This window comes from Zingiber officinale, chromosome 1B (assembly GCF_018446385.1).
Source record: "Zingiber officinale cultivar Zhangliang chromosome 1B, Zo_v1.1, whole genome shotgun sequence".
NCBI classification, from domain to species: Eukaryota; Viridiplantae; Streptophyta; class Magnoliopsida; order Zingiberales; family Zingiberaceae; genus Zingiber; species Zingiber officinale.
Genome location: NC_055986.1, coordinates 27407942 through 27480030, shown reverse-complemented (window position 1 = coordinate 27480030; position 72089 = coordinate 27407942). Strand labels below are relative to the sequence as shown.

General features: G+C 36.4%; 3 protein-coding genes and 2 pseudogenes across 3 annotated transcripts; 2 read left to right on the top strand and 3 right to left on the bottom strand.

Annotated features, from left to right (window-relative positions):
- Window positions 1-28019: 28019 nt before the first annotated feature.
- Window positions 28020-31567, top strand: LOC122053833 (TPR repeat-containing thioredoxin TTL1-like). The gene is made up of 7 exons (XM_042615780.1): window positions 28020-29030; window positions 29582-29777; window positions 29857-30038; window positions 30114-30447; window positions 30547-30748; window positions 30897-31003; window positions 31093-31567. Exons 1-7 carry the CDS (start codon window positions 28213-28215, stop codon window positions 31240-31242), a joined length of 1989 nt encoding a protein of 662 aa, XP_042471714.1. The 5' UTR covers window positions 28020-28212; the 3' UTR covers window positions 31243-31567.
- Window positions 31568-38009: 6442 nt separating this feature from the next.
- Window positions 38010-39277, bottom strand: LOC122049351 (annotated as a pseudogene).
- Window positions 39278-44520: 5243 nt separating this feature from the next.
- LOC122049245 lies at window positions 44521-45799 on the bottom strand (annotated as a pseudogene).
- A 2573-nt stretch (window positions 45800-48372) lies between these two features.
- Window positions 48373-50793, top strand: LOC122049134 (INO80 complex subunit D-like). Its single transcript, XM_042610603.1, has 2 exons — window positions 48373-49000; window positions 50398-50793. Exons 1-2 carry the CDS (start codon window positions 48402-48404, stop codon window positions 50675-50677), a joined length of 879 nt encoding a protein of 292 aa, XP_042466537.1. The 5' UTR covers window positions 48373-48401; the 3' UTR covers window positions 50678-50793.
- A 16512-nt stretch (window positions 50794-67305) lies between these two features.
- Window positions 67306-71484, bottom strand: LOC122053821 (triacylglycerol lipase SDP1-like). Its single transcript, XM_042615775.1, has 4 exons — window positions 70877-71484; window positions 68839-69705; window positions 68502-68645; window positions 67306-68410 (listed from the first exon to the last, which is right to left on the bottom strand). Exons 1-4 carry the CDS (start codon window positions 71417-71419, stop codon window positions 67382-67384), a joined length of 2583 nt encoding a protein of 860 aa, XP_042471709.1. The 5' UTR covers window positions 71420-71484; the 3' UTR covers window positions 67306-67381.
- Between the last annotated feature and the right edge of the window lie 605 nt (window positions 71485-72089).

Genomic DNA, 72089 nt, shown 5'->3' with positions numbered 1-72089 from the left:
TTTGGTTTGGTTCCGGTTTGGTTCGATTTGGTTTAATTTGGTTTTGATTTGGCTCGCATTAATATTAGCTTAATTAGTTTAACCGAATTTTGATTTTCAAAACCAAAATGGAACCGATTGAACCGATATTTCTAAAAAAACTGAATCTCTGAATTAACAACTTTTAACTTCTGTCGGTTCGATCAGTTAAATCGATTCAACCAAACTTTTGCTCACCCCTACATGCAGGTTCACATGAATCTCCTAGACTATCGATCATCGTCTTGGAGTCAACCATCTTGTAGTTTAGAAATCGACCCACAATGAATTTCTTGGCTCCCGCATTCTCCGTCTTATACAACTCCTTAGCCATTCTTTGTGTTGTACACAGCATACACCGAGTCGGTAAGGCAGTTGTAAATGTAGTTTTGGCATAAGAACTCAGAATGAGTCCACACCTCCATTACACTGATGGTCTTAACCTCAACATCCTCAACATGCTTTGGAGGGTTCTCGGCCAAATACTAAGCCAGAGTAAGCATGGTCAAGAAGAAGAGCATCCTTTCCTGACACCTCTTGAAGTTCAACCAAGTGAACTTATCTGGTCTTTCCCCATGATTGATTGGAGCATTTTCAATCAGGGCAGAGTCGGCTTTCATGTGATGAGTCTATTGCACCTCAATATTTCCTGTGGTCATCTCAACAGAATGACTTTGTTTTAATATTGTTGGACAATCTTGTCGGAGATAGAGGGAAAATAGTCAGAATTGAAATTATAGATCAAATCTGACCTATCTATCGAGTTGATCTGAGCTAATAATCTCATACTGTCAAGTAGGGAAGGAAGAGATCTTGGGATGGTTGAGCTAGCTGAAAAATTGGGCTATCTTGTATATCCGAATGCAAAGTCCCGACTGTCGAGTCGGAGTGCAAACTCCCGACTCCCAAGTGCAGACTCCGCTGAGTTTGAGTATAGACTTCCAACTCTTGAGTGTAGACTCCCGACTGCCGAGTCTGAGTACCGACTCCCAACTTCAAGTGTAGACTCTCGAGTCCGAGTGCACGAAAGAAGATGTTGATGCCTGCTTTCTTCCTTAAAACAAATTCATCCTTCTCCGACTGTGTTTAGTTTCTCATGATATAATAGCAGAACCATATACACAATCATGCACGGGTTGTTCCTTGCAAATTAAGAAAGTACCAGATTGCTATTATGGGCAAACTATTGAGTGGAAATGTACGACAGAGAGAAGATTTGGGAGAATGACGGTGGAGGAAAATCTTTGCTATTAGCTCTTTTTTTTGCTCTTGGTCATAACCTCTTTATATAGAAACTTAGACCCTTGCAGTATTCAATGGCCGAATTAAAGCCATTTACCTATTAATCTGTCCAAACGTTTTTAGATTCTTCATTAATCATCGATTAATTCATCTGTTATATACGCAATAAGCAAAAATATTCAAGTGGCAAAATAAATTGTCCCGACCGATCCCACATTCGATGTGCGCAGATCGTACTCACACTTGAGTCAACTTGGTTTAGTACAATCTAGGCTCTGATTTTGCACCCACGCGTGAGAGAACCTCTCTTTATACATTTGTTCACAATTATAATATTTATGATTTAATATAAATCAACTAATATGTTTTAAGACTCTCAACATAAGGCTAAAGTTCTATTCATTTATATGTAACCAACAAAATGTTCAATGAATGAACCCTTTTTCTCCTTTATCCTTGTCTTCTTTCTGTTTAAACTATCCTCGGAAGAACGATCAAATTTATGCAAATTTTTAGTAAGGGGTTTATTCTTCTAATGCTAGCTTGGAAGGTCTAAATGAGCAGCTGGGGGAGTTTCTTCGTATCAATTTTTCTTGTTTCTTGTGCATCTCTAACTTCGATGTTACTGCTCCACCTGAAACCGGCATCCTTTCACTCGGTCATCTTTGTTTTGTTCTAATATAGTTGTTGTATTAGCAATTCCTAACTTCTCCCTTTTTCCCTTGAAAATTATTGTGTACTTTCTCCTATTTGCTGAGGTATATGAATTGTGATTTGCATAAAATTATCATTTGTAAAGTTTGTATTATTGCATGCTTGTTCGCACTACTTGTATTGGGTTTTGCAAGCAAATCATCTATGAGAAACTAATGAGAATGAATTCTCGGTCATTGTATACTCTTCTTTCACCATTTTGCTAGAAATGCTTATTGTAATATATTCTAGGTGCAAATAGACTAATTATGGAAGGGGAAAAAATGATCTTGAAAAATGCATTCTTGAGGTTCTATCAAAGTCTGAAATACCAAGACGAGCTGGGATTTCAATCTCTGGCTGGCGGCTAGCTCAAGGCGTGCTAACCGTGTCAGAGTGTGTGTCGAAGATCAAAAGAGAAGGGGAAGGAGAGGAGGCAGAATAAAACTACTTATTCTCTGGTTTAGAATGTCACGGAAGGCTTGTAGACCACAAGTTGAGTGCTCGACTACTGTTCTCCATTTCCGAGGTTGGGCTGCTCGTGGAAGTTGATTGCCAAGGAATTTTGTTAATCTTAGGCTGTTCTGCATTGTGATCGGTGGGTAGGACAAAATGTTTAACATGCGCGATATACACACAATGAATTCTCAAATTGTTAGTCCTATGGTGATTTTGAGTTAGATAACTAGGATCAATTGGTTCAATAATGGGTTACAAACCATATATATGCGATTTGGAAATGGCAATAGATCAGTAACTAAAAGTCAATTAACATAAAGTTCCCTGTTGTGTTAAAGATCTTGAAATGGATGCCACTCCAATAGCAGAAGAAAAAAGCTCCAGTAGCAGATGAATTAAGGTGTAAAAATGCTCAAGAATGGTGTACACATGTCTGAAACCAAAAACTCCTGGAGGTAATCTGCCCTAAACAGAACTGTGCTGCAGTGTTTATGTTGTCTGTGTTGTCACACATTGCATATGTAATGATTTTTGTTCTTATTTTGAAATGACGGCTAATTCTATTTAGATTTATCTGATTATTTGTTTTCTCCCTCAATTAAAATCTTAGAAAAGACTAAGGGGTCTATTCATTCTAGACTTCTAATGACTTTTAATGAGTTTTTAAAATAATAGATTTTTATAGAGTTGATAGATTTCTATTGACTTTAATATAATTCCACAGACTTTTATAAACAGAATTTCATAGACTCTTATTGATTTTTTTTTACAAGATTTTATAGACATTCATAATATTTTTCATAGAGTTCTGAATTTTCATGGATTTTGTAACTTGTATAATTATGTCATTTTTTTATTAATTTCTTTTAACTAGTAAATGAATGATAACATCTTCAACTTTTTATTATTTATTTGTATATGTGAATTCTTCTTAGCTTAAAATCAAATGAACTTTAATTTAAAAAAAATATGAATAAATCACTATTCAATTTATTCAAATCAAATTTAAATTCTTCAAGTCAAATCACTATTAATTATCGAGTTATATTAATTATCGAGTTATATTTGTTTTAAATAATTATCGAGTTATATTGTTGATTTGAAATACATAAGAAGGTTTCTTTTATATTTGACTTGGTTGTAGTTGAGAGGGAAAAACTCTCAAAGTCCATTATATGGGCTGGATCTGCTGAGTTGAAAGGCGAACGGATGAAAGGGGACAGAGTCACTTTGATTCCTCTTCCGCCGATGCTGTATCTTCTCTCTTTTTCTCTTTGATGCACCAACCCAGGTTTTCCTCTTCTTTCTTTTACTTTTCATTTGATTTTCGGAAAATAAATTGGTTGATTTCGAGAAATATAATCAATTCTTCAATATTCTCACAAGATTCTATTGATTTTCAGAATTTTCCATTGGAACAATTCGTGACAGGAACCAAGCAAATGCCGGACAATCAAGAACAATTCGACCCTCGTTCATCGTCAAACCTGCTTTTGCCCCAATTGGACTTGTGAATCCATCAGACACTTATTGCTAAACCGTGGCAAGGGCTGGAATGTTTGATCATTGATGGATCAATTTTTTATTGGACTCAGTAAATAAATTTCTAAAATACCTAAATTATATATTATAATTTTAAAATTATTAAATTATATATCCACTTCTCATTTTTACCCTCGTTCTCAAATCAATTTGACTAAAAATAAATCAGTCTGATTGTTTTTTTTTTTCAATCGAATTGATTTCTTTATGTGTGTTCGAAATGCAATGAAATCAATTTCGTCTAATTCTCCTAATTATAAAAAATACTATAAAATATCAATTTTATCAAATATATTAAGAACAATAATTTTTTAAATATAAATATGTCTGAAAAACTAATTCGTATTTAAAAAATCACTGTTCTTAATATATTCGATTAAATTTATATTTGATAGTATTTTTATAATTAGGAGAAATATACGAACATATAGAAACTGATTTCATATAGGTTTCTAGATTCATCAGTCGGTTTCGATTGAAACTGACTGATGGACCTAGAGACATCGAAATAACATGAAATCAGTTCTTTTCCCCTAATTGTAAAAATGCTATCAAATATTAATTTGACTGAATATATTGAGAGTAGTGATTTTTTAAACATGAACGTGTCAAAAAATTATTTCATATTAAAAAAATCATTACTCTCAATATATTCGATAAAATTAATGTTTAAGGATATGAATATAATCATAAGAACTAAAAAATCTTATAAGATATGGTTTCACTTCATTCCTCCCTCTCCATCAGCAGATTTTAGCCGAATGAACTTATATTGATTTTATTTAGGTTCATTTGGTCATAGTTTCAAAACAATCATCGTTCTCAATATATTGCATCAAATTAATATTTAATAGTATTTTTATAATCAAGAAAACTAGACAAACGCATAAGAACTAGTTTCATATCATTTCGAGGTCTCTAGGTCCATCAGTTAGTTTCAACCAAAACTGAATGATAGACCTAGAGATCTTGGAATGATATACAACCAGTTCTTATATATTCGTATAGTTCTCCTAATTATTAAAATGCTATCAAATATTAATTTGACTCAATATATTGAAAGCATTAATTTTTTGAATAAAAATATATCTAAAAAACTAATTCATGTTAAAAAAAATTAACACTGCTCTCAATATATTAGGTTAAATTGATTTTTCATAGTGTGTGTACAATCAGAAAAATTAGACGAACACATATAAATTGGTTTCATGTTATTTCTAAGTCTTTAAGTCTATCAACTGATTTTAACTCAAATCGACTAATGAATTCTTTTAAATAAAATGAAATTAATTCGGTTGAGAAAAAAATCAGGCGATTAATTTATTTTTTCAATCAAATTGATTTGAAAATGGAGATAAAATAGAAAATAGGTATATGATAAAAAAAATGTTTAATCATTGCGAAGGTTTTTGGTTTAGGACCGGATAAAAGTTTTGCGGGCAGGGAGGTAGATTTTTTCATTTCAAATTTTATTTTTGGTTTGTGTTAACCAAGACATCAAGGACAAGCATCTTTATAAATGTAATGCAAAAGGTTCAACTCCGTTTTGATAAAGTTGACTTTGATCGACTTTCCAATTTTCATCTACGTTTTTTGATATGAGACTGTCTGGCCTCTAGAGTAATCCTGTTTGCTCCCACTGCATAAAAGTCAGTAAGTTCATCAATATATAAATTTCCTCCTAACTAAACGGCGTTAAACTAAACTGGATCGTGGATACTAGTCCCCTCATTTTATAGTTAACACATGAATTTATAAATTTATCCGTAGATTATTTTTCTTATCAGTAAAGTTATACGATGGGTTTACAAAAAACTAAAGAAAGTTCCATAGTTGGGAAATTCTTAAAAAATGGACTTACTTTTAGATTTTTAAAGGGTACACATATTTTCTATTTTATCTCCTCGAGTGTTGCATTCAAATAACACGCTGTAGTAGTGTTAAACTTCAAATATAATGCGATGCATTTCAAAACTTAACATCTTGGTCGCGGGTATAACCACATTGTGAGGAGGGGGTGTGACGACTCCTTTTAAAATTTTAAAAAAGATTAATAGTATATATTTGAAAAATTCCATCATTATTTTGACGAATCGATTTTTTTAAGATTAATAGTATATATTTGAAAAATTCTGTCACTATTTTTGACAAATCGATACATCATCATTTGTCGTTGAAATATTAAAATTGATTATATATTTAGAAAGTCCTTGACTTAAACTATCTATTGGTCACATTTTTATGAATAAATATCACGACTTGGAATGTTAAATGCGTAGAGATAATAATTACGTTAGTTCAAATTAGAATGACTTTAGAGTTAATTTGATCAAATTACGACCGAATTAAATTTAAGATTTAAACAAGTTCTCGATTTAAAATGAATTATGATATATTTTTTTAAATCTCTTTCATTTTTTTTTCTCCCGTTTTTACCTACTCACACTATAGCCTCTATCATGTAATACGCCATTGCAATTGTATGAATACTAAATATTATGAGAAAGTGATATCATAAATAATTTTTTAAACTTTAAATCATAGATAAACTCTAAGGATCCATATCGTTGTTTCAACTAAAACTTAAGACTAAAATCAAACTAATTTAAAATCATCTGTGAGAAAGTAAATCGAAAAATTATATTTGATCCGTAAGGAGAACTTTTTTTTTCGATTTTATCAAAATTCAAATCTTTATCTTATGATAAAATTCTACTTCGTACTAACCAATTCAACAATGCTCCGGAGGTTTGAAAATTAACATTCGGAGGGGTGCTTGATGGAAGAGGTAAATACATTGAGTGGAGGGGGTGCTTACGACTTGCATAGCAATATCCATCTTTATTCCTCCTGCATCGCCATGTGCCCATCTTGGGTTTGCACAGTTTGTTGCTACAGCAAAAAGGCTCACTGACAACAACACATCCTTTAACTTACTCGCACTTTGCCCGCCACTGCAGTGCGACGCTAGCTTTGGCTAGCTCTCTACCAAAGAGCCTAGCCTGCACATGCTTGATGCTTCTCTAGCCGAAGCATCCATCCACCGTAGTTTTAAAATAAAAAAAAAAATTATCATCAGTAAAAATCAGAAAAAAATATAGAGAGAGATTCATTCTGATAGTAGTTAATATTCTCAGATCCTTAAAAAATTTTCAATAATCCATCGTAATTCAAAAGAACGACATGGTCAGAGGAGTTTCGAAACTGTAAGACCCCACTTGATCCGGAACCAAGCCAAACCCCCACACCACGTGCCCACTTCACGTGACGGCACGTCTCTCCACATGCAGATTATGGGCCACGTGATTACGACGTCACGCAGATTCAAGCCAACCTAGGAATTCTCCACTACTCCCCTCTCATCACTCTGTTTGTTTGAGTCCGTTCTATTCTGATCTCCTCTGCGTTCATGAGATTCCCCTGCAGCAAGCTGCTGGCTCCTGGCAACGCTTCACATGGTGGGCTTATGGGGAACTGGGAGATTGCCTGGGCTGGGAGGGCCCTCCTCCCGTCCCATGACTCACAAAGCATGGAGATAGACTCGGCGTTCGCCATGGCCCCGGATGTTCTGCTGTTCGTGCCATGTTGGTGTTCTAGGGGGAAGCAGTGGGCTGTCAGCGGTTGCTGCTCTGCATCTCATGATGTTCATGGACTTGTTGAATCCAAAGTCCAAACCATATGCGTTGTGTGGCTGCGCTCGCACTTACGTTCCCTCGGTGTCGGGGCTGTCAGTGGAATTAGGAGCCATGGAGGTGATTAGGGGGAGGAAGACGACAACGCAGTGGAAGACATTTAAGAGGAGAAGGTGGGAGTCATGTGCCAGGTTTTTATTTTAGTGAATGCCCCTCCCCCTCTTATGGGACCAAAATAATGGCCCTGCGTCTTAATTTTTTTCTTCTTCTTCTTTCTTTACAAATTAACCTCTAATTTACTGTGCGAGATTGAAGCAGACAGATCTAATTATGCCAATTATTAATTCGGATATAAGGAACCATTGAATAATTGAATGGCAAAACCATATACACCAGTAGATGATCTCCTCCCTCTATTAAAATCTCTGCTGCTAGCTTTAATTTCATCTTTTTTTCCTCATATCTTTACCATGGATCTTACAGGCAGCTTAAAGCACAGGTTTGGATGTACTATCACTTATGATCAGATTTCTTTCAGCTTTTTTTTTTTTATTATTATTATTATTATTCCCGCTTAAAATCAACAGCTAATGGAACGTGTAAATATGGGATTATCCATCATACATACTTTACCCACACATAATAAAGAATATATATATATATATATATATATATATTTATATATATATATATATAAATGAGAGAAAAAGAGACAAAGGAACAAGAAGAACATCCAAATAAAATGAAGAATTTAGTTCATAAATTTGTGAAGGGTTTTTTAATTTTATGATCGTTTTTTCAATAACAAGTAAATATGAAATTTATTCTTCTTCGAGAGAGATCACAGTACATTTTTACAATTTAAGAATTTTGATATTTTTTATTTTTTTATTTTAATATTTATATTGATATCAGAGCATCTTAAATTTTAAATGTATGAAAATAATCTGTATTATTTTACTTGGAAATCGTGACTTCGTGTCAGTAGTTTCCTCCTGAATGGCTCGCGAACGACTGCTGCGTGAACTAACGACCGCCTCTTTAAGTTGAGTTGCATACTGCCAACCACATCACACCACCAGCAACTACTAACGCCGGAGAGCACCGACGACTTCCTCTTAACTAACGACTGAATCATGCACCGGCGACCGCCTCTTTAAGCTGTGCTGCATGCTGCCAACCACGTCGGACCACCGGCAACAACTAACGTCGGAGAGCACGCAAACACCGACGACTAAGTCGGGAAAAAAGCCATTGGCATCCGATGCCGGCCAGCACTAGAAACAGTGTCGAAAGGCCGGCGGTTGTAGCCAAAAATCTCGCCGCTGCGTTGGCCGGGAGAAGTGCCGCGTCGGTGGGAGGTCGGTGGGAGAGGTGGGCGTGGGCACGTGTGCAGTCGTGGGCATGGATAAGAAATTGACGATAAGTGTTTTGATTTTAGAAAATCAAAATTTAAAAAAAAACATAAACAGTGTTTCTCATGTGAAAAAAAACTGAACAATAAATTTAAATAAAAAAAGGTTTTTGTACCCTTACTTTTCCTGAACCGGTCTGGTTCAAATTAAATGAATTTGAATCGGATTGATTCAATCAAATTTAAATTTAATTGAAATCATTGATTAATTTAATTAAATTATTTTAGTTTAATTAGATTTTGATCTTGTTCAAATCATTAGTTAATTTAATCGAATTAGTTTAATCTAAATTAAAATTAATTTGAGTTGATTTGATGAAATGGGTTTATACAAGAATAACATAGGTAAGATATCACAGTTCAATTAGATTAATTTTAACGATGACAATGGACTGAACTCTATATCAAGATTCTCAATCGACCGGTTTAGTGTGTCAGTCCTCTCCAGTTTCTCAAATAAAGAAAATTAGTTTTTCTTATTTGCTTATGGACTCTATATATTTTCTATGCATATGTGAGAATTGAAATGAACTGATTTTGTTATTGATTTGTCGATTTTGCATTGACATTATTATTTTTCAATTCTAGATACCATGGATGATATGCACGATGACTCATCGTGATATGCGACAGAATGAGCTACGGGAGGAGATTCAGGAGATTGAGTATAACCCATTTCATAGAGTTAGATGGCATATTAGGCGGCTTGATTGATTGTTCTGGAAACTCGAAAAGGAATAGTTTCCCATCTTCGATAATTATAGGATTTAAGCTTTAATTCGTTCACTACGGGGGAATTCAAAGGTTACCGCATAACATATATGGGGGCTCATCAAAGGGTGAATCTCATATGCACAGTTGTATATAGAACTATTTCACCATGAGTTCCTAGAGGAGAATCCTAAAGAATCTGAGGATCTAGATCTTGAGAATTTGAGGAGGATCCTGAGGAATTTGAGGAGGATTCTGAAGAAGGTTCGATGATAGATCAAATTGAAAATTCTGAAGTTGGTCTACCTGAAATTGTCTCAAATGAGTCCAGGTTGAAAGGGATTGAGTTGACCACAACACTAGTGTTTGTTCTAGTGGGAGTGATGCTAACCTATCTAGTTTATTAGAGTTCTATTATTTTTACTATCATTATGTATGAACAGTATTAAGCCATTTAGTTTTTAAGTCGTGTATTAATTTCTATCGTTATGTATGAACAGAGTTATTTTTATGTTATGGGTTATCAAACTTGAAAATGATTAGTTCATAATAGTATTAATTAATATTGATTTGATTGGTCATACGAATGATGAGTAAAAATATAGTTATCACTTGATTTTATACATCAAATCAAATTAACATTGAGTCAATCATAAATTGCATACATATGAATTACACTGAATACTAAATAATATTTTTATTTATATTAGATCATGACAACTAAAAATATTATAGTTGAACTCAATAAGGGAGAGAAACTTAATAGGGATAACTATAAAATCTGACACCTTAAGATACAATATGTTCTTGAGGAACAAAAAGTTATAGAGACCTATAGATGGTTCTACGATACAGCATAAATGTGATCTTGATGTCATTAAGGTATGGAGGAAAATTGACTCTATTGCTAAAAATATATTGATTAGTTCAATGATAGATGATCTAGTCTATGAGTATGTGTCATTTTCCATCAGCTTATGATGTCTGTGTAGCCCTTAGAGAGAAGTATTGTGGTTAATTTAAGCAAGTTTCGTCTACTGACAATAAAATTTGACAGCTACAAAAGGCATCCAAATGTTACCATGACCTCATATATGAGGGAAATGACTAATATAGTTTGAGAGTTAAAGATTACTAGTTATGAGTTGACTGATGAATAATGGATTCAGGTAGTTATTCATTCTCTTCCTGATTCTTGGGAAACGATGAAATAGAATCTGATTCATAGTGAAAGTATCAAGACTTCACTAATATCTCACGATATGTTGAACTTGAGGCGAAGAGAATATAATTCGCAAGGATATTTAGTCAAGCTTTTATAGCTGAAGGTTTTGGATCTAAGAATAGGAAAAGATCTTTTAAGAAAGAAAAATGAAAGGTAAAAGAAGCTAGTGTTGCTTCTGGGCAAGGCTCAATCAAGAAGGATGGAAAGAAACCTAAAAGCAAGATGAGTTGTTATAACTGTGGTAAGAAGGACCACATTGCTCGGGATTGTATTGAGCCAAAAAAGGTAGATCCATATTTAACTTCTTTTTATGAGCAATATATTGCTAGTTTAGTGTTGTTAGCTAATTCTTATTCTTTGTAGATTATATATTCAGGAGCAACGAACCATGTATCTCGTGATCGAGCTACGTATCGTAGGGTACTAGCTGGCAACAAATAGATATATGTGGGAAACAATGCAAGGAATGAAGCCAAAGGAGTTGGCACTTGCAAACTCAACCTATGTGGTGGGCGTACCTTATTTCTACATGATGTCCTTTATTCTTCTGAGATTCGGTGGAATCTGGTTTCCATCACTAGTCTTCTTGATTTGGGTTATTGTATAAACTTTTTCAGTTAATGTGTGGAACTTCGTATTAACTTTGTGTTAATTGGATATGGTTATGTAATAAATGATTTTATGGTTCTTGATGTAGAACTGGATATTAATTATGGTATTAATGGTTGTTTTTCAAATATTGCTCTTGCTAGTGATGTTGATATTAATGATGAAGTTTAGCATGCTAGACTAGGACATATTGGACAAGAACGAATGAATAGATTAACTAAAGAAGGTCTATTAGGTGATCATGCTAAGATCAACTTGTCTATATGTGAGCATTGTGTTGGAGCAATCCCAATGGTCCATGGGATCATGTGTTTTGGTGTTTGAGTAAAGAGTTTAAGTTAGGTTCACCCTTGTTATTTGATATGTGTATGTGAGTGTGCAGGTATACAGGATACACATGTGAATCAGGTTGATGGCTTCAGTTCCGGTGAAGGATGGAGCATCCGAGGGACCGTGGACAAGGAGCGAGGACAAGGGAAGAGGGAAGCGACTTCGAGGCATACGCGAAGGATGAGATTGGGGACGAGCCGCGGGCTTGAATGCATCCGAGGGCTGAGAGTCAAAGAAAGTAAGCTTGAAGGCAAGATGTCAAGACTGTAAAGAAGTGTCAAGTGAGTCATAAGGGTGAGGGTACGAGTGCATGAGAGATTGTACTCGGAGTAAAATCCTAGTTTTAACATTTTACTGTAGCGTTACTGCAGCAGTACTGTAGCGTTACTGTAGCCGTACTGTAACATTACTGTAGCAGTCGACTGCTTGTTTTAGCAGTCGATTGGTACAGTCGACCGTGCAGTCGACTGGAAGCGAACAGAATGCTTCTGTTAGTTCGGTCAGTGTGAAGCAGTCGACTACTAGTTTTAGCAGTCGACTGGTATCGAGCCGTTGGGATGTAACAGTCGAATTTCCATAGAGGGCAGTCGACTGCTAGTTTTAGCAGTCGACTGGCAGGCGGGGTTTTCAACTCGTGGCCTATATAACCAAGCCTTGGGAGCTTGGTTATAGTTGACGAAATAGAGGTGGTTAATCTCTATTAGTAGTCTACTAGTCTCAAGAGTCTTGGTTGGTGTTGTGGTGAGGTTTCTCCACCCACAAGGAGCGACTTGAGATAGTCGGAGTTTGTCAGGGGGCTAATCCACCAACGGATCGGGATCGCCCACCTCAAGGACACGTCGTGGAGTAGGAGCCCTAATCTCCGAACCACGTTAAACGAACATGTTAGCGGTTTGCATTTCCTTTCTTAGTTTTAGTCTTTAGCTTGTTTGTTGTTTATATTTCCGCTGCGCAAGCTAACAAGCGTAGGAATCAAGGATTTGGGGGTGTCTTCTATCCAACTGTTGTTTAGTCCTAGGAAAACGTATCGGTTCCACTGTACAAAAAAATTTTGTACAAGTGTCGAACCTTTCCTTAAATAACCTATTATGTTCTTTAGAAGTTAAATTAGGAATCGCAGACGGAACTTAACATGATTGATTCCAAATTTAACTTATCTGTTCTTAATGGTTTAGATTTGAATCGCAAGCGAAACTTAACACTATTGATTCAAATCCACCTATGTTATTAATTCCATTAAATATTAATTTCCAAAATTGATTTCCAGGACTGCATGGCGAGGCACATGGCCTTCTTGGATATGAGAGCAACCACCACCGCCTAGACAAAGCCTTTTAAGGAAAGCTAATATTTAATTTCTTAAATAACTCTAGGTTAACCAAAAAGAACAATCGAAACACAAATTCGAAAATAAAGAAAACACAAACTCGAAAAATAAATTCGAAAAACTAGATCTAATGCCTCTTGTGTTTGGAATTCATACAAAGAAAAATAACTAGCATGATGCGGAAAACAATTGCTAATTATACCTTCTCTTTGTATGCTATTGACATCGAGATCTTATGCCGTATTCCTCGCCTTGTCTTGGACGTCGTGTGGGCGACGATCCTCCAAGATGAACACCACCCAAAATCTTTCTTCCTCTTCCTCTAAAATCCGGCCACCACCACCCACCAAGGAGAAGAGAGCAAAGGGAAAGGAGAAGGAGAAGAGGTCGACCACACCAAGATCTCCAAGCAAGAGAATAAGAGTTGTGTCTCATGAAGCCTCCTCACCCCTTCTATTATAATACTTGCCCAAGGCAAATAAGGGAAGAATTTTTACAAAAATTAAAATTTTCCTCTAATTTTTCCTTTTCCCTTTTTATTTTCCTTTTCTTTCCTCTTGATTGAATCAATCACCAAATATTAATTGATGATTTTATTTTAATTTCAATTTGGCCGGCCACCTTGCTTGGGCACCAAGCAAGGGTGGTCGACCCCCTTAAAGAGGAAGGAAATATATTTTTTATAAAATTTTACAAGAAGAAAAACTCTTATAGATTTTACAAGCTCTCTTTCCTAAAGTAGGAGTTAAAAAAGGAAAGTTCTAAAAATTAAAATCATGTTTTAAAATTTAAAACTTCTTTTATAAAATTTCCTTTTTTTAACATGGTGATAGAAAATTTAAATTTTAAAACTTATCTTCCTTTTTTCCTTAAACCATGAGGATGGTTAAAAAAGAAAAGTTTTAAAAACTTTTAAACTTTCTTTTAAAACATGTGGCCTAATTCAAATAAGGAAAGTTTTAAAATTTAAAATCTCTCTTTTAAAACTTGTAGTTTTATACAAAGAGAAGATTTTAAAAAATTCAAAACACCCCTCCTTGTTTGAATTATTGTGGTCGGCCCCTACATGCTTGAGCACCAAGCAAAGGGTCGGCCCCTATAGAAGAGGATGTGGTCGGCCCTTGCTTGGTCACCAAGCATTGGACCGACCTCCTTCTTGGACACCAAGATGAGCTTATATTTGGATGGACTTGATGCTATAATCAGTCTACGACAGGGACCTAGAGGAGAAATTGGTTTTGGCCTTCCGATGAGCTTGAGTATCCCGTATTCGCCCCGAACACACAACTCAAGTTTATCGATAAGTTATTATCGCACTACCGCACCAATCCCAAATTACATTATGGGCTCCTTGTTATCATGAGTGTGTTAGTCTCCCTGTATTTAAGATAACAAATGTCCACTAATTAAGTAAGTTACTGACAACTCACTTAATTAATATCTAGCTCCAAGAGTAGTACCACTCAACCTCATTGTCATGTTGGACTAAGTCCACCTGCAGGGTTTAACATGACAATCCTTATGAGCTCCTCTTGAGGACATTCTCAACCTAGATAACTAGGACACAGATTCCTTCTATAATCAACAACACACACTATAAGTAATATCATTTCCCAACTTATCGGGCATATTGATTTATCGAGCTAAACCTCACTCTTTGATAAGCCAAAAAAATAAATATTAAATATATGTGTTTGTTATTATATTAGGATTAAGAGCACACACTTCCATAATAACTAAGGCCTAGTTCTTTTACTAAGTCAGTACAAAAAGAACTTACCTAAATGGTCCTACTCAATACACTTAGAGTGTACCAGTGTAATTTATTAATCAAGATAAACTAATACTTAATTACACTACGACTATTCCGATGGTTTGTTCCTTTCTATCTTAGTCGTGAGCAACTGTTTATAATTTATAAAGAACCGTCAACATGATCTTCTGTGTGTGACACCACACACCATGTTGTCTACTATACAAATTAATTGAACAATTACATTTAAAAAATAAATGTAGATATTGACCAATGTGATTCTTTTATTTCAAAAATAAATGTTTACAAAAGCTAGGCTTTTAGTATACATTCTAACACCAACTCCCCTTCAAGTCGGCCACCGATCCCCAACACATTGTCTTGCTGGAAAAGCAACTAGAAAAACATTTGGTAAGATTATTAGAGATGAATCACCATTGTAATTAATTTATTCAGATATTTGTGGTCCAATGAATGTGAAGGCTAGACATGAAGATTCCTATTTCATTATATTTATTGATGACTTTACACGTTATGGTTATGTGTATTTGATTTCTCATAAATTTGAAGCATTAGATTGCTTCAAATGTTATTTGAACAAAGTTGAGAATCAATTGGAACGTAATGTTAAAACCTTATTCACTGACTGTGGGGGTGAATATTTGTCTGATCAGTTCAAGACAATATATAATGATAGAGGGATTATTAGACAGCTAGCTATTCTTGGAACTCTATAATAAAATGGGGCGCTGAAAAAGAAAATCAAACTCTTTTAATTTTCTATTGGGGAGATATATTATTAGCTATAACCTATATACTTAACAGAGTACCTTCTGAATCTATTTCATCTACTCTATATGAACGTTGGACAAACAGAAAACTAGATTTCAGTAATCTAAGACCTTGGGGGTTAGCAGTCTACATTCATAATAAGACTTATAAATATGAAAAATTAGGATCCAAAGGTAAGAAGTGTATATTTATAAGGTATTCTGATACTTTTAAGAGTTATGTTTTTATTAGTGACCAATAAGATAGAACCGTCTCTGAAATAGAGTTAAGAAATGCTACTTTTCTAGAAAATAAGTACCCAACAAGAGGTGAAGTTGATAAAATAATTCCTTTATTTATAATAGAGGAGGAGAATAACGTCCTTTATCACGAGAGATGCTCGAATCTAGTCAACCCAATGGGAGTGATTTATAAATTAATAAGATGATTTCTTAATAGTTCGACCTATGTAGGAGTAGTCGTAAGATTATTCCTAAGAGAAGGTTCGATATTGAGGATGAGGCATTGATGATTCTCCCAGTTAACGATGAGGAACCTCGAACAGTTGAGGAAGCATTGAGATGATCAGTTAGAGAAAAATGGAAATAGATGTTGGATCGAAATCGCTAGAAGGGGGGGTAATAATGTTCGTGACTTTTCAAGTTTTTTGTAAAAACTTGATCAGAATAATGCAGCGGAATAAAGATAGTAGTAAACAAAAATAAATGCTAGCATTTTTCTTTTACTTGGTTCGGAACCTGTGACGACTCATACTCCAAGGCTCGTGATCGACAATCACTTCCGTTGGGCAATTCACTATCAATTTGTAAATTACAAGTATAAAGACAAGTACAAAAAGATTATAATTTAAGTGCTATAAACAAAAATTCTATAGATGACTTAAGGTTTGAAGAGTCTTGCTTTTGATTGTCGGAGTCGCGTTGTAGAGTCGTAGAGTCGCAGAGTCATCTTTAAAGCAGTGGGCAAGAGAGATCATCAAAATGAGTTGTATCCTAAGTGCTGCTCAAAGACTACTTTTATAAACTATTGAAGGCACCTCCAGTTGCATCCAAGGCGCCTCTAGTTGTGATTTTTATCCCCAAAGCCTCAGTCATGATAAACACCACAATCCATATTTTTTATCCTTCTGAAGGCGTCTTCCAAGTGCTCTAAGACACCTCCAATGCTCCATGGCACCTTCCATGCGCTCCAGGGCACCTCCCTGCAGCGAAAGCTTTATCCCCAAGGTGTACCCACACGAGAGTACCTCCGACCCTATCTAGGGCACCTTCCACCGTATCCGAGGCATCTCTGAGCAGTTCTGAGGTGCCTCGAGTACTGTTCACGAGAGGCTGACTTGTGTGTTTCAGCTCCTGCAAAACACGTTAGTCCAAATGCACAAAGATATCCTATAAAGCAGAGTTTAGAACAACAATAATATGGAAATACACTATTTGATAGTCTTTGGAATGTCCGATTCTAACTTTCAGATTTTCTAAAAATCCTAGGTCGAATTGACATCTACTGTTCTCTCTATGGGGAATGCATTCTCACCTATTCTCAGGAGAGTTTACCTTTTGCTAAATCGGTCCTTCAGACCGTTTGAACTTTTGCTCAACACCCGAGATCTCAGGACTTTCCGTTGGGCGTCCAAATCCCAACCCGTCTAGTCTTCTGCCTGGTGTCCGAAACCCTCAGGACTTTCACCTAGTGTCCTCAACCATAGTATTTCGCTTGATGTCCTTGACCTGCTAAGACTTTGCTCAGTCTCATGGACCAGAACTTTATTACCTAGTCGTAACTAGGACTTCCCACCTGCCTAGTGTCCACTAAGATTTTTTTGCCTAGCCTTAACTAGGACTTTCACCTTATCTAAGATCACTAAAGACTTTCCTGGACATTCAGTTAGAATTGTTAGATCATAACACAGCTTAACTCTAAACCTTTTCCAAAGATCAAAATACAAGTTGATTAGCTAGTGCTTCCAGCATCAAAAATAGAATTAATGAGAGAAAATCAAGTTTGGAATTTAGTCGATCTTCCTCCGAACCGAAGGACTATTGAGAATAAGTGGATTTTCAAAATTAAGAGGAAAGTAAATGAATCGATTAATCGATACAAAGCTCAGTTGGTTGCAAAAGGTTATACCCAAATGGAGGGTATTGATTATGAAGAGACATTTTTCCTTATTGTGAAGTTTGTATCAATATATGTCATCTTAACTATAGTAGCACATTATAACCTATAATTACATCATATGGATATAAAAATGACTTTCCTTAATGATAATTTTGATGAGAAATCTATATGGCACAAGTAGAAGGTTATATTACAGAAGGCCAAGAGAATAAAGTATGTAAACTTAAAAAGTGTATATATGGGCTAAAGCAAACGTCAATACAATGAAACATAAGATTTAATGAAGTCATTTTATCTTATGGTTTCGAAATGATAAATAAGGATCATTATGTTTACCTAAGAAATGAGAAATGAAAGTTGGTCATCTTATCATTACATGTTGATGATATGCTAATAGATAGAAATGACATTAAGTCCGTGATAGAAGTCAAATCATGACTTTCATCATAATTTGACACAATAGATGAGAGAAACTGAGTACATCTTAGGAGTAAATATCATTAGAGATTGTTCGAAAAGACTTTTGAGTTTGTCTCAAGAGACTTATATCATTAAGATACTATAACACTTAAATATGTCATATTACAATATTGAATAGACATCTGTAGTGAGAGGTACTGTTCTGAGCAAAAGTATATATCCCAGGACTTCTGAAGAGATAGTCGAAATAAAGAAAAAAAAATCATATGTAAGTGTCATTGGTAGTTTGATGTACACTATGTTGTGTACTCATCCTGATATAAGTTATGCTTTAACTTAGTTAACTGTTTCCAGTCCAATATAGGATCGAGACACCGGAAAGTGGTGAAAAGAATATTTAAATATCTCAAAGGGATAACACATTATTGTCTTTATTTTCAAGGATTTAAAATGAGTATGAAGGGCTACACAGATGTAGATTGGGCAAGATACCTTGATAATAGAAAATTCACATTTGGCTATACCTTCTTGTTGAATGGTGGTGCCATTTCATGGAACAACAAAAAATATATTTGTGTAGCATTGTCGATAATGGAAGCTGAGTATATGGCTTGTGCAGCAGTTGTGCAAGAAGTTGTTTGGCTGAGAAAGTTTTTGAAGTATCTGAGGATTGCTGAGGATAGTGAGAGTCCTGTTACAATGTACTATGACAGTCGAACTTCTATAACTTTTTCTAAGGATCCCAAATATCACAACAAAGGGAAATATTAGAAATTAAATATAATTTTGTAAGGATATTGTAGACAAGAAAAATATAATTCTCGAGTATATTCATACACATATTATGCTTGCAGATCCTTTTATTAAGCTATTGACTAAAGAGTTATTTCAAGAATATGTGAAGTCTTTGAAACTTTGTAAAATGTAACACTTTGTAAAGATAATTGGAAATATGAAATGCCATGATCTGTTTAGTGTAAATGTTTATGTTACATTTAGATAAAATCTCAGCGAGCATGTTGATAGATCGAAATTGGTCTACTCATATGAACAATCATATCTGTTTTTTAAGTATAAATAGAGGTAAAATCATTATTTATGGGACAACTTACATAGTTGTGAACAGAGACATACCCATAAGTTAAGGCCGCCTTGATAATTGCGTCAAGATGAGATTATTTATATGTTAATAATGATTGAAGTAAATGAACACGCCATTTACTGAACCTTCTGAAGGCCAGATTTGATTTATATGTTGAATTCAGGATTATACATTAAGGTGGCGTTTGGTTCTCTCCTAGGAATCAGAATGGGAATCGGTATCATAGTATTATGGAAGGAGAATGAGTATGAGCTTGGGTATCATTTTTAAAAATAATATTTGGTTAGTTGAATATTTTCAATTGGAATGAACCTAAATTTTCTTTTTTACCCTTAGAGGAAAATAAGAGAAAAAAATTAGATGGGAGGGAAAGTTGAATGTGAGAGAAACATATGATGAGAGAGAATGATGAGAGAGAAAGTGTGATGGAAAAAATACAAAGAGGGAAAGTATGATGAGAGAAAATGAGGAGAGAGTGTATGATAGAAGAGATTGAGAAGAGAAAAAGTATGATGAGAGAGAAAGTGTGCTAGAGAGAAAGAGTGATAGGAAAAAAATGAAGAGGGAGAAAGTATGATGAGAGAAAAGGAAAGATTAAGGAAAGAGAAAGTATGATGAGAGAGAAAGTGGGTTAAGAGAGAAAGAGTGATGGAAAGATAAAGAGAGAGAAAGTATGATGAGAGAAAATGAGAGATTGAGGAGAGAGAAAGTATGAATAGAGAAAATGAGGAGAGAGTGTGTGATGAGAGAGAATGAAGAGAGAGAAAGTGTGATGAGAGAAAATGAGAAAAGAATAGTAAGAGAGATTGAGGAGAGAGAAAGGATGATGAAAAAATGAGGAGAGAGTGTATAATGAAAGAGAAAGTGTAATGGAAGATAATGAAGAGAGAGAAAATGAGAAGAGAGAGTGTGATGGGAGAGAATATAGAGAGAAAATTGTAGAGAATGTGTGATGAGAGAGAATGAGGAAAGAGAAAGTATGTTGAGAGAGAAAGTGTGATGATAGAATAAGGAGAGAGAAAATATGATGAGAGAAAATAAGGAGAGAGAGTGTGAAATGAAAGAAAAATTAAACAAATATACTAAGGGTATTTTTGTCCAAAACTTAATTCATATTCCTATTCCATCAAAACCCAAGGGAGGGGGTGGGTTTCATCCATACACAAGTTTTTGGGTTTCATTCCAAAATCTTGATTCTATTTCCATCAACCAAACACAAGGTTTGGGAATGAATCCATTCCCTCATTTTCAAACCCTAAACCACACGTCACTTAAGTATGTCTAGATCAAAGTCTGTATGATGTTAAAATTGAGAAAAACATGTACTTTTTTTAATAAAGAGAATAATATCGTGACATGTGATTCATACCACATGTGTTATAGCAACAATAAAGGTAGTAAGAGAATATATCTCTGTTTCTCAGCTATATGAGACTCTTGAGATTGTAAGTTAATTTTAATTTTACTCTAAGTAACTTGAAGTTCTAATTAGTGCATGCTACTTTAGCATGTAACCTATTGATTATGGATGATTCAGTCTATGGAGCATAAGAAGGAAAACGTTTGATTAAAATGAATATATTCTAGCTAAAAAGAAAGATTAAGATAAATTTACATCTTTGACATTTATTTATTGGTCGACCAATTACATTTTTTATTAAGTACATAAATGTTATTGTGGATAATTATATTAATTAGAGATATGAAACATGCTCTAGATATAATTGTTATTATGAGGGATTAGAGATGTTCGTACTGATGGAAATAATTTAATCTGATATAAAAGCAAGATATAGATGTTTCTGATTCATTTAAAAGAGCGGTTAAGTAAAGTGTAACAAATTTATTAGTATTGATCGCTCAGATAATGACTATGTAAGGTATAACAATCTTCTTAACATTAATCGCTCAATATGTTTGCTGTCACACGAATAATTTTTCCTAATATATGAAATGGATGTTCATGTATAGTCTTTGTGACTTAACTCTTGTATAGTGTTTGTGACTTTATTCTTGTATAGTCTTTGTGACTTGACTCTTTTATAGTGTTTGTGACTCGATTCTTGTATATATAGTCTTTGTGATTTGATTCTTATATAGTCTTTGTGACTTCTCTTATATAGTCTTTGTGATTTGATTCTTGTATTCTTTGTGACTTCTCTTATATAGTCTTTGTGACTTGATTCTTGCATAGTCTTTGTGACTTCTCTTATATAGTCTTTGTGATTTGATTCTTGCATAGTTTGTGACTTGCCTATGTGACAATTTTATTTAGTCTTTTTTGTGACTAATTAGCCTTAGTGATTTGACTTGAATGAGTTGGAGATTGGTAATGGGAACGTGCAAACGTGGGGTTGCCCATGATATGCATGTTATAATAAGCAAAAATTATCATTATACTCCTAGGGATTTCCATTTTATATATGCGTCCAAGTCATTCATTAAAAATGCGAAAAAAAGAAGTAGAGAGACAAGAAGAACGTCTAAGCAAGATTGAGGAATTTGGTTCATGGATTTGTAAAGGGCTTTCTAATTTTATGATCACTCTTCTGATAACAAGCAAGTACAAAATTTATTCTTTGTTTTCAAGAGATCACTATAAATTTTTACAATTTAAGAGTTTTGATATTCTTTATTTTCATGCTTTAGCATCTACAAAACCCACACCTAGGTGCATATATATACTTGTAAAACTCATGGTAAGAAGTTAGAATAAGCGTCGAGATTAGACTCGGCATAACCACTCCAACACTCAAGTTAGCACATGGGGCTAGGGAAGGAGAAAAGCAATGGAAGAGAAGAGTTCAGATGTGTATGTACGCATACCTGCGACCGTAGGAGCGGACCTTCTTTCTATACCTTCCCCTACAATCACGTCGTGGGTGGGAACATAAACATACAATGCACTCCGTTACCAATGTTCCCTATCTCCCCACATTCTTTGTATATCATAGTACACATGTTCTCCCCTTATCTCTGGAGAGACTCAGTCTGAGTCGATCTAGAAGAGTCGAGTATGGTTGGGCGAGACCAAGCTAGAAAGGTTGGGCGAGACCGAGCTAAAAGAGTTGGGTGGACCAAGCCAGGGGAGCCTAGTGGACCGAGTTGGAGAGGTTGAGTAACATCGAACTAAGGGAGCCAAGGTGACCGAGTTGAAGAAGTTGGCTGGACCAAGCCAGTAAAGCCTAGTCCCGACTAGGCTATGCTGGGGTATTGATCCGATCTAATATCTTTGACTTACACCTTCACTTTACTTTTGACCAACCGTCGTGACCTGTAACTTGACTACACCACGTATAGGCTCTCATATCTACTACAACAATTATTATTCATAGACACAAAGTCGAGCTGGGGTTTCCTTTCTTAGATTGCATCATCTCTACACTTGGCTAGTGCTAAATCGGAGATAAAAACTTGTGACTTAATGAAATCGTCTCGAATATATCTCGATATGGATATTATAAAGACTAGCCTTGTGAGGTTAGATAAACCCTCTCTTCAAAGTTCGATTACTAATTTGAAAGTATAGTTTCTTTATGAAAATTTTTATTTTATTCAACGATTATGGTGTAATAATTTAAAAAATTATCATACGTTTGTGATATGTTTTATGAAATAAAATTTTAAAATGTGCGTACGAACTCTTATTTTATAAGAGATTATTTACACTACTTTAAACTCTCAATATTTTTACCGTTCCACCCAAACTCTCATTTGTTATTAGGATTGTAAGTTAATCAAATAAACTAAAATTATGAAGATTTTATAAATTATGTTCCTTAATAAAATTCTAATCGATATGATGTCAATATTTCATTAATGAATTAAATACATTTAAAAATATAAAAAAAAATTAAATAATCAAAGTTTAAATCGTGAGGTTAATAATATAAAATAAATCAAATTCAAGTGAAGACTATTTTAATAATTTAATTCATTTTAAAGTCGACTTGTTCGACTCAATTACTTTATAAAATTAATTTAAACAAATTAAAATTTGACTGATTCATAACCCGCATTGTCATTTGTCATTGGATCCTCCAAATCTCCTCTCTTAGACAAATAATATTTTTTGAGAATCTAACGAGGTTCAGAGCATAAAGAACACTCAGTCCTGCAAATTGATCTTGAGGGTGAAAGCAATCAAAACAGTATTTAATTAATTTTCTGTGCTGGCATGTAGTGTGACTTCGTCCAATTATTATACAACAACTCAACAACTGATCACAGGCAAATGGTGACCTCATTAACCTGTTCGAGTGACCACACCAAGCTACTTTTCCAGCACTTTGTGCGTGGAAAGAGCCCAAGAAATTAATGCTACTTGTGAGGTCAAAGGCCTTCTCTGACTGTTCAGAAAAGTTTTTAAGTGACTTAACTTGTGCTGGCCTTGAATCATTGTTCCTCAGTATTTTAAACTTAATGTAAAAGTTTATAACCAGAAAGATTGACTGAGTGATAATATATATATTGTTTTTTTTTCAATCATTGCAAGTAACATGGAACTCTAACTTCAAAAATCAGAGTTGAAGCTTGGAGTACACTTCAGTGTACCTTCCAAAAATGATGTGATTCCCTGCGCACATCTTTCTTTAAAAAAAACAAACAAATTAAATGCCATTAGTTTTTCCAATCCTGTGGTATCTTTAATTAGAAATTTGATTGGAACTAAATTAAATGCCATTAGTTTTTCCAATCCTGTGGTATCTTTAATTAGAAATTTGATTGGAACTAAAAGTCATTGTGTATAAATACTTAGTCACACATTAAAGTTTCTAATAATGAGGTTGATTTATAATGTATAGTAAGTATTAAAGTTGTGAATATATATATATATATATATATATATATATATATATATATATATATATATATATATATATATAGAGTTTTGATCTCCTGCGCGCTCGCACAGTGCGCGACTGTGCGCGCGCGCAGGAGATCGGTCAGTTTTTTTTTTTTTTGATTTTTTTAATATTTTAAATTTAAAAAATCAATTAAAAAATTTAACATTTCCTTATATAAATTTTTAATACCTTAATATATCCCCTTAACATATTACAATACTCAATAAAAGTTTAAATTAATTTTATTTTAATTTTTTTTTAAAACCAAACACTATAACCTAATTGGAAAGCTTAAACCCCAAAGGTAAAATCTAAAAAAAAAATAGCTTTAACACTATACCCAAAGCCTGAACCCTAGAAATAAAATTTTTAAAAATTTTTTTAATTATTTTTTTTAATTCAAAAAATAATAAAAAATAAAAAAAAAAACTAAAATCACTGATATCCTGCGCGCGCGCACAGTCGCGCACTGTGCGGCGCGCAGGATATCAAATTTCTATATATATATATATATATATATATATGGGTGTGGATCTCTCTTGTATGTTCTTACAAGAGGGTACAAATTTAGGATTAAGATTGTACTATCTAGAATTATACTGAATCAAAGATGACCGGTGTACAAGTACGATATGCGCATGTCGAATGCTAAAATTTGTATATCATTCACCTTCTTTCCTTCGAAAATTCTCTCTTTGGTGTGCATTTCATTCACCAACATTTTTGTGATAGTATTCGAGTACACACTCAGTTCTCCACAAATCAACCAATGTTTATTGTTTACATGGTCTTTCTGTTATATCCTGGGAAAGTGACATCTAACGAAACCTCGAAATACAGTCAGAAGAGATGAATCTATTTAAAGAAATTACGTCGAATGTAGACCTCGGCATCTTCCTTTTCTCGACTCGGAGTTCAAGCAATAGCAACCCATTTTCTCGACTCGTACTCGTCTTCCTCCTGACTTGGACTCAATGACTTTGCTACTCGGCCAACTTGGTGGTGAGGCGATGCAATGACTCGGTGAGCTCGGCACTCGACGACTCAATAGCTTGGCTGACTCAGACTTGACAACTCGCTCGAACACTTAGCGTCCTAACTCATCAACCTGTTTGAGCGATAGCTAACTTCTCACTCGGACTCAGGAAGTCATCTGGCCTCATGTCACTCAAGAGCAGTGTTGTTAAAATCAAGAGTTTAAGTAAAATCGCTAGAGCAGTCATAAAATCGGATCGTAAAATCGAATTGTAAAATCATAAGATTTTACATCATACTTTAAATCAATTTTAAAAGAAACATGATATATTCTTTTTAATTGATCATTAAATATTTTAATCCAAATTATAATATAAATTTAGATATAGAACATTTTAATTCATATAATAATAAACTACTCATGATTTAAAACTTTTAAATAACCAAATACTTATCATGAAAACACAACATAAACATAAATTCAAGTCTAAAGCTTAAGTCCAAAGATAAATAAAACACAAGATAACAAATTAATATAAATCATTCATAGACATGTGCAAATATAAAATCATCCCAAAATGATATCGTTTTGTCCAAAATGGTCCCCTTTTATTAACGACACAAAATCAATAAAATTATCTCAAAAATCAAGTTTTTACGAGTTTAAATGCTACTTTATGATTTTGATCTGATTTTACTTTAATACACATGATACTGTGCATAAAGGAGGGGCCCGATAAGGCCATGAAGTCAATAGTCAAGGGGGCGTGACAGTCAAAAGTCAAGGGGACGTGACAACCAATAGTTAAGAGAAGGAGGGAGTTAGACCACCTCACATCATTAGCCGCATAATTTCTGGTCGGTCATAGTTAGGGCAGGTTCCCAGATCTAAGGCATAAGATGGAGCTTGGACTAGTTCCTGACCTTCCCCCGACTGATCAGACTTCCCCAGCTCGAGCTGTATAGATGAGCCTGGTACTTTTACTAAGACAACTCCCGGTCGACTCTTCAGCGATCAAGGCGTGAAAGTGAGTCCCTCACCACGGTCTCAAATAAAACCTGGTCTGTTCGCCACAGCTCATCCTCCTCATCAAGGCTCAAGCCTAGTGGTACATCTGAGCAGTCATCCTGAGCAGTCTATAGTTGAATCCGGGTGGGACAGAAAGCGCTAAGCGACAACAATGTCAGGGAATCATAACATTCTGTCAGAGAATAACTGATATACACTAGGGAATATTCCAGTGGATTGCTATCACTTGTAAATAGAACCTTCCTTTCAATAATAGGAGGTCACCATACATTCTCTCTCACACGACAGACCCTACCACTCGACATTCTCTGACAATAGGCAGACTCTGAATGTATGCAGCGTCATATAAAAAGGGAAGTCCTCTTCCTTGGCTAGGTATGTGTACATACGTACTCGTCTTCAATAGTTCTTTTTCTTTCGTACACTGTTCTTCTGGGAAAAATGACCTGACTTGAGCGTCGGAGCTAGGACCTGCGCCGGGAACTTTTTTCCTGATTTTTAGTCTCTAACGTTTTGATACTTGTCTGAGTGTGTGCAGAGTTTGAGTGCCATCAGTTCTCATACTACAGATCTTGGAGTGCCACATGGGGGTTAGTCTTTCGGACGTGCATACACAGGGTGCATCTAAGTCGTCTCTCCGTTAACACCAATGTTATCTCCGTCGACCTCCGTCTGACTCAGATTCTGAATAGAATCAACATGATTTCATTCAATTTTCATGAATAAATTTATAATTTTGTATGAGTTTATAAGTCAACTCACGAGTTTGATAACATTGCTCAAGAGTACTTGGCTTAATCTAGTCCCACTCGTGCTCAGGTCGATCTAACCTTTCTAACTAATAATTTAAAATTATCTACTCAAGTCTGAGTTATTATGTAATATTAATTCAACCAATTCTTATATCTCCGGTGACATTTTCAACAATATCAATGCGACGTTGAATCTATCTATTATACGTAAAATATTTTTTTTATGATTCGACCTTGAGTTTCGTTCCTACCTCCTAAACAAATATTCCTTTTAGGCATCTTGAAGTTTAGTGGCTGTGTTGGTGCTAAAAATTGAGGTTGAAGTTTAACTCATCCCTTAGAAAGTCATATGGCTCTATCCATCTAATTAAATTTGTCTAGCAGTTGCCGAATACCTATTCTCTTTATAAGCCGTCCAATTACTCCTGGCGTACCTCATCAAATGTCTTTAATATTATAAATAATACAAATTGAATCACTAAAAATAATTGTTTTTTATTTGTATTTATAAATAATATATACGCTCGATGAAACGATAGATTTATGTAATAAATTTATAACTAATATCCGGAAATAAAATGGATACTCGCCTGGCCGAGAAGGAATATTCCGTGGAATCTCATCTGCGTCGACGTCATCCGACACCGAGAGTAGAGTAGGGCTAGCTGGCGGCCACGCTTGCCCCTTACCCAGTTGGCACGGCACATCGCACGTGGCCAGCTGCTCTACTTTACCGAAATGCCTCCGCTTTTACTCCTTCACCCGCTTCTTTCTCCTCGCATCCATCCCAGGGGTACTCGAGTAATTTCCTCTCGTCTGGGTCCGGCTGACGTGGCCAGAAATAGCCAACGTATGGAATATTCTCGCCTAGATCGTCGTATGGAAGGCTGGGAAATTATTAATTACTTGCCTGCCCACTCACGAATATTATTTACGTTTTTTTATTATTTTCTCATTTTATACAATTAAATATTTTCAAAATTTTGTTTCAGTATATATTCACTCACCTTACGCACCGACGAGGAGAAACGAAGTGGAGAGATAGAGAGAGGGGATCAGAGGAGAAGTAAGTGGGTGTTAAAAGTTTGGGTGCTTTTGTTTACCTTCGTCTGCTGCTCTGATACGAAGCAGAGGCGTCTGGCGAAGTTATATTCGTGGCTGGGCGAGCGGAGGCGGTGACGGCATCTCAGTAGCCAGTAGCCCTTCTAACGAACCGGCCTAATGCTCTGCCCCGGCGCGGTCGACCCGGTCGCCAACCGGTTCGGCTCCGCTCTGGTTCTCCGCGAAGGGACGGAGACGGACAAGGTCATGGAGAAGGACAAGCCCGACGACGGTGGTGGCGGCATCCTCGACTCCCCCGTCTCCCCACTTCGTCCGCGGGCTAACACCAGCAGCAGCTCTAGCTCCTCCGGATCCGCCCCCGGACGACCACTGCCGATCGCCAGGTCCGAGGAGACTAGCCCCACTGCCGCCGCGGACGGCGGCAGGGTCTCCAAGAACTCCCACCGCCGCTCCGGATCCGGCCAATTGATTTTCTCCTCTCGGGCTGCCTTCGGCGGCGGGTGTAGCTCGGCGACCTCGCCGCTGACGAATGTGCTTCCCGCAGGCAACATCTGCCCCTCGGGGAAGATCACGGGCATGGTGCCGAGGACCACGGCGGCAAGGAGCGACGTGCTTGGCTCCGGCACCGGGAACTATGGCCACGGAAGCATAATGCGCGGGGGGCGACCGGGCGGCGATCCAGCGACGGCGAGCCGGGGGGATCCGAGTGCGAAGAGAGCCGCGGCGAAGGTGGATCCGCAAGAGGTGACGAGGGCGGGGAATGAGCAGTACAAGAGGGGGAACTATGGCGAGGCGTTGCTGTTATATGACAAGGCGGTGACGATGTGCCCGGAAAATGCTGCCTGCCGGAGCAACCGAGCGGCGGCGCTGGCGGGGCTGGGGAGGTTGGGGGAGGCGGTGAGGGAGTGCGAGGAGGCAGTCCGGCTGGATCCATCGAGCTGCCGTGCGCACCATCGCCTCGCAAGTCTATACCTGCGGTGAGAATCGTCTCTCCTAAAATGCATTCGAACATCTTTTTTTTAAAAAAAAAAAAAAGTTCATCCTACGATCGATGAGTTTTGATCTTTGTGCGAAATTTACCCCTTTTTTTTTAAAAAAAATTAACCAACAATTTGCAATGATTTTGTGTTCTTGGTGTGTGCTCATTCGATGAAAATCTATACACCAGTTGGTTGTGTAGATTGAACAAGGTAAAAAAAGTGAGGCTGTCATACTCATGCCTTGCTGTTTGGTGCTGTCAATCATTTGCGTTTCTTTGATCTTACTAGCCTCTCGGGCCTTGACCTTTGTCTGCTATAGTTGATGATTCTGTAAACGTCGTCCATGTTTCATGGCCCCCAAACACTGTCATTTTCAGTGACAGACCACAGTATGGATTGTATTTTGTTTCTTTCCCACAATACTGTGAAACGCCCAAGATGTGCTAGATATTGCCACCTAGTTTATTCTTTCATGATTCTTCACTGAATACACGGTGTTGTTCAGTAGTCTCTTTTCTGCAATTACACTTGCTTATTACTCGTTGCAGGTTAGGGCAGATAGAGGATGCAAAACAGCACCTATTTTCAACAGGGGGTCAGCTAGACACTAGAGAATTGCAAAAGCTGCAAACACTGGAGAGGCATTTAGGCATATGTGATGAAGCGAGAAAGGTTGCTGATTGGAAAAGTGCATTAAGGGAAGCTGACGCAGCAATTGCAGCAGGAGCAGATTCTTCTCCAACGGTACATTAATTTTTATTTTATTTTTATTCTCTCAAGAAACAATTGAGCAAAGAAGTCATATGTAATTGAAAATTTTCAGATAATGGCAGCAAAAGCAGAAGCCCATCTCCGGATTCTTCAGATCGATGAAGCTGATTCAGTCTCTTCGAACTCGCTTAGACTTGAAAAACCTCCATTTTACTCGGATGCCAAAGTCTTTGGCATGCATCCAGGTTCTTACATCTACATGATCCGTGCACAAGTTGATATGTTCTTAGGAAGGTGAGCTTGAGTTTTTTGTATTTTTTTATAAAAAAGATTCTTAAAACGTTTGAGCAAAAAGTGGGAGTTTTGCAGGTTTGAAAATGCAGTTGAATTAGCTGAAAAGGCTAGGAGGATGGATCCCAGAAATATGGAACTGACATTGATTTTTAATAATGTCAAGTCAGTTGCAAGAGCTCGGACTCAGGGGAATGAGCTCTTCAAGTCTGGAAATTTTGCAGAGGCCAGCGAAGCTTATGGTGAAGGGCTCAGGCTTGATCCATCAAACCCAGTCCTCCTTTGCAATAGAGCCGCATGCCGGTCAAAGCTTGGACAGTGGGAGAAGTCTATCGAAGATTGCAACCAAGCCCTCAAAATCCAACCCCATTACATCAAGGCTCTTCTGCGCCGAGCTGATTCCAATGCCAAGGTGAAATCTTTTATCATCTGGATACTTCAAGATATGAATCATCCAATAAAAATTGATACAAAGAATTGGCTTTTCATCGTTTCCATGCTTGGTAATCAGCTTGAGCGATGGTCTGAATCTGTAAGAGATTATGAACTTCTCAGCGAGAAAATTCCAGCAGACACTGAGGTGGCTGAAGCATTGTCTCATGCACAAGTTGCACTGAAAAGTTCACGGGGTGGAGTCTCTAATTTGAAGTTTGGAGGCTACGCCGAGGAGGTTACTAGTTTGAAGCAGTTCCAAGCTGCGATCAGCTTACCTGGTGAGATATTTTCCCTCATCTTTCTCATGTCTTTGTGCTAGCTTAACTTCCATTTGCACTTGCGTACATAACTTTAAATCGGAATATATTAAGTGGTCTTTCAATAGATTACTGTTATACAATGTACCTCAAGTTTTTGACACTGCAGGAACTTCTATCATTTACTTTATGGCAACATCCAATCTGCAATGTTCCCAGATTTCACCATCCGTTAATTCATTGTGCACCCACTATCCATCTGCAAATTTTTTCAAGGTATCGTCACCATCATTATTATCATAGATTGGGCACATCCAAATGCTCGTGCTCATCTTCACCTGATGTTTTCCCTACATGAACTGAAGGTCGACATCAACAAGAGTCCTGCTGTCGCCAAGTCTGAGAGCGTGAGGGTCGTGCCTACATTCAAGATCTACAAAAATGGGATAAGGGTAAAGGAGATGATCTGCCCCAGCCAACAAGTGTTGGAGCATTCTGTGGGGCACTATAGCTAGGGATAAGTTTGAAGCACTAGTTCCATGAATTCATATAAATTTTCAGATCCCACCAGGCCAGCTATGTATTCATTCATTGACTGGAGACAAGACTGAGTTCTGCTTTCCTTCCTATGATTAAGCTATGCATATTCTTTTAGTGTATATACATTATATAGAGAGCATCTAAATCGGTCTGGAGGTTGGGTTGAGATTGGTATATCAATTCATTGTTTCACATTACAATCAATGTTCAATTTTGTTGCTGCCACTGTTGCAGGTGGAAGCTTACATGTGACTTCTCCTCTGTAGAATAAATGAATTGACAGTATTCTCTCTTCCTCTATGCTTCAAACTTGAATTTACTACCATCTGTTCAATTTTGTGATAGAACTCTAGATCTTATGCTCCATTCCTATCATTTGTTTTTACATATATTGGACTGGATTTTTCAATCAATTTCTAGAAACTGATGGCATCATTCTGGTGGTCGATCCAATCCGTGACAACATGAGCTGTTTAGGTCTTGGTTTTAAATGGTATAGCTGCCTCATGCATGCATCTCTTTATAAGTAAACAGCTGGGCAGATAGCAATGAGTAATAGGGAAACACTTTAAGCCTGTGATCTTTTTTATTGGACTATTTTTTTTAACACTAATTGTTATTCATATCTAGCGGCAATTATATACATATTTAAGATCAATTTTGAAAATCCTTAGATGCAAGAGAACATCAATAATTGTTCCTTTTTAGTGACTATATATTTGATTTGCTATTTCATTTCATTCCGTGTTTCTAGACTAACTGAAGATATTGAAATAAAGAGTATGATGTTTTTCTATGGGCTTAAAAATCTTTAAAATGATGATCATTCAATTACGTTTTAAAGTGAATTATATACAATATTCTTTTTCTCAAAGAAACCTTTAACTACTAGACCAAGCATTCTTGGTAATGAAGAATGATTGCGTTGAATAGTGCTACTACTACCTATCAACATTTGACTTTTCTCTAAATTTATTAAGCCTCATGTATTTTAGCTACAAGTCTATCAAGATTTCAAATACACGAGGCTATCAATGATACGTTTAAGCCTCATGCAAATGATACTTTTTTTTTTAATAAACTTGTCTATCCACTTTTTTTTTTTCCTTCTATTTTTTCTTTAAAATAAAATTTTATCATTTTAAATAAATAAAAGTATCATTGAACTGATCAAATTTATCTTATATTTTAAGTTAAACAAGTTATTGTCGACCACAAAGGTTAATAACGGAAACCCGTTTATATTCTCACCTCAGTCATACAAGGTGAATCTATGTATGAATAAAGCCACCAACATTGGAGCAAATGAAAAAGAAAATTGAAGCCGCCAACATTGGAGCAAATGAAAAAGAAAATTGAAGCCGTCACCTCAAGGGAGGCTCAGACTCTCTGAAAGGGAGTAATCATAGGAGGTATTTACCTTAGCACAACAACTTTTTGGATGGGAGAACTCAGACACCTAATAAGACATTTTATCTATCAAAAAGTAACCCCAAGACTTATTAAAACATCCACTCATACATGTATCAACTACAGCAATCCATAGGGCGAATAAAACCATATGCATAGACCATCCATTGGAAGGTACCATCATCAATGTGTTTATCATACTAACTTATCAACACTCTCACCTCAGTCATATAAATTTTTTTTTCTTTGATAGTTGAGATGCCCAACTAATTTGAAAATATACAGCCTTACCCTCATTTACCTAGGGGATAAATCCAGAGGATAATTTATTAACACTCATGGAACGACTTTATATTAATTCCATTTGAGATTTGAACATTATCCTCTTATTATTTCTCTAAATGCTATGCCACTGAACTACACCCATAGAGGCTGCTACGTAACTTTTTTATATCTATCTAGGGATATGACAATCTGAGTTTCTTAGAGCAAAAGATGATATTACTCATCCCAAATAAATATCATCAATCTCACGGTAAGATATAGATAGATACATCATGCCAGGAGACCTGCTATGTAACTTTTTTTATATCCATCTAGGGGTGACAATTTGAATTTATTGGAGCAAAAGATGATATCACTCATCCCAAACATGTATTGTTAGCCCCGCGGTAGACCTTCGAAACTATCGGTTCGACGATTCATGGGGATCAATCATTAACCGTAACCGTTCAAGACGGTTACAGATTACGGTTTGAAACCGCGAGTTCATAATTCGTGCACGGTTCGCTACAGTTTAAGATTATTATATTAAAATTTAAAATTATAAATTCATATAAAAAAATTGTCCACTTATTTAAGTTACTTATGTATCCCTTAGGGTATAAGGAATCAAAACCCACATAATTTTCTTATTTTTGTAATCCTTTTATGACATTATTATTTACTTTCATTTTACGTTCTCATAGTATTTGTTCCTTCAGTATCAAATTTATAAAGAAAACTATTAATTCGATATTAGTTAACTAACTGACATATGATAACAATAATAATTTTAGCCTAGATGGTTAAGTTTGGCTTTCATATAGGGGATGTGGATTTGAATCTTACTCTAAAAAAATATTTTTAACAAAAAAAAAATCCCACCGGACTGCCAGTTTGAACTGGCAGTTGGCAGTTAAAAATGGGTTTGAACCAGGCCGATTACGATTAGGCCCGTGACCCGGGTCAATGGGTAACTAGCCCGTTGACCCGATTAAGGGCTCGGGCCGGGTCCAGTTAGGACCCGGCCTGTGGTCGAGTCTATCCCATGATAAGATACAGATAGTCATTTTATCCTAATATAATGATCCTTTACACCAAGAAAATCAGCCCCCAAGAACAATCTGGGTTCATCGATCATAATAAATCATGCATGTCTCATCGACCTTCAAAATGTTTAATAAAAATTAAGGCCAAAACGTCAAGTATAAGAAAATATTTACAACGTACACACGACCTTCTAGCAACGCGTCAAGCCCCTAGCGGCTTCGTATTTGATTGTTGACTTCTCGGAAGGTTGGCAAGGTCCATTGAGAACTAAAAAAGCATCTTAAGGTACGCGAGAGGTTCATAAAAAGGTAAAATGGATGACAAATGATAATGGTAGTACGTCTTGAAGATAAGTAGGAGGTTTACCACGAATTGATTGTATCAAACAGCGATGTGCGGGATTATCATGTGGGAACTTAAAGGAATACTTCTCTGCCTTGGCCAATTAAATCTACATTGATTTCAATGTTTTTTGGTCTTGCATAGATGATTGAAAGAAGCGTAAGCAAGTTAGGAAGTTGTTGTCAAGGTAGATTATATATATATTTTAGACATTATTTGACGCACATATATTTGTATTTCATAATTATAATTTATATTTATTCTATCCTATTTAATTATTATATCATACTTATACTTCTTTTATTCAGAAAATTACTCTTTGTTTATTTTTATTGATAGGACGTTTTTTCGAAAAAAAAAAAAGTATTAGAGGAAGTTTGAAAGAGAATTCAGCAAAGCATGACCGTGCCTCATCACCAGGGCCATGTACTCAGGGTCGTGCCTCATCACCAGGGTCATGCACTCAGGGCCGCTCATCATTAAGGCCATGTACCTAGGGCCGCGCCTCATCACCAGGATCATGTACATAAGGTCGTGCCTCGCTCCAGCCAAGACTCACGCCTTGGTTGTGCCATGAGGCATAACCGTGTCATCTTATACAGTAGGAAACACGACCTGGCCATGCCCAGAGGCACGACCATGCCTATATTCCTAAGGCATGGTCTAGCCTCTTTTTTTCTAGAGAGACCCATGGGCAGGCAGTGCCTTCAGACACGACCGTGCTTGCCTTGGGCCACGACACACACGCCACGTCCGTGCCTTGAGGCATGACCGTGTGGCCGAACAGGCAAGGGTCATGCCCCTTGCCTACAACAAGGGATTTTCAGCACTTTTGACCTATCTTTGGTTTGAGGTTCCACTCCTCTCCTTGGAGAAGAGTTCTCCCCTCTAAGGGGAACCCTAAAACCTCCATCTCCTCCGATCTTGACAATCCATCCACTGTCGGAGAAAGGAAAGGTTCCAAAGACGTCGACAATCTCCTCGATAAGTATTTCTTCTTCTCCTCTCTCAGATTTAGGGTTGTAAGTATTCTCTAGTTTGTGTCTTTGGGTTGTTTTTCCATCTCCATGAAGTAGATTCTCCCAATCTAGAATGTAGGGAGTAATTATGATGTAATGATGATGTATGAATTATGTACTTGGCCATTTCCCTATTCTATGATATGTTTATAACTTGTTCTATTGTATTATGTCTTGTACATGTTTGACAAATGTGTGTGTGGTGTATATATATGGATTGTGGTGGATTGGTTGTTTATAGAGGAGAAGCGCTAGATTATATAATCGTGGGACCCTATGATAAAGAATATCCCTTTAGCGGACTTTCTAGAACAATCCTCTTGAAAGCAGGTCATTTCACTACAAAGAGATTAACTAGTTAGAGCTTAATGGGTTTTCCCCAACTTAATGTTAGGAAGTGACTTGCATAATCTAAAGATTGTATGACTGGGGAGCCTTTAGTGACAGAGGATATCCCTTTAACAGGACTCTCTAGGTTACCTCTTTACTTAATAACATTAATCTAACGTTAAGAAGTAATTGAGACAATTCTAGGGATTGTATGACCGGAGGACCCTTAGTGACAGAGGGTATCCCTTTAACCCAACTTTATAGAGTTACTTCCTTACTGAATGACGTTGGAAATTGGTGTAAACTATCTAGTATGATATTCTCGAAGTCGTACTGGTATTTGGTTAGAATCTCCACAAGAGAGTAAGCATAGAGGTAAGGAGAAGAGCAATACATAGAGACATTAACTAGCATCATAGTGAAACCAAAATCCTAAAATCACCTCCAAAGCCAATTTCTCTCCTTCGATCACTTCCTCTCTTTTGCTCACTTGCTCTCTCAACTCACTCTCTCAATCTTTGGTTCTTGAGCTTTCAAACAAACTTCGATCGTCTAGATAATTTGCTTTACGAAGTTAACTAGTGTTTAATCAATATTCTTAGATTAATATTTTTATTACTTGACGACTATTCAATGTACTTACGGATTGTACAACAGTAACAAAAGAATGAACCATTTCTAAGAAAGCAATATGTTGAGACATGTTGGGTTGGTGTTCTCGAGGAACATAACAACTATACCCTTTTTGATGAGTGTCATATCCCAAGAACACACGGATGACATTTGTTGGAGTCAACTTCTCAAACTCCCTTATTGTTAGCCAAATAAAACATATGCATCCAGAATTCATTGCTTCGTCCCAAACAAATTTAGGAATAGAAGAAGAAGTGTGACTTCCAATACAGGTTAAGTGTGAGATAGCACCCTGAGAGGCAAGATAGGTACTCAGATCTTTTTGTCAGTCCTTTCAGTGTTTCAATATTTGATAAAAAAAATTAAGATTGGGAAGTTTGTATTTAACAAGTTGGTTGAGCGTGTAGGTTAACTTGTTCAAAGACTCAAACTTAGTATTAACCTTGTGTTAATTACCAAATGTGGGTATCGTGGAATTGCCCATGTTCAAATTAGGAGTTTTGGATCCATAGATTTAGAGCTAACTAAACCTAATATTGAATTGTTTGTGACTTTGGAAAGGTTTGGGACTTAAATAACCACTTTCGTTGAAAGTGGATCAACCTATGGGTCAACCAAACATTTGAAGTTTTTCAACTAAAGCTTCCTATTTGGTCAACCTAGTTAATTAGATCGACCAAACAATTTTGTTTAGGTCTCCATATAACCATGCTGAATAGCTTTTCTAAATCTAAATAATGGATAAATCTGAATAATGTATAATCAGAATTACATACAATAATTATGTATATACCATTTCATGGCAACTATATGACTTTATATTAATCATAGGACTTACTAAAAAGTAGGGTTGTAAATGAATCAAGCGTTCGTGAACAAGTTTGGTGTTCGGCTTGGTAAGAGCTTATTTATGTTCGTTCAATATACATAAAATTAATTAAACAAACAAGCTTGAATAGCTTGTTAAGCTAAACAAACAAGCTTAAACACATATGTGTTCAGTTCGTTAACGCTCGTGAACAACGTTCGTGAATAATGTTCGTAAACAACGTTCATGAACCATATTCATTAACAAAACTCTTTTCAATATGCTAAACAAACAATAAAATAAATAAATAAATAAATTTAAATTATCAAGCTCAATAACCAATCAAACAACTAAAAGTTTCAAACAATCAAACAAGCTTGAATTGAGAGCTTGATAACATCTAAACGAACCAAGTTCAACCCAAGCTCGAACCAAGCTTAAGTCAAGCTTGAATTGAGAGTTTGATAACATCTAAATGAACAAAGTTCAAGCCAAGCTTCAAACAAGCTCAAGCTCATAAAAAATAAACCAAGCCAAACTTGAACACTCATTTCAAAAGCTTGGTTCATTTTAAGCTCGGCTCGGCTTGGCTTGGTTACCTTATCAAATAAGCTTGAACACCCCAAAGCTCGGCTCGGCTCGACTTGTTTACAACCCTACTAAAAGGATGTATGGGTATTAAGTGTTAGCTAGTGAGAACCCTAGGATTTACACTTTCTATTTGGTTATTTCCTTCTGGTGTGATCAATCAGTGCAATTTGAGGTTACTAAAATTATTTCCATGGGTGAGAAAAAAATTACAAGACTAAAATAAAATGAACATCATGTTGGTCAGATCAAGAAGCAATGTTACTTGGAACTTTTTAATGGTTTGTGGCCAATTCCACCAAGTGAGAAACGGGAAGTGTTTCTGATTTCTCCAAAACCACTGAGCAAATGCAATCAACTTGACTAATGTCTCAGTTCAAGTACTTTGAGGCCAATTACTACGAAGTGTGTACATATCTGACATAATGCTAAGATGAAAAATAGTAATCTGTCCCTTTCGTATGTTGTCGACAAGGTTCAACTACATTGAATGCTAGAATTGTTGTCTGAATGCAGCACAAAGCAATCCAATTTGATTAAAGGGAGTATTGGAACTAACCAGGGAAATCAATGGCCGACCACATCGCCAGGCTCCCATGAATTGCCCCATCTCAGTTTCCTGATTGATCGACAGAACAAGAACACTTGACGTTGCCCTTTAAGATTTAACAAATTGGAGGAAATTTTCGATTAGAAAGACACAAAATCAGTGTTAGTTCGATCCACGAAAAGAAGGCGAAAAATTGGAAGAATTAGAAAATTTTGAGAAGTACCTCCATCTGGAAAACCGATACGTTCCAGAACAATTGTCACAGAAACGAACAAAGAAACAACTATCCAGCAATTTCCCCAAATGATCACCTCTCTGTAGAGCTGCAAGTAGACTTTGAGAGGCTCAACGTACTCCTCGAAAGCCGAGCGTCCCCATCGCTCAAAGAAGATCATCGCCGTTGATCGTCCTCCTCTTTTCCAGCTGAGACTTATCGTTCGCCCTGCGCAGAAAACCCACAGACGGTAAAGATAGCCATCAAGCGGGAGAAGAGGAGAAGGTGGAGCATGGTCGACTCGGCTTACTCGCTGGTGACGCAACTGATGAACTCGGAGACGCACTCCCGAACTGACTCCTTGGCGTCCTTTGCAATTTTTCTGTTCTCGGGGACGGCCTTCCTCATGATTCGACCGATGCTGGAGATAGGGAGGAAGCGGTCCTACTCCCGCGCACTTCCGCCGCCGACTTCGCCAGAGTTTCCGCTCTCCGGCGAGCCTGGGGCCCCGGATTCCGCCATGGAGGCGAAGGGAGCAAACCCTAATCCTGGTCGACATTGGTGAAACGAGGAAGTGACGGTGCGAACAAAAGAGAAAATCGCAACAATAACATGCACGATGAGAAAGCAAGAGAACGAGAGAGAGAGCATAAACTAGCCCAGAGAGTAAATGACGGAGGGAGGGAGGGAGGGAGGAAGCAACGGATTGGACGGCGATGGAGGCGGCGAAAGAGCGTGAAGAGGATGAACAAAATTGAGCAATCGCTAATATCGTTCGTTCCAAACTTGGAACGGTACAATATCTGGGCTCCAAGGCTGAAAAGATGAATAAGTTCTTCTCAGCATCCCCTTCAATTCGTCTTTGGAGAAAAAAAATCATTGGACAACTACTAACCTTCAGAATAATGACTAGCACATAACCCTTTATTTGGATGGAGTGAGGGAAGTAAAGTATTTAACTGTTTGGGAGGGAGAGAAGGTTAACATGTGTTACTTTATTTGGGATGAAAGGAATGAGAATGAAGGTTAAATAGATAAAGTTATAAAAATATCCTTACTTTTTAAATTAGACATTTTTCATAATATTAATATTTATTTTATAAATATAAATTAGATATTTTTAATAATAAAATTAATTTTTTATATTATATTATTTTTTAATAAAAAATTAATTTTTTATACTATTCATAACAAAACAATGAATTATCGATAATCAAGTAATTAAATGATAAATAATGAAAATAATGATTTTAGAAATCTTAAATAAAAAAATTTGAAAAATAATTTTTTATACGAGAATTTCTATTTTTTAAAAATTTATTAAATTTCGACGGAAAAATTAAAAAGTAGTAGATATCCTCTTAAATTTTGACGAGAAAAATGATTTCTCTCTTCAATTCAGTTTTAAGACGTGTCAGATCTCCACCTCTAATAATTTGACAGCAAGCTGTGAAGAAGGCGAGGAAATTGGACTTCGACGACATAGCAGAATTAGAAATTGGAACATTGTTTAAACTGTTAAGAACGGGGATAAAATTAGAATAAAAAATCTTTTTGTTTTCCCTTCCCTTCCTTACATCCCAATTCGGGATGTAGGAAAATCTCTTTTTCTATGGGTAACGAAGGTTAAAGCTTATCCTTCCTTACCTTTCCTTCCCTTTCCTCACTCCTTCCCAAACAAAGTTCAAAGTTTCCCTTCCCCTTATTTCTCTTTCCTTCTCCTTCCCTCATCTCCTTCCAAACATACAGTAAAAGAGACGCTCCATGCCATGCGCCTATGGCCTGTGTACCTGCATGAACCTCCCTCCATATCCATGGGGCCGGTACTAGGGGGCCGCTAAGATAGCGGATCTACCTTTTAGTAAAAGAGACGCTCCATGGTAAATACAAGTAAATATAGTACAGGGAGGGAGTATTTTATTTTAAGCGGGTGTAATTGAGCCGAGCATAATATAATTCTTAAATATTTAATTTTAACTCGTTTATAATGATTCAAGTTGGGGTTTTATTTAACGAATATTTTTTTAAAATTTTATAAAAATTTATTATTTTAAAATAGGTAAAGACCTTTGAAAACAAGCTAACTATAATATTCTTTTTAATGGAAAAAATGGTATTTATTGGAGAAATTCGGACCACATATCAATAAAAATAAATGTCGGTCTCAGATGCTCGGAGAACCGAGAAGGAGTTAGATGCAAAATTAAATTAATTTTAATATTTTAAAATAGGTAAAATGGAAATTATAATATTATGTTTACAAGGGAAACAAAATCTGATATTTATGGAGAAAAAAAATCGGATCAATCAGTCTATAAAATATAAAACCCAGTTTTCTGTCGGTTTGGATGCTTCAATCTCCGTGGAGAACCGAGAACAGGTAAAAGAATGTCATTGTGTGAAATAATGGAAAAATAATCCGCTGATAATGCATTTAATAAAATCTCGTTGTTTTTTTTAAATTTAATAGAAATTTATTATTTTAAAATAGGTAAAGACCTTAAAAAAAAGTTAACTATAATATTCTTTTTAAAGGAAAAAATTGGTATTTATGGTGGAAAATCGGACCATCGATTTATGAAAATAAAAGTCGGTTTCAGATGCTCGGAGAACCGAGGAGTCAGATGCAAAATTAAATTAATTTTAATATTTTAAATAGGTAAAATGGAAATTATAATATTATGTTTACAAGGGTAACAAAATCTGATATTTATGGAGGAAAAAAATGGATCAACCGATATATGAAACATAAAACCCGATTTCCTACTATTTCAGATGCTTCGTCCCCAGGTCATGATATCACGGTAGAACATTCAGATTGTCATTCAAATATCTATGATTCAAACCTCAACTACAGTATATTTATAGGAATTTTTTCTCCAAATGGAGGTGTAATCAAAGGATGTTGGACTTCTAGGCTGACCGCCGCGTGCGCTTTTCGATTTATCCTGATGACAAGTGAAAAACTTCCGTAGGACCGAACCGATCACCCTCAGATAGATTAGTGTTCAAATTTTTGAACACTCTTTCTTTTCTCTTTTATGAGGGGATATTATAATACTCACTTACAATGAAAAAAAAAATTAAATGGATATTATAACACCTATTTAACCCTCTATTAGGGACAACATATGCCCAAAATTATCTCACATAAAATATAATATTAAATTGCTTTATCATCATGTGAAATAATGGAAAAAGAATCCGTTGATAGTGTATTTATTAATTAACTCGTTGATTTTTTTTAAAATTTAATGGATATATTAGTTAACTCGTTGATTTTTTTTAAAAAAAATTTAATAGAAATTTATTATTTTAAAATAGGTAAATACCTTTAATATATTAGTTTTAAATATAATAGAAATTTAATATTTTAAAATAGGTAAATACCTTAAAAAAAATTAACTATAATATATTAGTTAACTTGTTGATTTTTCCTTCTCGATGAAGTAGATTTTCCCAATCTAGAATGTAGGGAGTAATTATGATGTAATGATGATGTATGAACTATGTACTTGGCCATTTCCCTATTCTATGATATGTTTATAACTTGTTCTATTGTATTATGTCTTGTACACGTTTGACAAATGTGTGTGTGGTGTATATATATGGATTGTGGTGGATTGGTTGTTTATAGAGGAGAAGCGCTAGATTATATGACCGTGGGACCCTATGATAAAGAATATCCCTTTAGCGGACTTTCTAGAACAATCCTCTTGAAAGCAGGTCATTTCACTACAAAGAGATTAACTAGTTAGAGCTTAATGGGTTTTCCCCAACTTAATGTTAGGAAGTGGCTTGCATAATCTAAAGATTGTATGACTGAGAGCCTTTAGTGACAGATGATATCCCTTTAACAGGACTCTCTAGGTTACCTCTTTACTTAATAGCATTAATCTAACGTTAAGAAGTAATTGAGACAATTCTAGGGATTGTATGACTGGAGGACCCTTAGTGACAGAGGGTATCCCTTTAACCCAACTTTATAGAGTTACTTCCTTACTTAATGACGTTGAAAATTGGTGTAAACTATCTAGTATGATATTCTCGAGATCGTACTGGTATTTGGTTAGAATCTCCACAAGAGAGTAAGCATAGAGGTAAGGAGAAGAGCAATACATAGAGACATTAACTAGCATCATAGTAAAACCAAAATCCTGAAATCACCTCCAAAGCCAATTTCTCTCCTTCGATCACTTCCTCTCTTTTGCTCACTTGCTCTCTCAACTCACTCTCTCAATCTTTGGTTCTTGAGCTTTCAAACAAACTTCGATCGTCTAGATAATTTGCTTTACGAAGTTAACTAATGTTTAATCAATATTCTTAGATTAATATTTTTATTACTTGACGACTATTCAATGTACTTACGGATTGTACAACAGTAACAAAAGAATGAACCATTTCTAAGAAAGCAATATGTTGAGACATGTTGGGTTGGTGTGTTTGAGGAACATAACAACTATACCTTTTTGATGAGTGTCATATCCCAAGAACACACGGATGACATTTTTTGGAGTCAACTTCTCAAACTCCCTTATTGTTAGCCAAATAAAACATGTGCATCCAGAATTCATTGCTTCGTCCCAAACAAATTTAGGAATAGAAGAAGAAGTGTGACTTCCAACACAGATTAAGTGTGAGATAGCACCCTGAGAGGCAAGATAGATACTCAGATCTTTTTGTCAGTCCTTTCAGTGTTTCAATATTTGATAAAAAAAATTAAGATTGGGAAGTTTGTATTTAACAAGTTGGTTGAGCGTGTAGGTTAACTTGTTCAAAGACTCAAACTTAGTATTAACCTTGTGTTAATTACCAAATGTGGGTATCGTGGAATTGCCCATGCTCAAATTAGGAGTTTTGGATCCATAGATTTAGAGCTAACTATCGTTGAATTGTTTGTGACTTTGGAAAGGTTTGGGACTTAAATAACCACTTTCGTTGAAAGTGGATCAACCTATGGGTCAACCAAACATTTGAAGTTTTTCAACTAAAGCTTCCTATTTGGTCAACCTAGTTAATTAGATCGACCAAACAATTTTGTTTAGGTCTCCATATAACCATGCTGAATAGCTTTTCTAAATCTAAATAATGGATAAATCTGAATAATGTATAATCAGAATTACATACAATAATTATGTATATACCATTTCATGGCAACTATATGACTTTATATTAATCATAGGACTTACTAAAAAGTAGGGTTGTAAATGAATCAAGCGTTCGTGAACAAGTTTGGTGTTCGGCTTGGTAAGAGCTTATTTATGTTCGTTCAATATACATAAAATTAATTAAACAAACAAGCTTGAATAGCTTGTTAAGCTAAACAAACAAGCTTAAACACATATGTGTTCAGTTCGTTAACGCTCGTGAACAACGTTCGTGAATAATGTTCGTAAACAACGTTCATGAACCATATTCATTAACAAAACTCTTTTCAATATGCTAAACAAACAATAAAATAAATAAATAAATAAATTTAAATTATCAAGCTCAATAACCAATCAAACAACTAAAAGTTTCAAACAATCAAACAAGCTTGAATTGAGAGCTTGATAACATCTAAACGAACCAAGTTCAACCCAAGCTCGAACCAAGCTTAAGTCAAGCTTGAATTGAGAGTTTGATAACATCTAAATGAACAAAGTTCAAGCCAAGCTTCAAACAAGCTCAAGCTCATAAAAAATAAACCAAGCCAAACTTGAACACTCATTTCAAAAGCTTGGTTCATTTTAAGCTCGGCTCGGCTTGGCTTGGTTACCTTATCAAATAAGCTTGAACACCCCAAAACTCGGCTCGGCTCGACTTGTTTACAACCCTACTAAAAGGATGTATGGGTATTAAGTGTTAGCTAGTGAGAACCCTAGGATTTACACTTTCTATTTGGTTATTTCCTTCTGGTGTGATCAATCAGTGCAATTTGAGGTTACTAAAATTATTTCCATGGGTGAGAAAAAAATTACAAGACTAAAATAAAATGAACATCATGTTGGTCAGATCAAGAAGCAATGTTACTTGGAACTTTTTAATGGTTTGTGGCCAATTCCACCAAGTGAGAAACGGGAAGTGTTTCTGATTTCTCCAAAACCACTGAGCAAATGCAATCAACTTGACTAATGTCTCAGTTCAAGTACTTTGAGGCCAATTACTACGAAGTGTGTACATATCTGACATAATGCTAAGATGAAAAATAGTAATCTGTCCCTTTCGTATGTTGTCGACAAGGTTCAACTACATTGAATGCTAGAATTGTTGTCTGAATGCAGCACAAAGCAATCCAATTTGATTAAAGGGAGTATTGGAACTAACCAGGGAAATCAATGGCCGACCACATCGCCAGGCTCCCATGAATTGCCCCATCTCAGTTTCCTGATTGATCGGCAGAACAAGAACACTTGACGTTGCCCTTTAAGATTTAACAAATTGGAGGAAATTTTCGATTAGAAAGACACAAAATCAGTGTTAGTTCGATCCACGAAAAGAAGGCGAAAAATTGGAAGAATTAGAAAATTTTGAGAAGTACCTCCATCTGGAAAACCGATACGTTCCAGAACAATTGTCACAGAAACGAACAAAGAAACAACTATCCAGCAATTTCCCCAAATGATCACCTCTCTGTAGAGCTGCAAGTAGAGTTTCAGAGGCTCAACGTACTCCTCGAAAGCCGAGCGTCCCCATCGCTCAAAGAAGATCATCGCCGTTGATCGTCCTCCTCTTTTCCAGCTGAGACTTATCGTTCGCCCTGCGCAGAAAACCCACAGACGGTAAAGATAGCCATCAAGCGGGAGAAGAGGAGAAGGTGGAGCATGGTCGACTCGGCTTACTCGCTGGTGACGCAACTGATGAACTCGGAGACGCACTCCCGAACTGACTCCTTGGCGTCCTTTGCGATTTTTCTGTTCTCGGGGACGGCCTTCCTTATGATTCGACCGATGCTGGAGATAGGGAGGAAGCGGTCCTACTCCCGCGCACTTCCGCCGCCGACTTCGCCAGAGTTTCCGCTCTCCGGCGAGCCTGGGGCCCCGGATTCCGCCATGGAGGCGAAGGGAGCAAACCCTAATCCTGGTCGACATTGGTGAAACGAGGAAGTGACGGTGCGAACAAAAGAGAAAATCGCAACAATAACATGCACGATGAGAAAGCAAGAGAACGAGAGAGAGAGAGCATAAACTAGCCCGGAGAGTAAGTGACGGAGGGAGGGAGGGAGGGAGGAAGCAACGGATTGGACGGCGATGGAGGCGGCGAAAGAAGCGGAAAGAGCGTGAAGAGGATGAACAAAATTGAGCAATCGCTGATATCGTTCGTTCCAAACTTGGAACGGTACAATATCTTGGCTCCAAGGTGGAAAAGATGAATACGTTCTCCTCAGTATCACGTCAATTCGTCCCAGGAGAAGAAAAATCATCCGATGATTACTAACCTTAACTTCTCCTTATTTGGAGGAAGAGAATCGTTCATTAACGTAACATATATTATTTTGTTTGGAAAGAAAGGAATGAGAATGAAGGTTAAATAAATAAAGTTATAAAAATATTTTTACTTTTTAAATTAGACATTCTTCATAATATTAATATTTATTTTATAAATATAAATTAAATATTTTTAATAATAAAATTAATTTATTATATCATCATTTAAATTAATTATTTTTTAATAAAAAATTAATTTTTTATATTATTCATAATAAAATAATGAATTATCGATAATCAAGTAATTAAATGATAAATAATGAAAATAATGATTTTAAAAATCTTAAATAAAAAAATTTGAAAAATAATGCTGATAACGAGAATTTCTATTTTTTTTAAAATTTATTAAATTTTGATGGAAAAATTAAAAAGTAGTAGATATCCTTTTAAATTTTAATTAGAAAAATAGTTCCTCCCTTCAATTCAGTTAGAAGACGTGTCGGATCTCCTCCTCTAATAATTTGACAGCAAGCTGTGAAGAAGGCGAGGAAATTGGACTCCAACGACATAACAAAATTAGAAATTGGAACATTTTTTAAACTATTAAGAACGGAGATAAAATTGGAATAAAAAATCTTTTTGTTTTCCCTTTCCTTCTTTTCACCCCAATTCGGGGTGTAAGAAAATCTCTCTTTCAAGGTTAAAACTTATCCTTCCTTACCTTTCCTTCCCTTTCCTCACTCATTCCCAAACAAAGTTCAAAGTTTCCTTCCCCTTATTTCTCTTTCTTTCCCCTTCCCTCACCTCCTCCCAAACATACCGTAAAGGAGGCGCTCCATGATAAATACAAGTAAATATAGTACAAGAAGAGAGTATTTTATTTTAAGCGGGTGTAATTGAGCTGAGCATAGTGTAATTCTTAAATATTTAATTTTAACTTGTTTATAATGAGTCAAGTTCGAATTTTATTTAACGAATTTCTTTTAAAATTTAATAGAAATTTATTATTTTAAAATAGGTAAAGACCTTAAAATATTCTTTTTAATGTAAAAAAATGATATTTATTGGAGAAATTCGGACCACAGATCCATAAAAATAAACGTCGGTCTCAGATGCTCAAAGAACCGAGAAGGAGTTAGATGCAAAATTAAATTAATTTTAATATTTTAAAATAGGTAAAATGGAAACTATAATATTATGTTTACAAGGAAAACAAAATCTGATATTTATGGAGAAAAAAAATCGGATCAACCAGTCTATAAAATATAAAATCCAGTTTTCTATCGTTTCGGATGCTTCAATCTCCGTGGTGAACCGAGAACAGGTAAAAGGATGTCATTGTGTGAAATAATGGAAAAATAATCCGCTGATAATGCATTTAATAAAATCTCGTTGTTTTTTTTTAATTTAATAGAAATTTATTATTTTAAAATAGGTAAAGACCTTAAAAAAAAAGTTAACTATAATATTCTTTTTAAAGGAAAAAATTGGTATTTATGGTGGAAAATCGGACCATCGATTTATGAAAATAAAAGTCGGTTTCAGATGCTCGGAGAACCGAGGAGTCAGATGCAAAATTAAATTAATTTTAATATTTTAAATAGGTAAAATGGGAATTATAATATTATGTTTACAAGGGTAACAAAATCTGATTTTTATGGAGGAAAAAAATTGGATTAACCGATATATGAAACATAAAACCCGATTTCTTACTATTTCAGATGCTTCGTCCCCAGGTCATGATATCACAGTAGAATATTCAGATTGTCATTCAAATATCTATTATTCAAACCTCAACTATAGTATATTTGTAGGAATTTTTTCTCTAAATGGAGGTGTAATCAAAAGATGTTGAACTTCTGGGCTGACCGCCGCGTGCGCTTTTTGATTTATCCTGATGACAGGTGGAAAACTTTTGTAGGACCGAACTAGTCACCCTCAGATAGATTAGTGTTCAAATTTTTGAACACTCTTTCTTTTCTCTTTTATGAGGGGATATTATAATACTCACTTACAATGAAAAGAAAAAATTAAATGGATATTATAACATCTATTTAACCCTCTATTAGGGATAACATATGCGCAAAATTATCTCACATAAAATATAATATTAAATTGTTTTATCATCATGTGAAATAATGGAAAAAGAATCCGTTGATAGTGTATTTATTAATTAACTCGTTGTTTTTTTTTAATTTAATGGATATATTAGTTAACTCGTTGATTTTTTTTTTAAAAAAATTAATAGAAAGTTATTATTTTAAAATAGGTAAATACCTTTAATATATTAGTTTTAAATATAATAGAAATTTATTATTTTAAAATAGGTAAATACCTTAAAAAAAACTAACTATAATATATTAGTTAACTTGTTGATTTTTTTTTATAAAAAAATTAATAGAAATTTCTTATTTTAAAGTAGGTAAAGATCTTTAAAAAAAACTAACTATAATATTCTTTTTAAAGAAAAAAAAATTAATTGATATTTATGGTGGAAAATCGGATCGTCAACTGGGTAGAAGGATGTCATCGGCAAGGAAGGGCAAAGCGCCGAAGAGGAGCGAATGGAACCCCAACCTGAACTCTTGTAGAGCCGAGGAATCGGTGGCGGGCCCGTCGGTGTTTACCATCGACGGGGCTGAAGAGGACGAAATCCTTTGCCCCTCTCGATCTCTCACTCGGGAGGAGGTGCTTCGCCGTCGCTCTCGTCGGGTGAAGCAACTGGCTTTATGTTATAGACGCCAATATTGGGCCCTGATGGAGGAGGTCCGTGTAAAGCACCGGCAATACTATTGGGAGTACGGGGTTAGTCCCTTTGAGTGCGGAGATAAGGAGGTGGAGGAGGAGGAGCCTGAGCAGGATAAGGGGGAGGAGGATGGGCTGAATAGGGGACGGGTTGCTGAGGAGAATGGCGAGGAGACGGAGGCCACGAGGAAGGGGCGTCGGGTTCAATTAGGATTTGACGAAGGGAATGGTGGCGTGGGGAACATAGGCCAAAGGAAGCGATGTGCATTTCCTGGATGCAAGACAAATGCAATGGCCTTAACGAATTATTGCCATCCGCATATATTGTCGGAGAAGAGGCAGACTCTTTACAAGCCTTGTATTCATGTAATAAAGAGGTACCTACTCTCATATCTTTTCTTGTTTGACTAAGTTAGTGGAGTGTTCTGGCTGAAACTTGCACCAACAACTTCATTATTATTATTGTTATTATTTGATATTTAAATCAACTGATGTTGATTATTGTAGTATGTTTATTTGATGCAATGAGTGTTTTTCTTGCCATATTACTTCTAATAGTATCCATTGAGAAGAGAAGATCAGCAATATGTGTATGTAAAACAGAAGGCTAATCTTTGATAGCTTTTAGAGGATAAGAATATCAGATTTAGCGTTAAATTTTATGCAGGGTTGATATTATATTGCTCCCAGAATTAGTATTGATGCCCTTTTCATCACAGGCTGCATCTTGTTCAAGACAATGTTGTTGTTCAATAGTTTGTTCAAGATAATGTTGTTGTTCAATAGTTTAAGTCTTAGAAAATGCCTTTTTTGCTTACAACTTTACATGTGGAACTAAATTTAGATGTAGCATATTCATGCATTTACCTTGATTAGTCTACTACATATTTTCTTCTTTACCTATAGTCTATAGACTCTACAGAAGATGCTTTTGTACACTTCTCCTAGTAATGTGTCCTCCTTAATATATCATTTCAATTGTTCTGAATAGAAAATGATGATGCTGATGTTTTGATCTGGCAATTTGATCAAGTCTTTTAGGATGCCTCAATTCCTACTATAAAATTTTTACTTTCAAAAGTTAATGATGACTTCCTTGATATGGTTGTGACTGATAATGCTATGAAAACATATAATGGTTATATCCAGATGTCCATTACTAGATAGTTTTTATCTTTACTATTGCATCATCATCATCATATCCAGTTGCTATATTTATCCCTAACTATAGGACCTTTTAATCACTTTTGAATATATTGATATCAACATGGTCTATTTTCTTTCATTTTTCATCTTTTGAGTTACACTTATCACTTTCCTATGTTAGCATTTTTATTTTATATTTAAAGTTACCCTAAACATTTATTTTAGCACTCTCATGTATGTTATGCTAGTTTTTCAAATATTGTTTCCCGGCATGCATTGTGTCAACACTTCATTGTCTATGGTTGTATGCATGACAAATTTCATTATTATTCCACGGTTTTCTTTGTGATGAAATCGTCATGAGTGACAAAGGTAGTGAGATTATTATTGCATAAACTCTCATCTTCAACAAGAGATTCACTTTCGGTAAAGGTAATATTCACCAACAATCTCTTATATAACATATTTTATAGTAAAGTAGCTACAAAATCTACTGGATATCAATCTATCATATACACCTCAGACATGCTTATTTTCTTGTTACTTGATGAGATTGCTTTTCTGATTACTTCACTGGTTGATCAATTATTTTTTAAAAGACAACTAATGGTTATATTTTGAATTACAGGTCTAAGAATGGTGAACCCATTACCTGTGCGAAGCCAATTCTGGTAGATGCTATACCTTCTCTCTGCCACATCCACTTGCAGAAGTATCAGACGAGTATATCACAAGCTTTGAGAAAGCATGGAGTAAACATACCCTCGGGCAAGCCTGTTCCTAAACTTAGTGCTATAATAGCTGAAAGTGTGCGTCAGATTCAAGCCAAAAGAAAAGAAGCATTGAAGAACTCTTCTAAAGATACTATGGATCAGAAGGATGAGGAGATTCAGAAGGACGAGATTTGACCAAGTTTTATTTCCTATTAATGCATTTCATTCCTACTTGCCCTGTATTTGTTCCTAAAGACCTGTATCCTTTAGATCAGGACGTATTTGACTGAGACAAACCATACTTTTGTTTATGGGTGTACACTCTAGATATTACTCAAGGCATTCTAACAAATTTACTAAATAATGTCTATCATTAGGTCTCCGTGATTTATGGACAAAATAAAGATGAAGATGCCCTCGGGGCATAGTTGAGTTAGTTATTGCGAGGTAGATATTATTACAATAGAAAAAAAAATTGAATCTCAGTAAACCTGAGAAAAATATTCTCTCCGCTGTGGCCAATTATAATTTTCCGATTTATCTCCTCATAGATGACCGTGGGATAAGAGTGGCAGATTTCATGCTACAATAAAGATGAAGGGATTTTTTTTCATTACAAAGTTTAAAAGCATGATTGCTTAGTGATGCTGTATAGATTATTAACATTAGATGTTCAAAGCATTAATTTTTTGGTTGATCCTGCTAAGTATATTATTGTCCATCAAACATTTGATGGTGCATCTGTTAATTATTTTTATTTTATGGATATGCTTTAATTTGATTTTGTGATGCTCCAAAAGGTCCCAATCTTTTGCACTGAGATCCTGCTAAGTAGCTTGGTGTTTGAAGTTTGAAAGGTAGTTTGATGCATGAAGCTCAGCTCTTGTCAAAGTGGGATTCTGAAAAGTCTATTGTACATATTCTGTTTTTGCAAAAAACTATTTTTGATATTTGAATCCGTGACCTTTCAAGTCACACCACACCAACATGTAAGGCTCCTCTTAAATCATTTAAACTAAACGATGAGTTCTAATAATACATTGGATTTAATGATTATATATATATATATATATATATATAGAACTACTGTTAGCAGCTCAAAAAAAAAAAAATTCACTAGGTGCATTGATTTGAGATTGCGATCAGAGGAATCATTCTAATGATTCATTGTTGCAAATTATCCTAGTTGCTGGACTTGCCTTTTCTGTGACCCACAAACATGGTTGAGGTAGTAAGTTTTCTAAGCACCCCACCACTTCCGATCAATTTAACTTTTCATTGAACCACCAAAAGAACCAATAAAACTGAACCACCACCCTCAGGCCTCAGCAACGTCATTTAGCTAAGGTTAAATGTCATTCAAATTAGTTCAAATGAGAAAACATTAGCAACCTGATGCGATCTTTGATGGATTGAATTGGGAATTGGTCCACACATATAACATAAAGCACATTTAGAAATTAACAAAAGTACATCTTGCACCAAAGTTCTTAGAAACATGACCAGCCACTGAGAATCATATGCCAAAACAGTATGAGAAGAAGGAAACTTAGGATCGTTAGAATCCGAGCCAACAGTTCTTATCTGCTAGGATGGCATACTACCAATTTTCTGAGGCATGAGGGAGCTTTCTATCTTTTCTTCTTTGCAGTTCCAGCTTTAGAGTTCTTGTTGGTAGAAATTTCTTTGGAAGCTTTGTCACTCTCCTGAGAAATATTGCAAAACATGAGTTACGATTCATAGGACTCTTAAATGTTTATGGCAGTTAATGTTGGAATCCCAAGTTATTTTGATGTGATCAATAAATTAAGTTAGGTCATATAGTGTTTTAACCTTGTGTCTAAGTGTGCAGGAGCTTAGGAGCACAGGTAGTCGAGCAAGAGACGTAGCTAACGAGAAGGTCGGTACGGGAGAGAGCTGACGGACTCGGTGCGTCCGAGGGACGAAGAGTTACGGATGGGTACGTTGGTGGATGAGAAGGAAGCACACGACGATTCCGAGGGACGAGAAACCGGGAAGGAAGGTTGCTCGAGGAGAAGGCCGGAAGTTGGGTTCGGGTGAGCCCTATTCCTGATGAGCGAGATCACCCAAGTGAGCGGAGCTGGAGCGAAAGATCCGGACCGAGGCGAACGGAAGCGAAGGAGGATGCTCGGACCAGCCCAGGACAGTCTGGGCGCCTAGACTCCGGGTGCTCGGAATGCTGATTTTATCCAAAATGACATGGAGTTTGATCGTTACATTGGGGATAACTTTTTATCCAACTCCAGGCGCCTGAAACCTTTCCAGACGTCCCGACCAAGGCTATAAATACAGTCTTGGTCCAGAAGCTTTACATCATACAAGCAATTCTTACATTCAACACTTGTGCGCTTCCTTGTTAGTTTACCTTTTCTATTTTCTGTACTTAAATACTGTAAGAGGCTTCTCCGCTTGAAGGAAATATTTTAGTGTACAATTTATTTATTAAATTAACAACCTTCCCGATTATAACCGAATTAAATTCGTGAACTTTTTCTTTTAGTTTATTGTCTTTATTTATTTATGCTAGTATTCTTTTTATAGTCCGAAAAGAATATTATATTTGTGTTTTTACAAGATTATTTAACCCAAATTATTTAACCTTCCTTTTAACCGACCATCGATTTTCAACAATTAAAATACATATAACATTCACAGGTCAGACAGAAGCCAGTACTAGAATTTAATGTACAGAATAGTCTTTTTATAATGCCATTTCTATAATTAAAGAACCACTACTTAATAGCAAAAGACAAACCTAGAATGTGATGAGGTTTCTTTGGGGAAAAAAAGGACTGAAGCATACCTTTCTTTTGGTGGGAACGGCGCATGCATTTACAGCCGGTTTTAAAAAGGACTCCAAACTGGAAAATAAAATAAAATAAAATCAAAATGATTGCATTGATCATAAGCAACATCAAAGTTTAGATAAAATAGTCAAGGCTCTATTCCTGCGATAATGATGTAATAGTTAAATCGATAACGGATTTAAAATTTAAATCTTAGCTACGAGAACCAGACTTACTAATAGATCTAAAAATAGTGGTCATCTGAATGAATCTCTATTAATACTTCTTAATTTATATTGATAGAAAATTTACATGAGATCAGGTTAATCAATTCTAGGATTAATTGTTAGATTATAAGATTACAAACATAATTTTACATTGAAAACATATAGGAAAGATCATGGATTTACAAGAGAAATTATTGGTATGCGGCCTTTTAGAGAGAGCTCAAGAATAAAACCATGAGGACTTAGGCCCAAAGTGGATAATATCATACCATTGTAGAGATATCTAAAAGTTTTTCGATCTATCAATTGGTATCAGAACGGGTTTCTGTTTCATCTTTTTATGACAATAAAATTTAAATTTTTCGTCGATTTATTGTTTGTATACTAGATTAAATTTTCCTAGTATAATACAATTTTTAATCGTCGAAGATCATGTAAGAAAAAAATTAGGATAGACTTATTTTTTGAATTTTTTGTATTTCTATGAAGAATACAAAGAACAATGAAAATCGTCACCGTTTAATATAATTTTAGATTAAATTGTGATAATTCAATCGATTACTTTGATCGAATAATCGATTGTCGAGTCTAAAATTATGAACATAAAATCAATTAGAATCGAACGGCCTTGAACTTGCGACTACTTAAATTATTAATCGATTAATTTTTTTAATCGATTAATATTATTTTATTATTGTTATTATTATTTTTTTTCGATCAAGTCTGTTTAATCAAGAAACAGAACGAAAAAAAACTCTGTTTCAACGTGAAAACAGTAAAGTTCAACATTAAATTAAATAAATTTTAATGTAAAGTTTCACTGTTTCGTAACAGTGAATGTGAAAAAATAATAATAATAATTTAATACTATTTAATTATAATTTTAGAATGTAAATAAAATTTTAAATAATTCTCTATATAATTATATAGTCGCATATAGTAGATTTTCAGATCGATTATACCAATTGACTATCATAAGGTATCAATCGATTAATAAACCTAATTTTAAATTATTAAGGCAGATTAGGTAATCTGTTCGAATAAAGTTTCTAATATTTCTTAGGTCTATCTACACAACGTGCTACTAAGTTGAACTATTGTGTCGGCCCAAAGGAAGACACCTGAGGTAGGTTTAGTACATTTTATGTTGGTAGACGTATATCTATGCTAAAAATAATCGGTCCAAATGAAAGTTACTTTTATGCCAGATATATGCATAAGGTAGCTTACAACTATGAAACAAAATATTATTTTGTTAAGTTATGCACAAAATATGTCGGCCCAAAGGAAGGCATATTATGTGGCCGATTAAGGTTGTTGTAAGCTATGAACCAAAAATATAACTCATATAAAGTATCATATTATGCGCACAATGGGTTGGCCCAAAGGAAGGCACATTGTGTGACCAATTCAAGTTTGAGTTATATTATAGAGTATCACTAACAAATAATGCGTCGGCCCAAAGGAAGACACATTATGTTGTACTTGGTATCTCATAAAGAGCCCATTTATATGCATTTAAAATTTTATTTTATTTGCATAATTTTATATTACTTATATCTTCTTGGCTTTAGTTAAATCGTAAGCTTAAATAAATTTCTCTCTTAAATTTCAGTGCAATCTATAACTGTTAGTATTAATAACATTCCAATACTAACTGGTTCAAATTTTTCTGAATGGAAAGAATACATGATCGTAGTCTTAGGCTTCATAGACTTAGACTATGCATTAAGGAATGATTATCCCGCACCTCTGACCAGTACTAGTACTATAGAGCAGATGTAACGATTCGGCCCCTTGGGCGGCCCAACTGACGGTCCATTTGGCGGCCCCTTGGCGGTCCCTTGAGCGACCCGACTGGCGACCCCTTATATTGTCGATCGACGACCTTCGGCCATGCCGTTACTCACTAGGTCTTCCCACCCCTGGCCAGTGGATTTTTGCTTTCCCCAGGATTCAAACTCTAGACCTCCAGGCTAAGTACTAGAGTTTATGGATCCTGGTAGCCAAGTGATTGTAACAACCCGGCCCCTCGGCCCCTCGGCCCCTTGGGCGGCCCAACTAGCGGCCCATTTGGCTGCCCCTTATGTCGTCGACCTGACGACCCTCGGCCGTGCCGTTACTCACTAGGTCTTCCCACCCCTGGCCATTGGATTTTTGCCTTCTCTAGGATTCGAACTCTAGACCTTCGGGCTAGAGTAACGGCACGATCGAAGGTTGTCGGTCAACGACATAAGGGGTCGCCAGTTGGGCTGCCAGTTGGACCACCCAAGGACCGCCAAGGGGCCACCAAATGGGTCGCCAGTTGAGCCGCCCAAGGGGCCGAGTGGCCGGGTCGTTATAGCAGAGGGCTGAATTTCAGCTGTGGGAGAAATCAAATCGCATGTGTTTGAGTATCATGAAGCTTTCCATACCGGCACCAATAAAGGGCTCGATAAATGAGGGAGAAGATGCTAGGAGTTTTCTAAACCAATTGGGAGACCAATTCACCTCAAATGAAAAGATCAACACTACCACACTTCTTACGAAGTTGGTAACCATGCGGTATACTAGAAAAGCAAACATAAGGGAGAGACTGAGGTTTGAGACACCTGAAAGTGCTCACCTAGCATCTAAATCTCAAGGTTCAAGTAAGAAGAGAAAGAGGATCAATAAAGGAAAAGGAAAGCAGACTGCAGATTCTGGGAGTTTTCAAAATTTTTTAGTTCGGAAATTAATTTAGCTATAGTACCTACTGACACTTCGTGGATAGATACCGGTGTTACTACTCACATAAGTGTCACTATGCAAGGTTGTCTCAGGAGCCGAGTTCCGCTTGATGGTGAAAGATACATCTATATAGGAAATGGAAAGAAGGCTAAAGTCGAATCGATTGGTGTTTTTAGGCTTTGTTTAGGAACCAATGTTTTTCTGGATTTAGAAAATACATTTATTGTACCGTCTTTTCAACAGAATTTAATTTCAATTTCTTATTTGGACAAATCAAGTTATTCTTGTTCATTTAGAAATGGAATTTTTAGTATTTTCTTTAATTCAGTGTTGGTTGGCAATGGTTCCTTGGTGGATAAGCTTTAAAAATTGAACACTTTTACTCCTACAGTTGACAATATAATAATGCATAGTATAGGTACGAAACGTAAATTGACTAACGAGAATTCTTCCATGTTGTGGTATAGGCGTTTAGGACGTATATCAAAATAACATCTAGAAAGGTTAATGTCACATGGAATTCTCGATTCCCTTAACATGTCAGACTTTGATGTCTGCATAGAGTGTCTCAAGGGGAAGACCACTAACAAAAGGAATAAGGGGGCTAGCCGTTGTAGTAATGTTTTGGAGTTAATACATACGGATATTTGTGGACCATTCCCTAAGACATCTTGGAATGGGCACACATACTTTATTAGCTTCATAGACGACTATTCCAGATTTGGCTATCTGTACCTTATTCATGAGAAATCATAATCTTTAGACATGTTCAAAATTTTCAAAGCCGAAGTTGAACTTCAACTAGGTAAGAAAATTAAAGCTGTCTGATCCGCCCGTGGAGGTGAATATTACGGTCGATATGATGGATCAGGTGAACAACACCCAGGACCTTTTGCGAATTACCTTGCTGAGTGTGAAATTATGCCTCAGTATACCATGCCTGGTACACCCAGTCAGAATAGTGTAGTTGAGCGTTGCAATCGAACCCTAAAAGACATGGTAAGAAGTATGATGGCTTTCACTTCTCTACAGAGTCCTTGTGGGGTGAAACACTCAAGACTGTAGTTTACCTACTCAATAGAGTACCTAGTAAGGCAGTAACTAAAACCTCATTCAAGATGTGGACAGGTAAGAAGCCTAGAATTAGGCATTTACACGTCTGAGGTTGTCCAGCTGAAGCTAGGCCTTACAAGCCTAATGAAAGGAAACTAGACTCAAGAACGATTAGCTGTAATTTTATAGGATACTCTGAGAAGTTAAGAGGGTATAAATTTTATGATCCCTCTAATAGATTCTTCTTCGAAATGGGAAATGCCAAGTTCATTGAGGACAGTGGGAGTAATAAAATCAGGGAAGTATTTTTTGAGGAAAGCATTGGTGATCCTCCTGTGGTTACTATTAGTGCGATCAGTAGCGGTATGATTACCATATCACACATTATGGGTATCACACATTCAGTAAGCGTAGTGAACCAAGATATTCCCATGACATCTCCAATGCAATTGGAGAAACCTGTCACTAAAATTGAAGTATTACCTCATATTGATGAGCAAGTACCTCAACCACCTCAAATACAAATGCCTTTAAGGTGATCCACAAGGGAATGGAGAACCACAAATTCTCGTCATTATGTTTATCTCCAAGAACATGATTTTGACATAGGGTTGGAGAGTGATCTTATATCTTTCCAAGAAGTCAAATAATACTCTAACCCTGAAAGGTGGATTAACATCATGCAAGAAGGGTTGAAGTCTATGGCAGACAATGACGTTTGTGAACTTGTCGAATTGCCTAAAGGAAAGAAGTCCGTTGGTTGTAAATGGATATTTAAAATAAGTGGGATTCAAGGGGCAATGTCGAAAAGTATAAGGCTTGTCTCGTTGCCAAGGGATTCACTCAGAAAGAAAACATTGATTACAAGGAGATTTTCTCACCTGTGTCGACAAAAGACTCCCTTAGGATAATCATGACACTTGTGGCTCATTATGATTTGGAGCTACATCAAATGGACGTAAAGACGACATTCCTCAATGAAAACATAGAGGAGTCTATATATATGGTGCAACCAGAGAACTTTGAGTCTAACGACTCAAAGAACCTAGTATGTAGATTAAAGAAGTCCATTTATAGTTTAGAACAGACATTCTATCAGTGGTACCGAAAATTTGATCAAGTGATTCCTCATTTGGATTTTAAGAGAACCCCGTTGATCAGTGCATATATGTCAAGTTCAGTAGAAGCAAGTTTGTTATAATTATTTTGTATGTGGACGATATATTGCTTGTGAGCAATAATAAGGGTATGCTGCATCAAACCAAGTCATTTTTATATGGTAATTTTGAAATGAAAGATCTTGATGAAACATCCTTTATTTTAGGCATACAGATCTATCGTGATCATTCAAGAGACATTCTTGGACTTCCATAACAGGTCTATATTGAAAAGGTTCTTATAAGGTATGGTATGCAGAACTGTACACCCGGTGACACACTTGTGTTAAAAGGTGACAAGTTCAGCTTGCAGCAGTGTCCACGTCTTGAACTTGAAATAAAGGAGATGAAGCAATTCTCATATGCGTCAGCAGTGAGAAGTCTCATGTATACACAAGTTTGTACTCGACCAGATATAGCATTTATAGTGGAAATGTTAGGTAGATATATTAGTAACCTAGGACCGTCACACTGGAAAGTGGTAAAGAGAGTGATGCGGTATTTGCAAAGAACTAAAGGACATATGCTCACGTATCAGAGATTAGATCACTTGGAGGTGATTGGATATTCATACTCTGATTTTGTTGGATGTTTGGATAGCAGAAGATCTACTTCAGTCTATATTTTCATGCTCGCTGGAGGGGTTATATCTTGGAAGAGCGTCAAACAGATGCTAGTAGCCACTTCTACTATGGAGACAGAGTTCGTAGCATGCTATGAAGCATCCAATCACGGGATTTGGCTGCGGAACTTCATCATAGTATTACAGATTGTTGATGGCATTGACAGGCCATTGAGGATCCACTGTGATAATAAAGCCGCAGAACTTTATGCCAAGAACAATCGCAGTTCGTCGAAGTCTAAACACATCAACATCAAGTTTCTAGCAGTTAAAGAAACAGTTCAGAGTTGTCAGATTATGATAGAGCACATTAGAACAGATTCTATGTTGGCTGATCCACTTACCAAAGGCTTGGTACCTAAGGTCTTTCATGCGCATGTTATAGATATGAGAGTTCTTCTTTTGGAAGAAAAACTCATCTAGTAGGAGTCTGTATTTATTTTTATTGCTCTATGTTGATTAATAAAGATAAACATTTGTTTTAATTATTATACGTACTTAAAGTTTAAAACATTAATGAAAATTTATATGTTTGTTTGACACTCTGACTATGATATCATCATTTACTACTGTTGTTTGACATTTGGTGTTTGTAAATATGATATAGATTCCTTTTGGAATCATACAGTTTGGATCATGATTTTCTATTGCAGTTTAGCATAAAGTATTTTGCAAATTTGATCTGACCTCTTTTGAAATCATCTTAGGACCAGTTGGAAATTGACATGTATTGATCATGTTTCATGTAATTTCCACTCTATATATCCACATCTTGATCTATGTCATTAATGATATTGGTATTGTGATTACTGTTGGGGTTTGTTATGATCATATACAGTAGTTATGACCTCTTTAGTCCTATACCAATGAAGTTAATGGACCAGATTATTTACAGAGGTATTTTGTACCAATAAAGTTTGATATCAACTTAAGTTTTACTTGTATTTCACATACAACTTACATATAGCCTAAGTGAGAGATTGTTGGATATAATTATCCCTATTAGGTGGGCTTATCTGTAAGTTGCACACGTGAATACGATCCGAACCCTTTAAAATGATATAACTTATGTCTAGTGGGTTTCGGGTAATTGGATGTGGATCTTATATGTGTAGAACCTATAGTCCTGCATCTATTATCATCTTTTTGCTGATAATAGATGTTCAGTATATATATGGACTTATAGTCCCACATTTATGATTATCTATGAGCTGATAATAGATGTGCACTATATAATAGGTTGGTCTCCAGAGGATTGGGGAATCTTTGAGACGTCTCTTCGTTCCCCATTGACTAAGAGGATTCGACGCCGTCAACCCTAACTCCTCCCGAAGGCCAACCTTCTTCTCCTTCTTCTTCTTCCGCAAGATTTGTTGGGATCTAGTGCGCTAAACACGCGGAAGCGCAGCAAAAATTTACTAGATCCTCCATCCAGCAGATCCATGCGAAGGGAAGAAACATTGCATACAAACAATCTATACTAAGTTACATGATAGGATTATACCCTTGATGCGTGCACACGATCTCCCGACAGCTCGGATCTCAGCACCATCACACGTCCGCGCCTCTATGGTATCCATACGAACAAGCCTTGTCTTTGTTTGTCTCACAAACAAAGCAAGATGGAGAAGAAAACACCTAAGGTTGTGCTAGCAACCTCACCTAGGAGTTTCGGCCAAGAGAGGCAAGGAGGAAGAAAAAGAATGCAAAAGGTCTCACACCTTTTCATCTACCCAAAAATTATCATCCAAATGATATATATATAGTCATCACATGAATACCAAGGGTTTTGCCCTTTCATCTTCCCATCCAATGACTCAAAATTAACCATTCAATCCAATGGTTCAATTTTGACTATTAAACTTCCTTGGTGAACACAAGTTCACCCAATGAATCTAACCCATTGATTCTCATGCAACTCGACTCAATCCAACAATTGGATCCCTTTGAGTCTAACTCAATGAGTCAAATTCGGATTATACTTAATCCAATGATTCATCACATGAACTTATCTCCATATCAACTTGTTCTTTGTGTGTGACCCTATAGGTTCTCATAACGTTGGCAATGTACCCAAATCACCATTTAGATACATAAGCAATGAGTGACATCTAGCAAGACATCATTGCTACCCAAGTGTTGAGAAAGTCAAGATCCGACCTAACCTGTCCGTGACTATTATCTTGTATGACTTGATCCCTCTATCCTTAATATTTAAATTGATCAATGAGGCATAGACCGTGTCATCCTCTTATCAATCTTTGTGTTTTTTGATCTCCAAGTAGAGACACTCAAACAAATGAGCTCAATATCTCATATTGACTAATTTACGTATGGTCATGCTTTCTTGTGTCCTACTAATCAAGGGGTCCACATATATCGCTTCCGTCATATGGAAGGGATAGATCTCATCTACATCATTCATATCCCTCCGCATAATTTATTGCATACCCAATGATCGACTTTATAGTCCACCCTGTTATGAGTGACGTTTGACGATACCAAAGTATACAACTCCTTATGTAGGGAACCGTAGTAACTTCAAGTCTAAGGACTATTCATACCAATAGTCACATGAGAATGTTTATGACACTCATACGATGATCCATAAAACATTCTCATGCCGGGTCATTCAGTATATATTCTCTAATATATACTCATATGTCAATCTGATATCTCATATCCATGACTTGTGAGATCAAGTCATCCGTTGACCTGCATGCTAGTTTCAACGTATTCATATTGTCCTTGCATATTAATGCTCGACTAGGAACAGTTAAGAGTAGTGTTCTCTATAATATCTCACTTTAATTCAACCAATTGATATACTGTAGATAAGAACATATTATCCAAGGACATTATTATACTTATTCAATTGACACTGAACTGAAATAAATATAATAACAAACTTTGTCTTTTATTAGTAATGATATATGATACAAAATGAGCTCTTTACAATCATCTCATAATTGGTACTAAAGCTAATACCAACAGGATTATTAGATCGACTAGCTCTACACGAAGAACAATGACAATTCCGCTGCATTCAGGTTCTTTGTAATTACAATATTTACTTTCTTATGTTATGTTCTCGATGAAACGAAGATCCATGCTCATATGTTTTTATTTTTCCTATTTGAATTCTTATTTCGGTTGTTTAGAATTCATGCGGCTTAGGTTTTACGAGAACCATCAATAGTTTATTCGAAGAGCTGGATACCTAAATTATTGAAAAAAAATAAGATAGAAAAAGAATGCCTACCGGCCTGTGAAGATTTGTTCTTGGTCGATTTAAATTTTTCTATTGCCTAGAAAATTTTAGGAGGTGAGATTAACAAACAGTTTAATATAGGGACTTCCACAATCAACTATTAACAAAGACGGCATCACGGTGAAGAGGACAAATACCTTTGAATCCATTGTCATTCACCAGAAAGCTTAGAAGACCTGATAAGAGACCTGATAAGAGAGAGGAATAATGTGTAAAGATACCTAATTGACTTATTAGCACCTAATTAATTTTCATTACTACCTTCTCATCTGAAACTATCCACTTTATTTTTGGAACGTCCATGATCACATTTGGTTCTTTGAACAAGCGTCGAGCTTCTTGATAAGGCCACTCTTCAGGAATTTGATATACATAATTATACCAAGTTTTATAAGAGAAACCACGAGGGCCACATAAGAATCCTGATGGATCTTAATTTTCACAAAACCACAACAATTGAAGGCGATGCAATTAAATCTTGCATGAGTGAACGTGGAAATTGGAGCACCTTTCTTTGTTTATGTTCTCCAAGATATTCTCTATACAACTATGCTGACGGATGAGATTCAAAGTTGTTCGTCCTCCAATGCCTGACGAGTTATTCGTTTAGCAACAATGCAAAAAAAGTTACAAAAGAAAATAATAATAAAAAAGCTGCTATGTATATTATGTACATAGTCAAAAGAATACATATTCTAGGGAGAAGAAATAAAAACCCAATGAATGTCCTATGCACATAAAGATGAGTTCTGAAAATATAGACCATAACAAAAATGCAAAAAAGAACCTAAAGCTTAAAATGCAACCATAGAAAGGTAAGCAACATTATTTTGTTTTCGTTGACACAAGATTTCTGGATGCAGAAATCATGAAAAAGGATGACTAGCATATCCGAGGATGGTATCACACGATTTTAAGGAGAGTACGAATATGGCATAAAACTTGGCAAGAGAATAAAATTGCTTTTACAGAATGATGCAATTTTGATGATTAAAAAGAGTTGTAATAGATCAAAACTTTTTTTAGGAAGAATAATAAACGACAACATAAACAAATCAATAAAGACAATGTCAATTAAATAGAAAGGTTGTGAAAATGTTTTTTGAAAATAACATCGTTGTATGATGTGTATAATAATATCAAATGTAGAAATAAAGTTTTTTTTTCCTTTAACCAAACAAAGTCACTGATCAAGCATTAAAAAAAGAGGAAAATTTCAAAGTATGAAATAACTGTCCAAATCTGTGTGGGATATAGAAACTTGGATAATGACACCCAAATAGTTGACACTAAGAGTGAACACTCAAACCCCATTGAGCATATGTACAAATTTGTAAAAATGGCCATGTCAGAGATTGTGATCATACTCATGTTGAACACTATATCAAGTCCGAGTAACATATCTATGGAAGAGCAATATAAACATGGAAGAGTTGCAGCACTGACACCATATGCAATCCGAGTAACATATGTTGCATATGAAGGAAACAGATAATTAGCATGCTAACTTCATGCTGATTGCATCATAGTCAATAAGATCCTCATGGTAATTTCCAATAAAATAGCAATATCAAAGATTACGTTGACAGTCCTTTTGGTGTACCTTTCAATTCCCTCCAGATCACCAGTCTACAAATAGGAAAGGTAATCAACTAAGGCGCGCGGCAAAAGAAATTGTAGCAGGATAAAGAGTCCCGATAAAGGTAATTGTTATGCACAAGCAATGACCTCAATTGTTGTGCTCAAATCCTTAGTTGCATCTTCCCTCTTTGAATATCTAAAGAACAAAACAAACTTATAGATTATCATTATCTTGCAAAAAAAAAAAAACAGAAATACCAGCTCTAGAGGCTTACAGTCAAATACATATCTGGCATCACACAGATGATAATAAAATATGGTAGCTGAATGAGAAACAAAATGATGTTTAGACATGCAAATGGACTTACACTAGCTTGATACCTGCTTCTAATAATCTGATAGTTCGATTGAACATCCCTTGCAAATAGGGATGGTAATTTTCCCCATGAGTCCGGGGTTCCGCGGGAAAGCCCAAAATGGGACGGGTTTGGGGGAATATTTTTGGGTATGGGTTCGGATTCGAGGATTTTTCAAATCCCCGCATTTGAACGGGGGTGGGTATGGAAATGCTATCCCCATCCCTGAACCTGCCCCGATACAATACAATGGGGGACGGGGATGGGGGCAGGGGTAGGGATGAGGATGGGAATGGGGATTCCGTGATTAGTTCAGAAAATATTTGATGGGAAACAGGGATGGGTGGTGAGGATGGGGACAGGGATGGAGATTTAATCCCCTCGGGGTCATTGATGGGGATTCCCCGATTACATAGAATCAGGGATTGGGGCGGGGATAGGAGTGAGGATATAATTCGAGGGCAGGGATGGAGATGACAAACCCACCTCGCTTTGCCCCACCCCATTGCCATCCCTACTTGCAAATGGCTTATTAGCCATAATAATGTTAAGAGTTAGAAGAAGAAACAAACAAGTACACGCTAAGTAGAAATTTCTATCAAAATTAGATCACTCTTAACATTTATTGATCCTGTCTAAAAATGAAGGAGATAACGCTGGGTAGGTGGCTGCCAGGTTGATTGTGCAAAGACTTTAAATTAGAGAAAAGGCTACGAACTGGCGCAAAAATCCTCTCTGCACTCACTCAAGAAAACAGACAAACATTAATGCCTAAAACCAGGGGAAAGGTCTCTAACGAAGATCCTCCGACGCTCAAGTTAGTGTATTGGCCGAGCAAAAAGTAGAAGAAGAAAAGTAAATGAATGTGTGAGCTTGAGTAGGAAAGTCGCACCTACCTTGCCAATGGAAAGGACCTCCTTTATATATCACCTCTATAACCCTCTATACCATCAGTAGCTACTTATTGTTGTTGTTGCTGTTGCAATAGTTTTTATGCTTAGGCATTGATGAGCAGATCTAGATCCTCTTGGGTTAGGATAACGGTGGTGAGTCTTCCAGATTCTTCTATCTCTGATCTTTAGATTCAGGTAAAATTTCTCACAAATGGCGTCAAATTTGATCCTATCTGAAAACTACAGAGATGACGTGATAAGCACAGTGGCTTGATGGTTGACTGGTAGAATACCTTTTACTCAACGGAAAAGTTTCCTTCTACTCCTGCGCACACGAAGACAAGCCACTAAAACATCATGGCCTAAAAACCAGGGGAGAGTCTCTGGCGAAGACCCTCCGACGATCAAGTTAGTATAAGTCCGGACGGGTGAATGAAGAATAATAGAACATGCATGCAAGAGTAAGTTGCAGATGTTCAGAGAACATATCTTCACCATGGAGTGGACTCCCTGTTTATATACCACCTCACATAACCTCCGCAATTATGAGGTGGCAAGGTGTGTCAGAGTTTGTTAGGTAAAGGGAAGTGTACAACCTAGGCAATGTACAATAATTATCCAAGGAATCTTCCCTTTATCCACATGTATACCTCTTTTGTCATTTATAACTTCTGTTATTACTGAGGTTGTTGAAGGAATATGTTGTTATAAATGGTTGCTGATGGAAGACACGATGGTCCCTAGAGAAGGTTCCAAATGAATATTCTCTTACACATAGTTGTTATTCTGACAGGTTGTTAGGATTCTCTGATCATGTTGTCGGCTGAGTATATCCCTATCGGGTTGTAAAGCTGGCTATCTTTATGCATGTCCTCGCATTAAGATGCTTTATTATATATTGAAAGATATGTGGAATCCATTCAGGAAATAATATGGTGCCCCGGGTGTACTGGAAATCCATCTAGGAAGCAATATGATAACCCATGCATTCTAGAAATCCATCTGATAATTTGTGCGTGTTATAGGTCCATCTGGATAGCAATATGAAGATAAGTGTGTTAGGCCCCGTCAGTCTTTTGTTCAACCGAGCGTATAATGGGCTTCTGGAGAAATGAGACTGTGTTCTGAGGGATTCGATCTGTATTTTGAGCCAAAGTACCTTAGGCATGGTCGACCATTTGTCCGACCGACGTATAATAACTTGTAGGTAAGTGTACTTGGCATTCTAACCAGATTTATAAAGCTATCTTATACTTATGCATAGAAGAGATGGATTAGAGTCATATAAACTCATCCGGTTCTATTATTGAATACATACCTATAGGGTTGATCGGGGATCAGGTCAACTGGACGTATGTAGAGAGGCTCATACAGAGTAAGAGTTTGACCCTTCCTCTGACCAAGTCTATGACTGGTCGAATGTAAGGTGGGTCAGTCATTCCAGTCGGCTTGTAAGGGTGACCGTCCTTAAACCCGATCGGATATTGAGTGACCAGACACATTATCTCTTTAGTTCAAAGATAAAACACTGAACTCCTTATGTTCGACCGGCTTAAGGGTCGATCGGCCTTTCTTTCATATGGCTTGGAATCTGACCAGGCCGATTCAGCGATCCTTAGCACTGACAGCCAATCAGAGCCAGATGAGGAGATATTCTCCTCCAATGACTTTGACCTTCACATCACTTTGACATTGACTATCACATCATCTCCTGGTCCACTCGTTATAACCCGTATCACTATCCTTCTTACATCAATTGAACAGAGGGTAATTTACCGTGCTTTCTCTTGTTTTTCTGGTTGTAGTGTATATGTTGTAGACTTAAGTTTATATTATTCCGGGTGCTAACTACTCTCTTCTTTAACTATGTCATCCCTATAGATTGGTGAGACTGATCCGGTTCCAGTTGGATCGTCGGACTTTGATTGAGTCATATTCTAGATCGACCATTCAAGGAAAAAGGATATGCCGAAGTCGCGAAGGATGGATGCACTTGAAACTGAAAGGGAAGCAATCCTTTCCTCTCACTTTTCAACCGCAAGCAAATCCTATCTGGTCCAAATGGATAGATACATCTAGAGCAGTCGTCACCAATGCCTGACGTAAAAGAGAGAACAAAATAAAAGAGAATCAAACTTAACAAACAATTATTCACAAGGAGCCACAGTAGTTGTTGATTGTATATCGCAATTTTCACGCTGTATGTACATCCACACCCATCTACTAGCAATCCACATCCAAACCGCCAGGGTTAGACATGGCCACTGCTCCGCTTCCATTCATTCCATTTGAGCCATAAATACAATCGTCACCTCGATATAGAGACTTGTAATCTTGGTTCGGTGTAGGGTTATCGTCCTCTTTGCCTAAGTCCGAGGTTTTGCTGCTATCACAAATTTCCGCTGGCACATTCTCTTCATCTGCTACTCTACAACAATCCTGGTGCAGTTCGGGGTTGCTGCTACCGCGTAACAAGGTGGCCTTCTTGACGATATTAAACACAATACCATTGTGAACCTTCTCAGTTTGCAAAAGATCACCTTCGGAAAGTGTAATGCTTGTGGAAGCAGCGACTGGGACTCTGCTGCTACTCTTTGAATCTGCATTTTCTGAGCTTCTATCAGGAGTTATTACCCTTGAGTTGTTATAGTAAGTACCCCCACCGACCGCTTGACTCCCGATCAAATTGAACTGTGTTGCTGAAGTGTCAATCTCTTCTTCGCCAAATCTGCTACACTCTGTTTCCGTCTCAAGTTTCTGCACAAAGTTAATAAATATGGCAGCAGAGGTCGTCCTCATCAAAGGACCACCACTTCTTGTCCAAGAATTTAAGTCTGCACTTTCTGATTCTGATTCGCTATCACTTCCATCATGCGTGCCTTGTTGAGTCTGCCTATTTCTGTTCGATTGCCCAGCTGTAGGATTTCCCTGGTGGATTGATGCAGCAGATTCGGCTACTAAATCTTCTTCAAGAGAGTCTGCTGAGTTTTCTCTTGCAATGCAATTCCATGAAGGAATTCTCCCAGCAGCATTAAGTCGCATGAAGTTTGTGAGGCTTTGAGATGTAGCATCTCTTTTAGCACTTCTCTTGAGGCTGCGACTACGGTTAAGAAGAACAACACACTCATCCAGTACAAGTTCAATGGCACAGTTAGCCTTTATCGCGGACAGCTTCTCCCATGTGCATCTCCTCCCTTGGTTAGCAGCCTTTTGAAGTTCCACACGAGACGGATTTTGTATAATCTTTGAGTACTGAAATCAAAAGAGAACCAGGATATGTCAACCAGGCTTCCTGCAAAATAATTTTTTTTTTAAAAAAAAATACAGTTATCGACAACACTACCTGAGCAAGGGTGGCTGGCATAACAACAGTAACATCTCCCTCCCAATCTTGAGCAAACAACTTAGCAAGGCCACCTAATGGAATACCGAGTTCAAGAACTTGATTGCATCGATGTTTAACTTCCATTTCGACAAGGTGAGCAAGCTACATCAAGATAAGTTAATGAGATCGAAGATCTAAACAACAGATTAATTGCTAGAATGTCGTGCTTTATTGGGTCAAAGTACTAAGAAAGCCTTTGCTAAGAGGAGCTAGGATGCATATAATCAAGTTTGAAGTCTAGTAAAATTGAAAGAGAGACAACAAAAACATGAGGAAAGATAGATATTCTGAGTACCTTTGCAGCAAAGTTTCCTCCATAAACTCTGATAATTTCCTTTACTCTCAACAATGGAGCTATATGGGGATTTGCTTGACTAACAATAAAGTGGTTGACATTAAATAATTCCTTCAGTTGAATCATAGGCAAATCACTTTCCAAGCTTCCATCTCTCCACCGACGAGCTGAAGCTTTAGGATTATCCTCCATGCCCAATGAAAACGGTGCGTGAAAAGGAACAATTTCACCAAATCTATCTTTTGCCATCAACTCCTGAGCCTCAAATAGACCAGGAAATGCACAAGATGCAGTTACAGCACTCCAGATAACAACATGAGGAGAGGTCAAGTAATTAAGACACCGTGGTGATTCATGCTTTCTTGGAGAGCACACAGTGATACCGAGAACAATACCAGTCATATCATAAGCCTCTTGAAATGTTAAATTACTCGTAAGGTGCCTCAAAAGACTTTGTAATTGCCTAATCTCATGGACTGCACCATGTGTCATGATCCTTTTAACCACGGTGAATATCCCCCCCAACTGATCAAAAAACTGCAACGAGTGCCAAGAATTTTCAAAGAAGCTCTCAAGCTCAGGCCAAGATCTTGTGGCTACAACAGCACAAATAACGGAACCTACACTAGATCCTGCTATAATTCGAGGCAGAAGCTTATGCTCCACTAGTGTTCTCACTACACCTACATGGAAAGCACCCAATGAAGCACCACCACTTAAAAGCAAAGCTGTCCTACCAAAAGCATGCCTTGTTTCATGCATAAATGCAAGTTTCTCTTCCAAGAGCAACTCATCGGAGTCTGAATCGCAAACCATTTTCAGTTGAGTTGAGACCTCATCAATGTACTCCTTGATTAGTTTAGGTACCTGTATCGCAACCATTCGGCAGTTAAATTACTAGAGCTAGATAGAAAACGTCTGAAGGACATGAAGAACACAGGGTAACTTAGTAAGCATCAGGCAGTGCACGATGCTGAATCACAAGGAGCTAGGCATCAAGGTCAAGATTTCCACAATGAAAAGGAAAATCTCCCTGATTCTCGCCTATGTTGCATTTTGTTGACTGCTCTTGTCATATAAAAACACAATCTGCAACACTCCAAATGCATAAATATCATCAATATTTAATAGAGCAAATGCTCTAAAGAGCAGAAGGTTTTCTCCCTTTGTAAATTTCTTCTTAGAAATAGAAATATGGTTGAATTTGCAATACTTAGATCTATAAAATTTGAATTGATTGTCATACTCTACTTTCTTCCAGCAAGAACATGATCCAGTCAGATTGTCCCTAAAGATGGGGATACTTGAACCTTAATGCATTTAAAAGCATAAACAGGATGAAACTTCAAATGAGAATCGCTTCGAAATAATTTTTCCTTTACTTCTAACAGGACAGCATACTAGAACATATCATTATAGGAAAACCTTTCTATTATCAAATACCAAGTGGTCGGAGTGAGGCAAGTAAGAGCAATCGGATGGGGAACAATATCTTAAGGATATCCACATTAAGACAAAGCCTTTAGCTGAGATTTTTCTAGTTAAGAAACGAAACCAAAATGGATATGCGTGCAACAATTGGAAGATGATCAAGCTGATTAGAAGCTAAAAGCCTTAGGTGTATAATCAAACAAATAAAGGATGATGACGGGAGAACTTATGCCATCCTCATTTATTACAGATATTCCATACAAGATCAGAATTTTACATTCTACAAGCCAATTCAATTCATATGAATAGTAATTTCACTATAACGAAATACAGACATAAATCTCAGGTCACGAGAGGCATGAAGAACAAATGAAGCAGAATGATTAGTTCTCCTTAGAAAATAAGGAAAATTGAACAATAAAAAATAAAGTGCTCGCTCCTAATTTATTATATTCGTTTCTTTTCTATATCAGATGAAAGGCAACGAAATTTCCAATAAAAAAATCAAAAAAGGCTTGAATAATTAAGTATGAATCACGCTTGAGGAATAATCTTAACAAAACAAGGAGAGATCAAACATGCCAACGAGCAGAGAAAAATACGATACCTGATGCCTCCCCTTGTGGAGCTCGGGGTTGCACATGTTGCCGAGATTCCTGAGAATGTCGGTGCGCATGCAGAAGACAATGTCCCGCAAGGATCCCTCACGGCGGCGGTGTCGCAGTTCCTGCAGCTTGTTCCGGACGAGCTCCTCGTCGTAGAGGTCGCTTTCCCTCGTCTTGGGCATCATCTCACTTTCGAGCATTTTGGCGGCGTGCGACCACTCCTCGTAGGTGAGAGCGCTGTGTAGCATGTTGCGCCAGAACCTACGCCGGTAGCCAAACTTGGCGTGCACATTGCCGAAGCGGCGGAGAGCGAAGGCGACGATGGTTACTAGTCCGAGGGTGCCCTGGGCGTTTCGGGGATGGACCCAGGCGAGAAGGTGCCGCGCGCAGCTGCGGAGGCGGCGGAGGACAATGAGGATGAGGAAGGAGAGACGGCGGCGAAGGAGGCGGAGGGAACCGCAGAGGAGGACGCGGAGGGCGATGGTGCGGCCGAGGACGATGGAGGGGGCGATCGAGAAGGCGTCTACCGCCACCTTGTTGTCCATCGATCGGATCCCTCTTCTGCTCTTCCCTCCAGAATTTCTTTACCTCCTGGAAATTGGGAATCGGAAGAAATTAATAGTGGGGATCAACGGCGAGGTCAGGCGGCGTTCCAGTTATAGAAATAGATAAAATTATATTTTGTGCCTTTTAAAAATAATCTTTTGCCTCTAAACTTCCATTAATAAAAAAAATACATAAAATAAATAAATTTAAACTTATTAATACTTATAAACAAAGTTTTAGGGAAATTTATGAATATATTAATTATGAACTTATAAAAAAATTAATTATAAATAAAACTTTAATGAATAAATTAAACAAGTTAAATTAGTAAATAAATCAGCTTTAATATTACTAAGCTATAATTAGCTCGTTTCCTATTTTAACATGTTACTCCATAACTCATGTAATAATAAAATCCTCCAAAAAAAAATATATGTACAAATTTAAAAAGATCACGAAAGAAATGTATTACAATTTAGAAAAGATATCTTCTGAAATCTCTTTGAAAATATCAATCAATCAAACAAACGGATTTTAAAAAAATCATTACATTATCAATCAAATATCTCATTATTTAAATATTTTAAATTTTATAATCAATTATCTTATAAATTAAATATTTATGAATCCATCTATAAATATCTCACTATCAAATATTCTAAAATCTAT

Excerpts from the sequence above, each read along its gene's own strand:
- LOC122053833 (XM_042615780.1), top strand. The coding sequence starts at position 28,213 with ATGCTCTGCCCCGGCGCGGTCGACCCGGTCGCCAACCGGTTCGGCTCC. Across the intron at positions 30,448-30,546 it reads GAGCTGATTCCAATGCCAAG|CTTGAGCGATGGTCTGAATC; the intron begins GTGAAATCTTTT and ends CTTGGTAATCAG. Across the intron at positions 30,749-30,896 it reads AGCTGCGATCAGCTTACCTG|GAACTTCTATCATTTACTTT; the intron begins GTGAGATATTTT and ends TTGACACTGCAG.
- LOC122049134 (XM_042610603.1), top strand. The coding sequence starts at position 48,402 with ATGTCATCGGCAAGGAAGGGCAAAGCGCCGAAGAGGAGCGAATGGAAC. Across the intron at positions 49,001-50,397 it reads TGTATTCATGTAATAAAGAG|GTCTAAGAATGGTGAACCCA; the intron begins GTACCTACTCTC and ends TTTGAATTACAG.
- LOC122053821 (XM_042615775.1), bottom strand. The coding sequence starts at position 71,419 with ATGGACAACAAGGTGGCGGTAGACGCCTTCTCGATCGCCCCCTCCATC. Across the intron at positions 69,706-70,876 it reads TCCACAAGGGGAGGCATCAG|GTACCTAAACTAATCAAGGA; the intron begins GTATCGTATTTT and ends GTTGCGATACAG. Across the intron at positions 68,646-68,838 it reads GAGGAAACTTTGCTGCAAAG|CTTGCTCACCTTGTCGAAAT; the intron begins GTACTCAGAATA and ends ATCTTGATGTAG.